Source organism: Macrobrachium rosenbergii, chromosome 41, assembly GCF_040412425.1.
Source record: "Macrobrachium rosenbergii isolate ZJJX-2024 chromosome 41, ASM4041242v1, whole genome shotgun sequence".
NCBI lineage: Eukaryota > Metazoa > Arthropoda > Malacostraca > Decapoda > Palaemonidae > Macrobrachium > Macrobrachium rosenbergii.
Window position 1 is genome coordinate 1,894,562 of NC_089781.1, and position 72,089 is coordinate 1,966,650.

At 43.7% G+C, this 72,089-nt stretch overlaps 3 protein-coding genes across 8 annotated transcripts in view; all 3 read left to right on the forward strand.

The window, feature by feature from the left end:
• LOC136826573 (patched domain-containing protein 3-like) overlaps positions 1-1,849 on the forward strand; it is a 58,326-nt gene extending 56,477 nt beyond the window's left edge. For all 3 annotated transcript variants that reach the window (XM_067083771.1, XM_067083770.1, XM_067083772.1), the window contains one exon: positions 1,310-1,849. In XM_067083771.1, the coding sequence (XP_066939872.1) occupies positions 1,310-1,558 (249 nt within the window). In that variant the 3' untranslated portion in view covers positions 1,559-1,849. The remainder of the gene's footprint in view (positions 1-1,309) is intronic.
• Positions 1,850-3,840: 1,991 nt separating this feature from the next.
• On the forward strand, positions 3,841-34,945 carry LOC136826575 (major facilitator superfamily domain-containing protein 12-like). Of its 2 annotated transcripts, XM_067083773.1 has the most exons (11): positions 3,841-3,991; positions 14,243-14,343; positions 14,641-14,994; positions 16,945-17,101; positions 17,903-18,110; positions 19,791-20,010; positions 22,255-22,605; positions 25,625-25,762; positions 26,103-26,377; positions 30,860-30,966; positions 32,425-34,945. In XM_067083773.1, the coding sequence occupies exons 3-11, from the start codon at positions 14,887-14,889 to the stop codon at positions 32,517-32,519; spliced, it is 1,659 nt and encodes a 552-aa protein (XP_066939874.1). In that variant the 5' UTR covers positions 3,841-3,991; positions 14,243-14,343; positions 14,641-14,886; the 3' UTR covers positions 32,520-34,945. The 2 variants fall into 2 exon arrangements, with proteins under 2 accessions (XP_066939874.1, XP_066939875.1); XM_067083774.1 differs by lacking the exons at positions 14,243-14,343; positions 14,641-14,994 and having other exon boundaries at positions 3,846-3,991.
• Positions 34,946-56,437: 21,492 nt separating this feature from the next.
• Positions 56,438-72,089, forward strand: part of LOC136826576 (NFX1-type zinc finger-containing protein 1-like) — a 321,939-nt gene continuing 306,287 nt past the window's right edge. The window contains exon 1 of one of the 3 annotated variants that reach the window (XM_067083776.1): positions 56,438-56,701. The gene's annotated coding sequence lies outside the window, so the exon portion shown is untranslated. Of the gene's footprint in view, positions 56,702-56,745; positions 56,831-56,857; positions 57,149-72,089 lie in introns of those variants that run through there. The other 2 variants (XM_067083778.1, XM_067083777.1) reach the window with 2 other exon arrangements.

Below are 72,089 nucleotides of genomic sequence, written 5' to 3' on the forward strand. Positions count from 1 at the left end.
CTACTTACAAAGGCTAGCGAGAGTGGTAGACATTTTTTCTTTTTGTAACACTTTACCCGATTTAAGTTGTGAATTGAGCTTCATTCATCTGAGCTGTACTAGCATGTAGAAGTTATTGGAGTTGAAAAATCTCTCTCTCTCTCTCTCTCTCTCTCTCTCTCTCTCTCTCTCTCTCTCTATATATATATATATATATATATATATATATATATATATATATATATATATATATATATATATATATATATATGTGTGTGTGTGTATGTGTGTGTGTGTGTGTGTATAATATATATGTGTATATAGATTCAACTACTTGCTTATTCGTTGAGTCATTAATTTACCTCATTGAATCATCTAATATCACCAAGGCAAGCGTTGATACCGTAAAGGCATTTGCTGTTCATAAAAAAACTCTAGCAGCCAAGTAGACAGTACCTCAGACACTAGTGCTCTCGCCTGATAGTTCAGCTGCTGTAAGATATCGTTAATATTCAGAGAGCAACAACTGTCAGATATATGGCAGTGACGTCACGGTGTGCTTTTTATAAATAGCTGTGCCTCACAGACGACCTTGAGTAGCAAGTTGACTGAGATGATAAAATGACATTACTGCTTGTCTAGAACTACTGCTATTCATTTGTTTTACCCTCTTTCTCTCTCCTTCTTTTACAGATTTATATATATTTCGTTCTGCAATTTAATGGTCCTTTAGACGTGTTCACTCTCGAAGTTTGTTCATTTCGAATAATAACAATAGTAATAATAGAATATAAAGCAAGGCCAACGTCCGTTAAGGAGAAAATGCAATGTCACTGTGTATTAAGACTGAAAAAGTTATTATGTAGCAGTAACATCAGTGTGTCCTTGATATACACTCCGTCTTTCTTACTGGCATAAAAATAAAAGAATTTTGTTTTAAAAGTATGTTTATGGGCTATGTTTACTTTTAAAATTGATTCTCTCTCTCTCTCTCTCTCTCTCTCTCTCTCTCTCTCTCTCTCTCTCTCTCTCTCTTGTAGTTTTCTTAATTAATATGTAAGGGAGTTCAGCCAAGCATCAAGAAAATCTTACACAGATATTCGTGTTTCAGCAGAAATTTCCCCGTCATTGCATTGTGAAGATAAGTCGCATTTCAAGACAATACAAAATTAATAATCGAATAATTCAACCATATTGTCCTGCCTTTAAATACGATATCAGTGAACATACATCCCTATCTGACAATTAGCAATGACGTAATGCCATCTGGTAGTGATAATTATAACAGATTCAATTCACTTATATTACTTATGAGTTTTACCATTGCCAGATCTTCTTTGGGGTGTTCATCTTCGGCGTCTACCACGGCCTAGTATTTCTCCCCGTTCTTCTGAGCCTGGTAGGTCCTCCTCCTTATTCTACAAGTCATGCTGTCTCAGCCGATTCGGGAGCTCCTCATGCCGAGCAGGAGCCACTTGGGAGCCTTTCTTTCTCCCAGAGTACACGAGCAAGGGAACGCGTTGAGGTAGAAGAGCATGTTTATATGGCGGTCTCTCAGGATGGGGAGACGGCCAAATAGCTCCCTCAAATCTGAGAAAACGATCACGTATTGGATCTCTAACGGACGATGGGATGATAATGGTTTTCTGCGGCGGTGTCACCTTCGTTTTATGTGGGTGAGATTTTACTGCTCAGCATGACACTCTGAGAGCGACTGCTCTCCCGGAGTCCTGGTCCCGGAGGCCATCAGAAATATATTAGACTAGAGAGGTATGGGAACAACAACAACTGATACAATTGTGTAGATTGACTGAATGACTCTTTTCCAAAAACAGGCATGTAATTACTTCCAAGCTAGTATCTTCTAACACAGCCATATTTCATTAACCTTACCATTTCCTGTCACAACTGTGCCTTACCTTTTCTAGCATGGATCCTCGCCCAGGAACCATACCACATGCCATGCGTTCTCCGTATATGTATTCAGTAGGTTAGTTCATGTTCCAAGTAGCTATTAGTTTAAAAACTTGCCATTCATTGGTAGAACTTGGTTTGAGGACCAACAGAGAAAAAGCCTGAATGACTCCTGAATATTTTCTCATTGACTTTATTTCTTGGAGGCGTGCAAGAGTAAGTCTACACCGAGATCATTCACGACCAATGTACAAAGCGCGTCAGAGTATGTAAAAAGTTATAGGCACTTGGGTTAATTACCTCTACCCAGTGAGTCACACAGCGCGTCCAGTTACATCAAAGATACTTAAACTGAATATCCTTTTAGCATTCACATATGTCTTTGAACTGAAGCTTTAATTACAAACGCCACTTCTTAAAGGACATATTTCTTGTCTGAGAATCATATTTCACACCTGTGGCTTATTGCGCAAATGCATTTTTGGCTGCACATGAAACATAATGCTTAGTGGAACATTGACACTAGAGCGCGACTTAATTATAAATAGACTTTTTTTGTAGACTGTCATGATACTTTTGTATTTTGCGTCTAGGTCACTTCATGGAAATGAATATAAGCAATGTGATATAATTTTTACGTCACTTCAGTTATTATTATAATCATTATTATTAGTCAACATGAACAAACATTCATAAAAAAGCAAAAAAAAAAAAAAAAAAAAAATACATGTAGAAGTTAGGGACAGAAATTATATGAGAAATGCTTGCCCCTGTATATGTTATATATATATATATATATATATATATATATATATATATATATATATATATATATATATATATATATATATATATATATATAATATATATAATGTGTGTGAGTATTATATATATATATATATATATATATATATATATTATATATATATATATATATATATATATATATATATATATATATATATATATATATGTGTGTATACATAATTTGTTCGAGCTTAAGCTATGGTGAATGTATTTGCATAAACTAGTAATAAAACCAGTATAGAGTACTCACAGAAAACTGTTTTCTTAATTCTTTTCGAACGAAAAATATACAAAAATGATTGCTCTATAAAGAGGGTCAAACAAACCATTCTGGGTTCACTCTATAGCCCCATAGAAGACAAACCTGTTCTTCAACTGGTGCGAAGGGCGACTGGACATGTCAGTTTGTCACTAAAAATAAAACAAGATACTCCCACGTACCTTGCAAATATATCTGCACCACTTGATTTATACAGATCTGAAATGTTAATATTTAACATGACTTGCTTTACTCAGTTGGCTAGATACAATTCATGTAATCTTACTGCTTGATTCTGCAAGATATCAACTTTGAAAATCATCTCTGCAAGACTACCAAGGGAGCTTTCCTCAGATACAACGCATGCGCAGAATGCGTTAGGTGTCCCCTTCTAAATCTTCCCAGGATGGGGAATATGAAGCTTCTATGAAGTGGATTTTTGAAATCCGATGCTACATTACACTCCTGTGAAACCCCAAGCACTACTGTACCGCTTCCAGCTGAACTGAAAGGAAAATAGGGTAATGACTAAATGTAAAAGTTAAGAGCAGTTGCTATACCAAGACTGACACAGTTGGGTCGTTGACTTACGATGGTGTTGTATTCCATTCATTGCCACTGAGACATTTTCGTTAAATCTTAAATGCTACGCTGAACTGCAGATGCAGTTTATTAGTAAACTGACAATATCATCGAGCACGTTGAATGCTGCAAGAAAGAGCCTATGAAATCAGCAATGTAAAACGGCGACAGACATCATGCACCGAACTTCATTGCCCTAGTCCCTCCCTGGGACTCGTCCTCCACAAGACCACCACTCACGTTCCTGAAAAAAAAAACACACACACATACACATACACACACACAGACATAGCACCCGCGAACCACGTGATCACTGTCTGATAGTCAGTCGTCAGCTGGAGATGGTAGGCCATCGACGGGGCAGAGACCGATACCACTTATCTGAAGGAAGTTGTTGTCGGGGAGTGGGCATGGAATAACCCTGTCTGAGAGTGATGACGTTTCGCGCAGGTGAGTAGACTTGAATCAGAGTGGCGGTGTGCGACCGCATATAATGCAGATTTCGGGATTGATATGTGCAAAACATGCGCACAGACTCCTATATATATGTGTGTGTGTGTATTTATATATGTATATACTGTATATATATGTATATACAGTATATATATGCATATATTTATATACAATATATAAATATATAATATATATATATATATATATATATATATATATATATATATATATATATATATATATATATATATATATATATATATATATATATATATATGGGACTATTCATCTTGTGGTTATGATTATCACCTTTACAGCAAGAGAACCTGAGCAATTTTCCCACATCATGCTTAATGAAATAGGCCCGTTTCGTGGAAAATCCATTGTACCTCTTCTGACCTAGCCAGTGAGTTACAGTCGGCTATAGTAGGCTACACACACACACACACACACACACACATATATATATATGTATATATGTGTATATATATATATACAGTATATATATAATATATATATATATATATATATATATATATATATATATATATATATATATATATATATATATATATAATATATTACATAATGTCACACATATTTACAGACATCGTAAACAACATATGTTATAGACATATTTTATTGTATATATATTTATATATAAATGTATATATATATATATATATATATATATATATATATATATATATATATATATATATTATATATATATATATGATTATACACGACATGAATAGACTTATTGTGAAATGCATGTGAATACTTAATTGGTACGGGCGAATGCTCCTCCTGTGGTAATTGCAGTGGAAAGGCTTGAAATTTTCCTTCAAAATATAATTTCATAGCGAAAGGAAATAAGATATTCCTTTCGTTCGACAACTGACATGGGCAAGTGAGTCATCAGGATGTCAGGAAATTAATACTCTTGCTTCAGTTTGCCAAGAGTTTTGAGCGAAATGAAACCTTTCCGGAAATTCGAAACGGGGAATTATGTTATCGCTCTCTCTCTCTCTCTCTCTCTCTCTCTCTCTCTCTCTCTCTCTCTCTCTCTCTCTCAGTCTATGTATACATTTTTATCTTGAAATGCAAACTCGTCCGTATGCTAAACGTGTTAAAAAGCAAAATTAGAAAATCTATCTTTCCTTCGTACATTATTATTATTATTATTATTATTATTATTATTATTATTATTATTATTATAACTGTACAGAAAAGAAAATTTATCAGTAAAGAATAAGCTGAAAGAAAAATCGAAAAGGAAAACAAATGTGGGAAAATAACAACAAGAAAAACTAAGTAACTGTAAAATGAATAAGAAAAATAACAAAATAAACTTCGAATTGAGGCTCAGCCAACCTTCTCAGCATAGAAGTATTTGCACCAAGTCTGAACTTTTGAAGTTTCAGCGACTCAACTACGAAGTTAGGAAGATCATTCCACAGTTTGGTCACAGCAAAAACTAAAGCCTTGAGACTTATTGTGTGGTACTGAAACTTACTGGAGGAAAGGAAAGACTGCTGGAATTAGCTTCGCATCTAGTACTACGTGGTTAAGTATACCTTAGTTTAACCAGACCACTGAGCTGATTAACAGCTCTCTCTCCTAGGGCTGGTCCGAAGGATTAGACTCATTTTACGTGGCTGAGAACCAATTGGTTACCTAGCAACGGGAACTACAGCTTATTGTGGAATCCGAACCACATTATAGCGAGAAATGAATTTCTATCACCAGAAATAAATTCCTCTAATTATTCATTGGCCGGCCGGAGAATCGAACGCGGGTCCAGCAAAGTGCTAGCCAAGAACGATATCGACCTGTCTAACGAGGAACTAGTACTACATGGTGGATGGTATGGTCCGGGAAGATATGAATGCCGAGGATAGTCATAATTTTGCAACATTTTAGACAGGAACAATGTATATAAGTATTTTTCCCTCACTATTCTCTCCTTTGTTTATTTGTGTATTTCCCCCCATACGCGCTACACAGTACAATAAAAGACAAAATAACTCTCTCTCTCTCTCTCTCTCTCTCTCTCTCTCTCTCTCTCTCTCTGTATGTAGATATACATTGTCACCTTCTTACACGGAAATTCACATAAAAGGTTAATTGGAAACAAGATATCACCAAAGAACGCGTCCCTCTTTTCCAAGTATGTATGCATGTATGTATTCGTGCATTACTATGTTTATACTGCAAGAGCAACAGAAGAAAACCAGACATTTCGACGTCAGTTGTTTGTTTATCTTGGTAACTGTACACTCGCGGATCACATGCACTACGCACTGTGTACATTGGACTGTATGCTACCTATGTTTGTAGCTTTCAAGATTCTACTTGCTAGCTCTCTCTCTCTCTCTCTCTCTCTCTCTCTCTCTCTCTCTCTCTCTCTCTCTCTCTCTCTCTCGGCTTTAGGGGTTCTTTTTGTCTCATTATCGCTTGTAGAGACTGCTTGGGTCTGTTGCAAGTTTCATGGGTGCCTTTTATGCTTTCATTTGTCTGTTTACAAGATAGGATTTTAACCTTCCTTTGGTCTCTCTTCTTCTATCGAGCTTAATGCCGGTATGAAATTATTATTTTTATTTTAATTGATTGATTGATTTATGGCTGCTAAAACTGGTGTGACGACATCAAGGTTATTGTATTTTTAGATTAAGCCACCCTTATGTTATTACGGAACCCTGCTCCTAAAGCAGGCCGTAAATGGCACGAATTTCTCAGGGCTGAGTTAGAATCTGAGGCTTTGTCCTTGTCAATAACTTGGCACCCGTTCGCATAGGAATGTGATCATAATTTTAATATTAAGACGAGACATGAACCCGTACGTAGGCGGTTAAAATAACAGTTCATCCCTGTTAGAATATGATGCGGGTATGTTAGAGTAACGAGAAAATTTCCCAGCTCCATTTTTAGTTTTCTGTAAAAGAAAGCTATTGAGATGGCTATTTGTCTGTCCGTCCGCACTTTTTCTGTCCGCCCTCAGATCTTAAAAACTGAGGCTAGATGGTTGCAAATTGGTATGTTGATCATCTGCCCTCCAGTCATCAAACACACCAAATTGCAGCCCTCTAGCCTTAGTAATTTTTATTTTATTTGAGGTTAAAGTTAGCCATAATCGTGCATCTGGCACAGATGTTGGTGCCAACAACACAGGCCAACCCCGGGCCGTGGCTGAAAGTTTCATGGACTGCGGCTGAAAGTTTCATGGACCGTGGCTGAGGTTTCATACAGCATTATCCGCTGTACAGAAAAATCGATTGCGCCAAAGAAACTTCGGCGCATTGCAAAGGAACTCGTTATCGATTAATTTTATTTGATAAAACTTAAGTTTTCACTTCTCTTCTCCAAATGTTATTTTCAAAATTTCCAGACAAAGAGGGCTGGAAAGTAATAATGATGATAATTACTGTTATTAGCTTTAATAAAGTAAATTAGATCCATATGAAGCGCCTGTCGCCAGAAGTCTAGTTATCTTTCGCTCTAGTGATGAGAATTGAAAGAACCAAAGCTTTCTCATGATGATTTTAGAAAAAGAAAAATAGTTTCCTTCTCGTTTAACTCTTCTTTCCAAATCCTTTATACTGTAAAATCTTGGTAACACCAACTGCATAATCTGCCATCATATTTTTCTTTTTTCCCTCTTTTTTTTATTTCCGGATTGGTGTAGCCATGAGGGATACTGGTCTGCATTCGAAAATTAAATCTTTGTATTCAAGTCGTGTATTATTCTGGCATACCGAGCAAGGGGTTCGATTCCTGGGAGGGTAGGTGACCACCCTGAAAAAGACCCGTTGCACTCATGTTGTGCTAAGCGGCGAAATAATTACTAGGCATGGGGCTGTAACTTCATCCTAAAAGGCTTGCTAAGGACTGGAAGGATAAGACCTTATGGCGCCACCCCTCTAAAATAAAAAAAAACATTAAATAAGAAATTATATCTTTCCCGTGGTGAAGCTGTTTGATTCTCGCTTCACCAGCGTTCCGAGATCAAACCTGGATGGGGTAGTAAGAGTTTTGGGCGAATTTCCTAAACATTTATCGTGTTCTATTGACCTGGCCCGTGAATTAGGTATCTGGTAGTCAAAAGACGGAGGTGAGTCGCAGTCTTGTTAGAGAAAAGCTTGGGGCTATCAGAGTTACCTCAGAATACTTGTTGAAAACCAGAATGTCAAGACCTAAGAGCCTTCCTCTTGAATAAAAACGGCTCATGGGTAAAAATACACACACGCACACATATGTTTGTGTGTGTATTATAAAATCCACGTCAGAAGGTGAGTGAAAACCGTGACTTTAAACAAGTACTTTGTAGCTTATTTATTCTGCATTTTCAAGTTCACACTGAGTGTGAACTTGAAAGTGTAGAATAAACAACTAAAGTATTTGTTCAAAGTGCTGGTTTTCACTCACCTTCTGACGTGGATTTTATAATATATATGTATGTATATATACTGTATGTATATATAGTGAATGTAAAAAACTGAGTATAAGATTAAGGTAAAGAAGAATTCTTAACCTTCCTTTGTTTTCCATGAATCAAACAAATCATCTCTTTTTAAGACGCGAATCTATCGTCACGAAAGAATTTTCTCGCATTTCCGAGACTGTTTTGGACAATTAGGTCCATCTCCTTCACTTCACCATAGAAAGGAAAAACACAATTTCTGTTCAAGCGAAAACAAACAAATTTATCAAGCAACGAAATTCCTCTTCAGTTCTGTTTACTTGTTTTCAGTCAGTTCTGAAGTTATCGGGCGATTTATGGGTGCACAGTTGTCCTCACTTCGAGACAGTAGACGGGCTCTAAAACCCTAATCGCTCACATACTTACACAGACACGTAGGGGGACCACTATTTAGCAAAGCAATTGTAACGAAATGAGGAGTAATGAGTAGCTGAATAATTTGAATGACTTTAAAAGATAAAGATGGACTTATTTTCCAAATGATTATGCGGCTAAAAAGGACAAGGATTAAAAAATACAAAAGGAGAAATAACAGCAGAGAAACGGCACCGAAGACGAGGAGGGGCGATGAATTACATTTGCGACCCAGATGTTCGAGATGTCATAATATAATTTCGCTGAGTATTTGCCGAGACTCGGGTGTTTGTGGGCGCGCCTTAATTTATTCGGGCCTTGGGCATATTTGTGTAAAAGCCTCAAAAGAAGTAGGTGGCAACGCAAATAGTAACAGGGAGAATGATCAAACCGTCAGCGTCCGTGCCTCTTCTTCTGTTGTTCAAGTTTCCTCACTAACTTGAGGTTTCGATTTGTTCTCTTCAGCGAGGTCACTTCAGCTCTGACATCTCTCACCAGTTACGTGATTCAACATAAGGAGTAAAGAAGCATCGAAATTCATGCAGGACCTCCAGTACACACGCAATTTAATAAAACCACAAGCTGGCAGAGTAGATTGTAACTCGAGACATTTCGTTTCCTCTTCTCTGTGGATCATACAGATTCGGCCAGAACACTCATTTCAAAATAACAGAATCTGTGACACTCAAATATACGAAATGTTAATCTACCATGAGAATCTGTGACACTCAAATATACGAAATGTTAATCTACCATGAGCTTAAGGGTTAACACAATAACAGCGAAAAGACAAAGACAGTGAGCATGTTGTAATCGTGATCCCTTCTCCCTCACAAAAAAAAAAAAAAAAAAAAAAAGTGTAGTTTCCAGGACAATGGTGGCTAATGGTGATAAATATGAATGAGTTTATGTACGGTTTAAAAGTTCCCTTAAGTATATTTTCGGATAAACGGCCCCTGATTACGCCGATTGTTGACAGAAAAGGAACTTCATTCCCAGGGAAACTGTTGACTGAAAGTGATTAACGACAGACAGTTCTTCGTGTTCCTGTGAGGGCCTATAGGTTCCTGTGAACGTTCTCATTAAGCGACCATAGCAACGCGAGACCGGTGGGGGCTGGGAAAGGAACGGAAGAGCGACAGAGAAACAGATCGTGGGAATCTCTTGGGAATATTAGGTTACCTTCGTTGGCAGCTGTCCAACGAAATACAGACCTGGGCTGCTGCAAAAATGGTCTTGGTTTCGTTTACTTTAACTTTTTTTGTGCATTTATCGTATTCATTTTTCTGAGCATTTTTCATTGATATTCAGTGACAAACAGAACTGTATTTGGTCAGCTTTCCTTGAATATATTTCAGAGGTATTTGGCCCAATGACCGACAGTGCTCCTGACTAGTGCCTTGCAGAGCGAATTACTCCTTGTACCTGCGCAGGTAAATTAGTATACTTCTCAAAATCATTCTTGCGCTTCTTTTTGGTACGCCATAATTTTTATTTTCAGCTTTCCGTATGAAACACTTTTTTTCTGTATATTTATAATTTGGTGAAATTTATTCTATACTTTTTTTTCAAGTTTGATATGCAGTTATTTGTAAATGAGACGACTTAATCATACACTGCGCTACACATACGTAACTATACACACACACTGCTGATCGTTACCCTTAAGGACCTGTTTTGGTGGGGAAAGGGGTTGGTGCTTACCAAGAAGGTAAGATATATCCCCCCCCCCCAACCGTAGCAACACGGGCTAAACAACCTGGCTCAGGATCCAAGCCTCAGGAGACACTGCAAGCCTATCCCGCCTGAGTAACGATCGACATTTTACACTTTAAGCAATATGACCGCTGACGGTTTCCCCAACAGAAGTAATGGTTCTAAATCAGTTACTGGATAATGCACAGAACACTATTTAAATGCAATAATTTTTTTTAAAAATGGCTATTAACTTCACCTACCAAATAAGGACAAATTCTCCGTCTCAAAGATATGAGTTAAAATAATAATAATAATAATAATAATAATAATAGTATGGCCGTCTGGATGCCGTTTGGTTTGTATTGCACCTATACGGCCATACTGTTCAATGAAGTTTGCATGAAAGAGGGTCTTCCACCGAAATAATAACAGTGAAAAAAATTGCTGTTTCAACGGCATTTATCTTGTGGAGAGGCTTCTCTATTCTTCTTATTATATTCTTCTCGTCTGCAGGTAGATGGCATAACAAATTTCCAAAGGACATGGAAAGATACTTTCATCGACGCACACGGAGCTCTCATGAGGTGACCTACCTGCGTATGTGCGTCAAGGCGTAAGAGTGAAGTAAATAATGAAAGTAGAATATTTTTCCATGTCTTCTGGAAATTTGTTATGCCACCTGCCTGCAGGCGAGAAGAATATAATAAGAAGAATAGAGAAGCCTTTCCACAAGCTAAATGCCGTTGAAACAGCAATTGCTTTTAATGGCACTGCCCTAAAAGAGGGACTCCTTGCAAACTAATAATAATAATAATATATCAATAATATATTTGGTAAGGAAATAATCGTGTAAACATGTTTTACGAAGCATGATTAATTTTTGCTTCAGATGAATTAGAATTGTAATAAACTTGAATTTTTCTGCTGATTGCCTTTTCTTCGACAGAAAGGCCGTGTAATAATCGTTCGGTGTTTATTTCATTATAGTAGAACATGGACTCATTGATGAAGGTTTTCATTTTACTAATAAAATTACGCACAGAATTATATATACAGAGGAAATGTACAGTTTTGCGTTAACGTTTCACTATAGCATAAATGAAGCAAAATTTTTCCTTGAGATCGTGCTATAGTTGAGGTATGGCGGAACATTAATGCAAAGGAATAATAATAATAATAATAATAATAATAATAATAATAATAATAATAATAATAATAATAATCAACGAGGGGTTTCGAACATGATCTGCTTTCGCTGATTTTTCATGATTTCATATCTAAGAAGTTTCCCGGCAAAATTCTTGACTCACACCTCCTACTATTTGCACTTTCTCTCTCTCTCTCTCTCTCTCTCTCTCTCTCTCTCTCTCTCTCTCTCTCTCTCTCTCTCTCCTCCACCACCATTTCGTAGTTCTTCATTGGAGGGGTGGGTAGAGCTCTCGGCTAGCACGCTGTTGGCCCAGCGTTCGACTCTCCGACAGGCCAATGAAGAATTAGAGGAATTTATTTCTGGTGATAGAAATTCATTTCTCGTCATAATGTGGTTCGGATTCCACAATAAGCTGTAGGTCCCGTTGCTAGGTGACCAGTTGGTTCTTAGCCACGTAAAAAAATAAATCTAATCCTTCGGGCCAGCCCTAGGAGAGCTGTTAATCAGCTCAGTGGTCTGCTTAAACTAAGATATACTTAACCACCATCTCGTTGGGCTTATTGTCTGCATGATGATCAATTTCTATCTTTTCAGCCTTTCACTTTATGACAGATTAATTTTCTGGAAAGGACATTCGTCTGTCTTATTTGCAGATTTCCAGGTGATGAACCAGCCTTTATAAGGTACTAAAATTACGCTAAAGTTAAGAAGTCATATTTTCTTATAATCAAAGAAATCCTAACATAATATCCAGTGGCGTAACTAGCGTTAGTGGCGCCCGGGCCGGACTCGGAAAGTGCCGTCCCATTCCCGTGCTAAAAAGTGCTAAAGTGGTGAAAATTAAACGCACATTTGAAGCCTTAACACCTCAGTCATTTATTTATTTCATAAACCTGAAACAAAAACAACACAGCAGACGAAATATGCTAGAAAATCTAGAATTATGCCACACCAGACCTGCTCAAAAGATGCCAGAGTGCCGCCCCCTCCAGGGACAATTCTGCCTGTTTCGGACCGTCCCCCCGCCCTTGGTTACGCCACTGCATATATCTACCCAAATATTCCCATTGCATTATGTAAATCATCTCCCAGTTCTTACATAACTCTTAAAAACTTGTCATAGTCAAATCGTGTAGGTAGAATCTTCATTATCAGAAATTCCCCCAGCGCTGTCATGGAAGATTCTTGATTATTTTCTATCTAATCACCTCTCAGTAACTGAGAACTGATATATATAAAAAAAGGTGATCGAATCGATCTTAGTAACAGCGACCGAGAAGTTGAAGATAGGCAACTCACCCTAGTTCGTCTCTCAGAATGTAAGTTACATCTATTGGTTCCATTTATAAATGAAGCGACTCGGTACCAAAGATGCAAGTTTATGGTAGCCTTGTAGCCTTACACACCCATACATAATATATATACACATATATATATATATATATATATATATATATATATATATATATATATATATATATATTTATATATATATATATATATATATATATTTATATATATATATATATATATATATATATATATATATATATATATATATATATATATATACATACATACATACATACATACATAGAAAGAGAGAGAGAGAGAGAACGCAGAGCACCGAAGATATATCATTGCGCTTTCTATAGAAAAAAAGCTATTGCTAAAGTCTGCAAATGATGGAGCTTGATTATACAGTTTCCAGGGTATCTGAAATGGATGCTTTTCCCCTTCGCACATAGTAAAGAAATATGAATGAGGCTCTATCAGAAGTTATAGCTCGTTTCTTCACAGGTCGCAGGGAATACTATCAAAAATCAGAACCAATAATCAGAGTCTTGACTTGATGATTCATGCAAACAGGCATATCGCCTGTGACCGTAGCCTACTCAACACACAACATCACTGCTCCCAGCTGAGATAGTAGTGCTTTGCTAAAAGTTCCCGGTAAGCAGATAGAGTTCATAGATTTGTATATAGAAATCATGATAATACTCTGATTAGTCTTCCACATTTGGTACATTTATCCTCCTTCCTTTATACACCACCATCACAATTACGTCAATTAGATTGCTAAAATCCAATACTGTTGGTTAATTATCTATCGAGCGGAGGAGAATAGGAAAGTGGGCAAAGTTTTCAGATATACTCCAGAAATCCATTATAGACGCTTACTTATGGAATTTTCCCTTCTTATCGAAGTTGAATATGAAAGTCACACATCTTCTGTGTTCTGGGAGAATAATCAGAAGCATCAGCTTGCCGCACAACGACAAAAATTGGTCATCCACGCTGCCTCATGCATTTTCATTAATAAATGTATTCTGAAGGAAATGGTTCATTCTGCGATAGATGCAATTGGTGAAAATCTAATGGCACTGTATAATTCACAGAATGCAGAAGGTTATCTGTTTTTTTATCTGACCACTCATCTCTCGCCCTTATCTGAAGAGAGTATGTCTGTATTCGACTCTCATTCAAGTGCTATGACCCCTTTTCATAGTGATCTTTAATGTCCTTTGGACAGGTTATATCCACGGGTCCTTTTCTGTTCTAGGGAACATCTAGTTCTGACACCCTGGAGATGCCAGTAACTAGGTCCGTCTATCGAATAAGACCACAGTTGATGCCGATTCCCATGCGCTGTCCTCTTCTTCCGTAAGTGAAATGAGAATTCTTAGTTTAATCCAGTCGCTTAATTGTCCAGTCATTGCAGTTTTAGTTGCTGTTATATTCATCTTGAAAATGATTCTTATTCATTCTCAGGCAAAAATGCTGATACTGTCGTGTGTTTTGTTTTGTTGTATTGAGTGATTTCTTACTAAAACAATTTTATTTCAGACTGAAATATCTTGATTACTGGTCAAGTCGATAAAAGTGCATTGCATGACATCAGCAATAATAATAATTAAAAAGCTGGTTTTTCGTTTGCAATGATAGTCTGCACTTTTCTAGTTCTTCAGTACTTCAGGGGAGGAGATTGCATGGCGTAACCAGCTCAACAGTTGGAAGAAAGGACGCACGTCAATCAGAAGTCTTACGCTCTTAGACCCGACTGTCTGCCTTGCCAAGTCAAGACTTACTGTATAAAACAGAAAGGCAGTCGCTCGAAATTCAGTTCTAAGTCAATCCCTCCGAAGTCAAGAGGCAAACAGAATCTTTCTCAACGAGGGAGCAGCAATTTCCCGTTGCACAAGGACGATGAAGTCCCTTCCATGGATCGTCAAGCTGAGTTATGGCGTCGGCCATGTGTTCAACGACCTCTGCGCCTCCATGTGGTTCTCCTATCTCCTCATCTTCTATGAGAAGGTAAGCTGGTGGTCAGTAGACATCTGAGTGCCTCTCTTTCCCCAAAAGCGATGCCAAAACCAACAAAATTTTGTTCAAAAACTTAAATTAATTTGATTATATGCTAGAGATTCCTCTAAGGTACAATAATGTTTTGATGCTTTCGGTTAACAACGGATTATTAATAGGCAGACAGGCTGATGAATTTTGAAAAATTAGTTAGTGGCAATTGTGTTCCCGACACTGGTAATGGCCATCTTAGATTCGATCAACATTTAAAATTGGCTGAATGTTTTCAGCACTAACCCAGGAAGTGCTATAGTAGTCTTATGATTCCTTCTGTACGCTATTCAAATGTTATCCACATGACATCAATAAATGGAGCCACTACAGACTTGGGGTATAAGAATGTTTTTCATTAAAAATTGCCGGAAACCAGAACGCATCCTAACCTAACCTTATTTTAACCTAACCTTACCCACGGTAAATATATTTCATATTTTCGGGCCGAATCTGCTGTCAACCATTCACAGACACATGCACATACACGCACACACACACACACACACACATATATATATATATATTCACATGGAATAATTATAAATATAAGGGTTTTGAGTGCAGAATAATTCAAATAGAATGTAGTGCTGCTTTCGATTTAGTAAATCATAAGGCATTTATTTATAAACTTCAGAATCTTGGAGTGGGCGGATATGTTTTAGGCAGCAGCGAGTTGCTGTTAATTTAATTCATTTTTATTTTTTAATAAGTAAGATCTCCTCTTTCTGTATTTCCCTTTACCTCCTCTTACTTCTTCCTAATGAACACCATATTCTTTGGAAGCTTAATTTTCAAGTCAATGGCCCCTCTGGGCTTGTTCCATATGAATAGGTTTCATCTTCTGAATAATATATATATATATATATATATATATATATATATATATATATATATATATATATATATATATTATATATATTAGAGAGAGAGAGAGAGAGAATAAAGTATCGCATTTTGGAGTCCCTATGAACGGAAATGTGTAAACATATTGTCCTTGGATACCAGTTAAAAAAAAAAAAAAAGAGAAAGCAAACTGGAATTTATAGCCAGCGACAAGTGAACAACCGGTAGCTGCTTCCCACCAAACGATTCCCAAGGAATTCGGTTACTGTCTCCCGGCCCGGGTGCCGGGAGTCGCGTGACTCTGCTGCTGATAAGGCTACAAGTGGCTGCCGCTCCATAGACCTTGATGTAACATTGGCCTTCGCCCTGCTTACGATATGTCAGTCTCAGTAGTTGCAGAGACGATACGGTGCTACTTTTAAACGCCGTGCATCATTGACTTAATTCTTTTTATGTAACTTATAATTCTGGTAACTATGTTTTTTAGTTTTCTGTAAAAGAAACTATTGTGCCGGCTTTGTCTGTCTGTCCGCCTTTAGATCTTAAGAACTACTGAGGCTAGAGGGCTGTAAACTGGTATGTTGATCATGCACCCTCCAGTCATCAAACATACCAAATTGCAGTCCTCTATCCTCAATAGTTTTTATTTTATTTAAGGTTAAAGTTAGCTATAATCGTACTTCTGGCAGCGCTGTAGGTACCAACAATATAAGCCACCACCGGACCGTGGCTGAGTTTCACTGGCCGCAGCTAAGAGTTTTATGGCCGTGGCTGGCGCCACCACGGGACAGAAAACTCAATTTCCCCGAAGAAACTTCGGCGCATTTTTTACTTGTTTTTTTATTTATCTATATTTATACGATACCCTTTACTCTCTGTTTTCAGTTTTTCATTTAGAGTCATTCTCTGTCATGGAACACAGCTTTGCAAGATGAAAATGTTACAGACTTGTTCCCTGTGAATGCGCATTATAAATAACAACTGCCTCATTAATAGTATTTCTGTCTGTTTTAGCCTCCAGTGAAAACTGGAACACGAACATCTCTCAGATATCGTTCTCAACAGGTCCTTCTGTTCGACCCCATGATGGCTGGTCTGGTGCTCCTTGTCGGTCAAGTTGCAGACGGCCTGAGTACCCCTTTTGTGGGGATATTTTCCGACAAAGAGAACAGAATCCCTGTGTGCGCCAGATACGGTCGCCGGAAAGTCTGGCACTTGGCTGGTATAGTTACTTGCTCATTTTGCTTCGTTTCTTATTTATTGCTTCTTTTTCGTCACTTTTCCATTTCGACATATTATTGGTTGGCTTGTGTGACTCATAATCAGAAATTAACTACGAAAATGCACGCTAGGAAATAATGCAGTTTATAAGGAATCCTTTGCTTTTCTTTTTTCTTTAATCAAAGGGAGTGATAAGTGTAGAAATGTATTCAACTAAAAAGATATATATATTTTTTACTCAAGCGATTACTGAAGATGTCAGATTTCACCTGTAATGTTCAATTTAGTATTATGGCCCAACACTGACTGTCACGTACTATTCTTCCCGGGGTGGTGCGAGGGACATGTCCAAGCCATCTGCTTCTCCCCTCATCATCATCCTCATCTCATCTACATATGGAACATCCGTTATTTCCTTGTATGGTATCATTTCTTACTTTATCTTGCAATTTGCCTCTTAATATTCTTCTTGAAGCTTTATTCTGAAATCGACAAATTTTGTATATAACAATTTCCGTCTGTTTAGCAATGCAGACGCCCCAGTTATTATTATTATTATTATTATTATTATTATTATTATTATTATTATTATTATTATTATTATTATTATTATTATTATTTAATCTTAATAATTTACGGTCGACAGAAAATGAAGCACAACGATGTATAACACAAAAGAACTTTAAAGATTTATAAATCTGGCTTCCACAATGTACGTTTCATCTTATCCAAACTACCGTACTGATATAAATGATTGATTTCTGAGTTCATAGAAACTGAGACCATTATTTCATCATTGCAGGCACCATTCTGGTTGCTCTGAGTTTCCCATTCATCTTCAACTCCTGCATGGGATGCAGAGGCACGAACCAGTGGACCCAATTCGCATACTACGTGTTCTTCGTGTGCGTCTTCCAGTTTGGGTGGGCGTGTGTCCAGATCTCTCATCTGGCCCTCATACCTGAACTCACGACGAAGAAGCACCAGAGGACTGAGCTGAATTCCATTAGGTAAACGTCCAGAAGATCGAATAATGTTTGACTTCGCCTCACATATGTTGTTTCCTACTTTTTACTCTGCTGGTCTTTGGACATCGTTGCCACCCATTACCGCCCTGTACATAGGTTATATTAATCTTACTCTCTTGGTTTCGCTCCTCGTTATACTCTGTTGCCACCTGCTTTTAATTCTTTCTGGTAACGCTGGAATGAGCCCTGGCCCTGCAGTCAAATTCAGTCCTATACCATCCAATGATTTTGGGAACGTTCTTGAAGAAATATGCATAGCCATTAGGCCGCAGGATTTGTGGAACCGTGGAGTAGGGTGGCCAATAAACACAAAAATATAGGGACAGAGTCCGTATCGTCATTTTAAACACACCAACTGGCAACTGAGGCCTTTCCTTCTTTCTCTCTGTTTTTCTACAGCAAATGAGATCTACTAAGTCTAAAGTGCTGGCATATGAGTCATTATTGTCATATATATAGTTTATGTCAAACTTTAAGAAAGATCTTCTCCTGTTGAACATTCTTTCGGAACATTTCGTAAAATTCCAGAGCGTTTCGTTCAACACCACGGAAGTTCATTATGCAAGATTTCCTATGCAAGGTCTGTTTCAACATGAATGAATGAGAAGCTTACAGACATTAATTTTCAATACAGGATTCCACAGAACTGGGAGTCGGAAGTGAAAAACAGTTGCAAGATAGATACAGAGACAGAACAATAAAGGACAGTATCTTTATATATAAATAGTTAAATAAAGGCTAAATTTGCATTTGCCAATGGACACTCTTGAACTTATAAGCAGCAATACTTATGAATGTTGCTGCTCATTAGTTTAAGAGTGTCCATAGTTTAACAACTATTTCTGTGCAAAAATATTGTCCTTTATAATACTGTGTCTGTATCTATCTTACATCTCTGAAAGCATTGCTTAAGGTTCTTTGCAGTGTCCCTTCGGCTCTTGCAACCCCTTTCATTCCCCTTACTGTACCTCCGTTCATGTTCTCTTCCTTCCATCTTATTTTCCACCCTCTCTTAACAATTGTTTCATAGTTCAACTGCGAGGTTTTCCACCTGTTATACCTTTAAGAACTCCTTTACTCTCAATTTCCATTTTAGCGCTTAATGACCATAAAGGTCTGAGCGCTTGGCGTGTGGCCTAAAATTTTAAATTGCAAAACCAATTCCAATTTTCCACTTAGGAGTCCCAGTTCATTGGAAGCCTGCTTAGAAAGTTAATGGTCTTCTCGTTCGTGTTTGGCAGTGATAATATTGGTTTGGGCATATCCCTTATAAAATGTAAACAATATGTTTTCAGCAACAAACGTTCAGCTTATTTCTCATTTTTCTTCAGATTCCCTCCCAATCCCCCTTTCACTCTCATTGATATGGAGCTAAATGTCTCACTAGTTAAACCTTTTTGAAAATCGGGCTTTGTTGTTACACTGGTTCCTAAACGTTTAAACGTAGAAAAAAATGAGCTGAAACCATGATAGCCCTACATACGTTAGTTAAGAGTGAGAAAATAGACTCATTTTTCAGCAGTCTTTAAAAGGCCGCTTATCGTTAGTGAGCAAGAATGCTAAGTTGGCAATAACGCTGGTACCAGATAAACAACGACTGATTCCGTTAGAAGAAATTTCGCTTTCATTAAAGCCCTTTCATCAGCTTTCCTTTCGTTTCAGGTACGCCTTTACTGTGCTGTCGAACCTGAGCGTCTTCGCAGTGACCTTCCTTGTGCTGAAAGCGGGCTCAGACAGCAACAGCGACGACCCAAATCAGAGGGTCATCAGGCACGCCAACTGCACCGCACAGGGCGACGGGGCTGAACTGGTCGCTGTTGAACCCGTCGAAAAACCCTGTTACTTGGACACTATTGGGCCCGAAGATGTGGGAAAGTTTCATGTGAGTCCGAGTTGCCCGTCAGGGCTCTGTCTTCAGCGAGGGACCAGTGTGCTTTGCAAGTTGTTTTAGTGTGGCTGTTTTGTCTGTGTCTGTCTCGTCTGGGTGTGTATGTCTTTCCGGAAGTACGAAGTCACTGTGAATAAATATTCAGTCTGTTCCAGGAAGTTGAAGATATATTACTTGTTCTTTAACAGAGTTGTGTTTATCTTTAGTTATATATATATATATATATATATATATATATATATATATATATATATATATATATATATATATATATATATATATATATATATATATATTATTAGCGAAGGTGGACCATGGAAACGTACTCATCTCAACATAATTCTTTATTTCCAACGTTTCGTAATAAAAAGCTTTATTACATCATCAGGGAACCTGTTAAATAATGGATAAAATTACTTTAAAAATTGCTCTAAAAATCAATAAAATTCATAAAATACTTCACAGTTAGAATACAAGATAAAAAAAACGAAAAACGAAAAAAACAAAAAAGACATAAAAGCAAAATCAAAGACCGCTAACCAACCCTATACCAAGAAGGCAGGAGACAGAATGCATAAAAAAAGTTAACTCAGGTACAGCATAAGAAACCATTCGAAAATTTGTAAAGCATATATTGATAGAAAGGATTTCTGTATCTTAGGCCAAACAACTAATGCATGCGAACTGCCTATCCTGGAATCATTATTTATTAAACAACTAGTTCCCCAGTTAAATACCCAGACCTCCTCCACTCAGCTCTACCTGAGTTAACTTTTTTTATGCATTCTGTCTTCTGCCTTCTTGGTATAAGGTTGGTTAGCGGTCTTTGATTTTGCTTTTATGTCTTTTTTTTTGTTTTTTCGTTTTTTTATCTTGTATTTTAACTGTGAAGTATTTTATGGATTTTATTGATTTTAAGAGCAATTTTTAAAAGTAATTTTATTCATTATTTAACACATTCACTGATGATGTAATAAAGCTTTTTATTACGAAACGTTGGAAATAAAGAATTATGTTGAGATGAGTACGTTTCCATGGTCCACCTTCGCACTAATGTATACCACTGGCCGTCGCCTACTTTGTTCTTATATATATATATATAATATATATATATATATATATATATATATATATATATATATATATATATATTTATATATATATATATATATATATATATATATATATATATATATATATATTTTATATATATATATATATATATATATATATATATATATATATATATATATTATATATATATATTTTATATATATATATATATATATATATATATATATATATATATATATATATATATATATTTATATATATATATATATATATACACACACATATATATGTGTATATATGTGCATGTATACATATGTGTGTGTTCGTGTGCGTATGTGTTTGTGTGCTTGTGTGTGCGTGTGTATGTATATATTTATGAATATATTTACCATTGGAGACATTCACCTTACCACAACCTGCTCATGGGCCGTCATGAGTGTACAGTATACTACTTTATGACAGACATGTTTTAATATTCTTTCATTACTGTTTTTAAATTGTGGGTAGCAGTCCCAGTTTTGTTAACACTTAATGCATTCCGTTACTATCTGCTATGCAGGCTATGTTTTTTTTTTTTTTTTTTTAGCTGTGGTATACATATTATTATCGTCCATTTTATTTTGTTTTTTATGCTAAGGAAACCAGTGACAGAAAAAGAAAAGCACAAAATTTCATCTCAGGACTGGAGTGAGCGCACTCTTAAATCTCCACAGTAATATATATTAGTGCTTCTACTGTGAACTACGTCATTTTCAGATTGTATCATATATTTCGCCACCGGCGTAATTTGATAGACATTAAAATAGAACGAAAAAAAAACTAATGACACTTTAACACACACTCACACACACAGAAAGAGAGAGAGAGAGAGAGAGAGAGAGAGAGAGAGAGAGAGAGAGAGAAAGAGAGAAACCTGTATCAACATTATACTTCCATGTTAGCAATGTCTTTGAAAACAGTAACTTCTCTTAGTGCAATCTGACATTAAGCAATTGTGTAATTAAGCAGTTCAATCTAAATACCAGTAGAGGAATTTAGTGGTCCCTAACAGAGGATCCACATTTGACAAGAAGTGCGGAAGTTTTGAACATAAAGGCGAGGCTGATCGGCGGAACTTCCGAACGAATGACGAATTTGTGAAATGTTAAATATTCTCCTTTGCAGAATGTAGCTCTGATCTGCATGGCGGTCGGTCTCATTTTCTCAACCATCTTCCATTTCGGAGTGAGGGAAAAATCCTTCTGCAGGGTCCAGATCCCAATGGTCGAGAGGGGAAGACAGAGGAGGGGAGGAAGGGAAATAAACGAAGAAGGAGCCCAGTGCAACGGTGATAAAGAAGAAGAAAATGGAGAAGAAGAAGAAGGGAGAATCGACGGAGGAGGTGACGATGCCATCGTCGTGGTGGAGAATGTTTCCTGCCGTCGAATGAGAATCCTCGATTGGTTCAAGGAGGCTCCCTTCTATCAGATCGCTGTTCTCTATCTAGCTACGAGGCTCTATGTAAACCTGTACCAGGTAATATGATTTTGCGTGCATGGCCGCGCGCTTCCTTTGCGTGCATACACACACTCAATGATTGGTGTAAAATCTTTGATAACCTCACAAGGAGGTATAATAATAATAATAATAATAATAATAATAATAATAATAATAATAATAATAATAATAACCCTTATTTCAGTTAAGGGTCAAATATACAGACAGACAAGGTAGATACAGCACAGTACACAAAATTTAGATGCACCAGCTGAAAAGTTTTAATAATGAACGCTGGCATCCAATCGTTGCTAATAACGATAATAATAATTATCTCTCTCTCTCTCTCTCTCTCTCTCTCTCTCTCTCTCTCTCTCTCTCTCTCACACACACACACACACACACACACGCAAACACATATATAAATATATATATATATATATATATATATATATATATATATATATATATATATATATATATATATATATATATATATATATATATATATATATATATATACAAGGCGCTCATTCATACGATGAAGCAGATAAAGGCAGCAATACGATGCGATACGCATTTTGTTTTAATCCTACATTTCGTGACAACATCGCCACATCTTCCGGTATTTTCTACAAAATAAAATATAATATGTTAACATAAAATAAGAGCTGATTATAAAATCAAGTAGTTGAAAAAGCTAAAACAATTTTAATGGTAAAATTACAACTCACAGACTTAAATTACATGCACACTTGACTAAAACTGAGAATATAAGTACAAAAAAAAAAAATTATAAAACGAAACGAACATTTAAATATCTCGGCAAATTATATATAAATAAAAGAACGCCAACACATACAATAAAAAGCAAAACTATACACTCATAAAACTACAGCTGAAGACAGCTCCACACAACCAACCTTTCAGCATCAAAGATAAAAACACACTAAAGTAAACAACGTCAAGCGGCACAAAGACTGACAGAAAATTTAGGCTAAAAACAACGGGACAGCAGAGGAATGGTTGTTTAGAGTCGGAACTCGTAATTTGATATTTAACGTTTCCAAAATCAGCAGTTCGTTGAGTTCCTTTGTTTGGCCAATAATTTTAAAATCTTCGTATTTGATGGTACTTTTACATTTGATAATGTGGTTCCTTATATAAGAAGTTTCCGGGTTAGACAACTTACAACCAGTTCTATAACTACCGCCCCGATGAGAATCGGCCCTGACCCTGAGAAGACGCCGGGTAGATCCAATATATTTTCCCAGATTACATCTGGGACAAGTGTATTCATAAACGACGCCCGACGTCATCAGAAGGCAGAGCCGATCCTTAATCTTGAAGAGCGAGCCAATGGTGTTAGGATTCTTAGGTATAGGCTTTAGATTTATGGCTCCATAATGTTTATGTACGATCTTAGTAAAATCTCTCCGAAAATTGTCATTTAGTAGATACGGGAAACTGGCATAAAGAGGTAGCTTAGGGACGTTAAAATGTAAAGGATGTTCAGAAAACTTTTGTTAAGAAGTTTATTTAAAATTTTATAGAAGATCTTAGAAGGAAAGCAGTTATCTGAGAAGTACTGGAGGAGAAAAGTAGTTTCGTTGTGGGGCGTTAGTTATAGAACTGGTTGTAAGTTGTCTAACCCGGAAACTTCTTATATAAGGAACCACATTATCAAATGTAAAAGTACCATCAAATACGAAGATTTTAAAATTATTGGCCAAACAAAGGAACTCAACGAACTGCTGATTTTGGAAACGTTAAATATCAAATTACGAGTTCCGACTCTAAACAACCATTCCTCTGCTGTCCCGTTGTTTTTAGCCTAAATTTTCTGTCAGTCTTTGTGCCGCTTGACGTTGTTTACTTTTAGTGTGTTTTTATCTTTGATGCTGAAAGGTTGGTTGTGTGGAGCTGTCTTCAGCTGTAGTTTTATGAGTGTATAGTTTTGCTTTTTATTGTATGTGTTGGCGTTCTTTTTTTTATTTATATATAATTTGCCGAGATATTTAAATGTTCGTTTCGTTTTTTATAATTTTTTTTTTTGTACTTATATTCTCAGTTTTAGTCAAGTGTGCATGTAATTTAAGTCTGTGAGTTGTAATTTTACCATTAAAATTGTTTTAGCTTTTTCAACTACTTGATTTTATAATCAGCTCTTATTTTATGTTAACATATTATATTTTATTTTGTAGAAAATCCTGAAGATGTGGCGATGTTGTCACGAAACGTAGGATTAAAACAAAATGCGTATCGCATCGTATTCCTGCCCTTTATCTGCTTATCGTATATATATATATATATATATATATATATATATATATATATATATATATATATATATATATATATATATATATATATATATATATATGTATACATATACAGTATATATATATATATATATATATATATATATATATATATATAATATGTATATATATACATATGTGTGTGTGTGTGTGTAGATTAACTGATAGTTGTGAAGAGTACTGCAATTAACACTACCATGACTGATGCACAGGCACGGTTTTGTGTGATGAACATCACGTGTTACCCTCGAGTGGCCGATTAGGGTCACTGATCGCTTTGCATTATCAGTTGTAATTTATGCTTCCTTATCAATAAACAAATGAAGCCAATTAAATTTAAGTTTTTTTACAGATACCATTAAATTACAGACCTTGAGTGCTTCTGTTCAGAATAGTTGGTCTTTTTTCCAAAATCAACAGAGTAATTATTATATACTTTTATGTCGTCCAACGACGAAAATTTATGTATGTACAAATCATCCAGAATCAAGGGTTTACGACATTTCACATAGCATCAAAACCTATTATATTCTTAAAGCTTCAAACGAAAAAAATTATAGGTTTGTGCATAATTTCCTCAAAACATCATTTTATAGCTCATTAATTGTCTCCTAAATTAAAGAATTTATTATATAATCTAAATCAAATTCAAGAATTTATACATTCATCCATATTTTTTCATCCATAATCAAGAATTCCATCTTGAATGAAGGATTCATTTAGTATTTATTTTTCAGGTCTATATTCCACTTTACGTTCAGGAGACGCTGAAACTGAGCGAGACTTTCATCGCCACAGTTCCGTTCGCAATGTTCCTTGCCGGGTTTCTCAGCTCCGTTAGCATGAAACACATTAATAAACAGATTGGAAGAAAGGTAGGTGCATTTCACTCTCTGTTTATGACCGTTTGATGTTTGTTGTTATTTTTCATTCTCAGTAGCCAAACTTAGCTACTGTTTTTTTTTTTTTATCAGAAACCTGATAGTGTGAAATAATTACCTTTCAAGGCTATGAAGAATCTTATCTTGTGAGCTCATGATAGAAGAAAACATTTTAAAGCTTCAAGTCTTCATGTCAACTCTCTGGTACTCAGCAGGCATTGGGCCAACTTAGCCTAACAACAAAAATAACTGTTATTATAATTATATTTTGCAAATTCAGCGCTCTTTCAACCACCATTCTCCACTGACCTCATCATCACCTACTTTTTTACAGCGTTCTTTTGCAGCCGGCTGCATCGTAGGCTTAGGTGGGTGTCTATGGGTGTGGCTAGGAGAAGGAAGCAGCTACGGGCAATGGGGCATATTCGCCGTGGCAGCTCTTTTGGGCATCGCTGGGTCTACTTTGCTCATCACATCGCTGTCTTTCACAGCAGATCTCATCGGGGATAACGTGGAGGGAGCTGCGTTCGTCTACGGCTTCATGAGTCTCACGGACAAAATCTCCAATGGCGTCATCATCATGTTGATTCAAGACTTCAATCCTGATGAGTAAGTGCGTTATGGACCGTTAGATTCCTTTCAATGGGATCGCTCCTTGCAGGGGCGTTCCTAGACGTTTTGGGGCCCGGGGCCCACAGTCCCATTTGGGGCCCCTATTATGGGTTGGGAGGCGAGCGAAGCGAGCTAAAGCAGCTGGTGGGTTCAGGAAAATTTTTAGAATATGAGCAATTGTAGGATCATTTTAAAGGCACTTGTAAATGCAAATTTCAGAAATTTTATTTCTTAAAACTAGGTGTACACTGAATAATTGAAGATCCACTTAATCCAGTTAAACATAATGATAAATGGTAAAAATAAGGATAACAGTAATGCACTCTGATGGCGATATGATGTGGAGGAAGTTAAATGAATCAATATTGCTGGAAGGGACTCCATTATGTGAAGGGAGGTAGATCAGAGTGAAGGGAGTTAGAACAGAGTGAATGGAGGTAGAACAGTTTGGGGCGGGAGAACAGAGTGAAAAGAAGTTACAACAGTGAAGGGAAGGTAGAACAGAGTGAGGGGAAGGTAGAAGAGAATGAAGGGAAGGTAGAACATAGTGAAAGGGAGGTAGGACAGAGTGATGGTAGGAAGAACAGAGTGAAGGGAGGTAGAAGAGAGTGAAGGGAGGTAGAACAGAGTGATGGGAGGAAGAACAGAGTGGATGAGTAGAACAGAGTGAAGGGAGGTAGAACAGAGTAAATGGAGGTAGAACAGAGTGAAAGGAGGTAGAATAGAGTGAAGGGAAGGTAGAACATAGTGAAAGGGTTCAAAGGGAGGTAGAACAGAGTGATGGAGGGAAGTAGAACAGACTGATGGAAGAAAGAACAGAGTGGAGGAGAAGAACAGAGTGAAGGGAGGTAGAACAGAGTAAATGGAGGTAGAAGTTAGAACAGAGTGAAATGAGGTAGAATAGAGTGAAAGGAAGGTAGAACAGAGTGATGGGAGGTAGAACAGAGTGAAGCTGTGAAGGGAAGGTAGAATAGAGTGAAGGGAGGTAGAACAGAGTGCAGCTGTGAAGGGAGGTAGGAAAGAGTAAAGGAAAGGTAGAATAGAGTGAAGGGGAGGTAGAACAGAGTGAAGGGGAAGGTAGAATAGAGTGAAGGAGGTAGAACAGAGTGAAGGGAAGGTAGAATAGAGTGAAGGGAGGTAGAACAGAGTGAAGCTGTGAAGGGAGGTAGGAAAGAGTAAAGGAAAGATAGAATAGAGTGAAGGGAGGTAGAACAGAGTGAAGGGGAAGGTAGAATAGAGTGAAGGGAGGTAGAACAGAGTGAAGGGGAAGGTAGAATAGAGTGAAGGAGGTAGAACAGAGTGAAGGGGAAGGTAGAATAGAGTGAAGGGAGGTAGAACAGAGTGAAGCTGTGAAGGGAGGTAGGAAAGAGTAAAGGGAAGGTAGAATAGAGTGAAGGGAGGTAGAACAGAGTGAAGGGGAAGGTAGAATAGAGTGAAGGGAGGTAGGAAAGAGTAAAGGGAAGGTAGAATAGAGTGAAGGGAGATAGAACAGAGTGAAGGGGAAGGTAGAATAGAGTGAAGGAGGTAGAACAGAGTGAAGGGGAAGGTAGAATAGAGTGAAGGAGGTAGAACAGAGTGAAGGGGAAGGTAGAATAGAGTGAAGGAGGTAGAATAGAGTGAAGGAGGTAGAACAGAGTGAAGGGGAAGGTAGAATACAGAGAAGGGAGGTAGAACAGAGTGAAGGGGAAGGTAGAATAGAGTGAAGGAGGTAGAATAGAGTGAAGGAGGTAGAACAGAGTGAAGGGAAGGTAGAATAGAGTGAAGGAGGTAGAATAGAGTGAAGGGGAAGGTAGAATAGAGTGAAGGAGGTAGAACAGAGTGAAGGGGAAGGTAGAATAGAGTGAAGGGAGGTAGAACAGAGTGAAGGGGAAGGTAGAATAGAGTGAAGGGAGGTAGAACAGAGTGAAGGGGAAGGTAGAATAGAGTGAAGGAGGTAGAATAGAGTGAAGGAGGTAGAACAGAGTGAAGGGGAAGGTAGAATAGAGCGAAGGGAGGTAGAACAGAGTGAAGGGGAGGTAGAACAGAGTGAAGGGGAAGGTAGAATAGAGTGAAGGAGGTAGAACAGAGTGAAGGGGAAGGTAGAATAGAGTGAAGGAGGTAGAACAGAGTGAAGGGGAAGGTAGAATAGAGTGAAGGAGGTAGAATAGAGTGAAGGAGGTAGAACAGAGTGAAGGGGAAGGTAGAATACAGAGAAGGGAGGTAGAACAGAGTGAAGGGGAAGGTAGAATAGAGTGAAGGAGGTAGAATAGAGTGAAGGAGGTAGAACAGAGTGAAGGGGAAGGTAGAATAGAGTGAAGGAGGTAGAATAGAGTGAAGGGGAAGGTAGAATAGAGTGAAGGAGGTAGAACAGAGTGAAGGAGAAGGTAGAATAGAGTGAAGGGAGGTAGAACAGAGTGAAGGGGAAGGTAGAATAGAGTGAAGGAGGTAGAACAGAGTGAAGGGGAAGGTAGAATAGAGTGAAGGAGGTAGAACAGAGTGAAGGGAAAGGTAGAATAGAGTGAAGGAGGTAGAACAGAGTGAAGGGAAGGTAGAATAGAGTGAAGGAGGTAGAATAGAGTGAAGGAGGTAGAACAGAGTGAAGGGGAAGGTAGAATAGAGTGAAGGAGGTAGAACAGAGTGAAGCTGTGAAGGGAGGTAGAAAAGAGTAAAGGGAAGGTAGAATAGAGTGAAGGGAGGTAGAACAGAGTGAAGGGGAAGGTAGAATAGAGTGAAGGAGGTAGAACAGAGTGAAGGGGAAGGTAGAATAGAATGAAGGGAGGTAGAACAGAGTGAAGGGGAAGGTAGAATAGAGTGAAGGAGGTAGAATAGAGTGAAGGAGGTAGAACAGAGTGAAGGGGAAGGTAGAATAGAGTGAAGGAGGTAGAACAGAGTGAAGGGGAAGGCAGAACAGAGTAAAGTGAAGTTAGGGAGTTAATTTAATATTGCCCGTTACCCAGGCCTGGTCCAAGCACCCTTCAATGGGGCCACTGGCCCCCCTGGGTTAAGCAGAAGGCCAGATTCATTGAATCATTTGAATGTGTATTATCTGGGCAAATGGGGCCATTATGGGGACCCTCAGAGGATAATTAGGACCCCTGTAAGCAGTAATCAATTGCCTTAGATCGGCCCTGCCCTTACCCCAATCAACGTTACCCACCCGCCTCCGATCCATATGAGAAGGCCTATAATGGGCTCTACGATTGGGAGGGGACGCCTGGAGAGCCCTATTTCTTTTACATAACATTTTTGTTACATTTTTGTTCACAAAATTGGAAATTGGGCCCCTTTAGTGGGCCCCAAACTTTCGGGTCCAAATATAAATGGAGCCCTTGACCATTTTGGGGCCACTGGATTTAGCTTGTCTTGTCATAGCAGCAATGGTTAAATTGTGCATTTTGGGGATCCCCTCACTTTGGGGCCCGGTGGGTGATTTCAAACAGCGCCCCCACCCCCCACTCCCCTCTGGAACGCCACTGGCTGCTTGTGGGCCACTTTTCAGCCACCTTAGGCTTGCTTCGCCCTCTAGTTATGACGCTCACCTCACCAACGGGAGAGCCTAGTCCACGGTCTAGATACCGTGGCCTAGTCACACTGATCGAATTACAAGAGCAGAATAAAGCCTGTTTCGTTGAAACCCACTGTATCTCTTTGACATAAGTTATGATTTACGTACCTGACGGTTAGCTGACCAGGTAGATCGTAAGCAGAGCAAAGAGAGTCACGAGGCTCGCATTTACCATGAATACTTTATGGCAACCAGAAGGCTGACACCTTCTGAGGCGACATTTGTATGATAAAAAGCATATACAGTATATATATGTGTGTGTGTTTGTGTGTATACATGTGCATATATATATGTATATATGTATACATATATATATATATATATATATATATATATATATATATATATATATATATATATATATATATATATATATATATATATATAAAGCGTGCATGTATGTCTGAATACCGAAACTTCCATCTTCAGAAAACTCAAATAGGGAAACAACACATTGTAAAATCTCAGGTTATCTCAGCGGCCACCTATGGACTTTCGCTATAGCTGTAATACAAACAACTACGTTTCGTAATTTCCATGTTTGAGTTTCACGGTGTCTGTCTGGCAATCTATTTGCAATCATTTCAATGGTCAAATCTCATTATGTCCTCCGAACCACACAATACCCAGTGTCAGTAAGCCTTTCGATGTGCTGCATATATCAAGACCAGTATTAGGGAGAGGTGAAAATAAGTTATCATCAGACAGACCCTATTTGAGTTTTCTAAAGATGAAAGTTCCCGGATTCAGACACACACATTGTTAAACAAATTAATATGTTAAATATATATATATATATATATATATATATATATATATATATATATATATATATATATATATATATAACAACAGCAACAACAAATAAACCGAAATTAATATAAAAACTATGAGTGCAGAGTCTTTGATTAACGATGAAATCCTTTTCAAAACAGAGGCTGGTACTACCGCTACGTGATAGCCTTCGCTTGCGGCTCAGCCTGCATTCTGGGGGTGCTCGTCACTCTGACGCTGACCAGATTCAAAATCGGCAACAGAAGAGGTAAGCCATTTCACGTAACGTTATCTGACGTCATTATCCGCAGATCAGCAGAATACACTCATATACAGTACCTGAGGTACTTAGGAGATAGCCTATAATAAGCTATTTCTGGAAATAATGTTCTTGAGATATTTCTCGCTGAAGGTAGTTTGTAACAACATTAAATACACAGCAGGTAAGTGCGAAACAAGTTTCTGAAAGTAATGTTGGCAGCCAAGAGTAGCAATAGCATCTACAGCAAAAACAACAACAAGGCATCTCTTCTTCTCAGCTTAATCCCAAGTCGGAGTCACATTTTTTATGAGCCCTTTCCAGTTGCTTGTAACTTGTGTCCTCCTTTCATCTATTCCTTTTTGGACGATACAGGTGAAAATGTTGCCATCCAAGAAAAGGGTGGAATTTATACCCAGTTACCCACGACAGAGTTACATGATATAGATACAAAATGAAACAAGCTTTAACAGTGGATTTTTCAGTTTGACAATTTACCGCGAATAATGAACAAAATAGACAACTCTCCAGTATCTACAATCAAAAATGAGCTGGTTTCGGTGTGTATAAGAATTCGTATCAGTAGTTTACAATTTGTTCTTATTGTCTGAGCAATAATGCTATCAGTGTAATGGTAACAGAAACTTTTGTATCATACTGGCATTGTTACCGTAAGAGCCGTGTTGAACCTTCATGTGTTTTAAGATGAAAATGAATGATGAAGTATGATGATATCTTTTGACCTCATTTTTTAAATTTACGCCTAACTACACTACCTTTCACAAATGTTTGAAACTTCTCTATTTCTTTTATTCCGTTTATGAAGACAATACTGATTTTTAACCGTTTCTTATGAGTAGACATTCAACAAAAGAAATACTGTTCTAAGTAATCACAATGTAGTATTCTTTTCGCTTACAAAAATGCTGATTTATAATGTTATAGGTAAATATATCATAATCACAAGATTTCAACCTGCAACATATGAAGAATATATAAAATTAGACGGTTAGATGAATTTACAGGCAGCCAGATACATAGTTCCCGATTTTCTTTTTTCTGCTTTATTTTTGTGTCCTGTTACTGTTTTCCCAGTTCCAGTTTGCTTTCAATATACTGTTATTTTATGAAATTCCTCTGAAATAGCCCAAATGCTCTATATTAAAACTGAGAAAAATATGTTTATTCTTATTACATTTCCTTTTGTACATCGCCTTTGTTCAGAAGCACAATAATTTTTAAGGCATAAGAACTTATTTATAGACAACGCCATCCAGCAATGCAGCTCAGACCTTAAACTGATAGAGCTGCAGATAAGGTCTAAGTGTGAGTTTACTTTATCAGGCAGCTTATTTACCTATCATTAGCCTGTTACCATTTACAGACTGAGGGGATGAAAAAAAAAAACAAGAGAAATTCAGTTATAGCAGTGATCATTTGTGAAAATGTTTTAATTTATATTCGCAGTTCACACGCAAGAGGAAACGTCGCCAGAACTGAGGGATGATTCTGCTCCTTTGGCTACAGACAGATTGCCTGCTTCCTCCTCTCCTTCTTCGTAACAGAAGGAAGACACCAAGACTAAAGTCCTCGTCATCACGCCTCTACAAGGTCGGCCATTCATACCCGAAATCGCAACAGGCCAACAGAATGAATCATTTGAACCTCGTGCATAAAAGATCAGAGCAAAAGCATATCCATATTATGGATGCCTTACAAAGTCATCTGAAAATTGCTCATCGTGAATAAAACATCTATAGCATATACATATATATATATATATATATATATATATATATATATATATATGTGTGTGTGTGTGTGTGTGTGTGTGTGTGTGTGTGTGTGTACGTGCGTGTTTGTGTGTGCGTAGATGTTACCACAGGGAAACTGCAACAGTGGGTTAAAATACCAAGTGTTTCATTTTCCTTTGCGTGTAGCTGCATGCATGCGTATGTGTAGTTGGACGTCTCTTTCACGCTGTAGTAACGTTAAAGTGATGGTATTTATTAAATAATCCATTCTCATCATAAGACAAAATAATTTACACGTAATTTACAAAATCCTGTCTCATACAGGCTACAAATAGGTTTTTGACGGCTGACTGGGATTCAAATGTCAATAAGATAAAAATGCACGTGTTCAGTTCAGTTGCAAATGTCGTTAAATATGACAGCGAAGTTGCAGTTTGCAGTTTATTATATTGGAAATACTACAACTTCACCATCAAGAAGACTTACTGTGCATGTGCAAAATGGTAGTATTAGAAATCACACGAGAGAGACACACGATGCGCCTCTAACCAGGGAAATGCTCGAGCCCAACACCGAAATTATTGACAATGTTTCTGATGCTAAAAGGCTAAAATACCTTGAGGCAATATTATACATAAATATTCATAAACCTCCCCTAAACGTGCAAGGAATCAACGCAATAATTCTACCTTCCGATCGTGAAAGGAGAAGAAATACAGCACACTAAAAATGTGTCGTCGAAGTTGGACTTACGAAAATAATTTAGTTATCTTTATTTTTGTCATGTTTTATCTTGTTCTGTCCTCATATTGATAACTGTATTTACATTTTACTTATATTTTTTACGTGTGTAAAAAAGTATATTAATTTTACATATACTATATTTGAATGTCTCTTTGACGGTTCTTTGTTGACCATCAATTTTCAGCTATTTATTTCTTGTCTGGTTGTTTCCAAATATGTAAAAACCTAAATAGCGTAGCAATTCTTGGTAATTGTTAACAGGCCAGTTGTAAACAAGTTTGATAACAAATCTGTATGTTTTAACTGTTAATTTCAAAAAGCTAACTGCCGAATGTTTGATTTTAACCATTAAATCATTATATTTTTGACAAGTATTCCCTCGAAAGAATGTTATATATACAGTATGTGTGAATTTCTTTGTAGACACTCATTTGTAACCGAAGATGTCTCTAGAAGAGACGAAACGTCCTAGCCAATAAAACGTCCATCAAAATGAACTTTGGTGCTTTACTCCATCAGTTGCCTGAGGAACAGAGGAAGATAATAAGGAAAATTGAGAACATTAGTAAGAAACTAATAAACTGTAACTTCGCTGTCATATTTAACGACATTTGCATAAAGGAAAATTACTGCCAACATTCACCGATATATATATATATATATATATATATATATATATATATATATATATATATATATATATATATATATATATATATATATATATATATGTAGTATGTATGTATGTAAGTGACCAGCTTACAAAGATGAAAACTAGAGATAAAAGCTTCATTTACTGCCAGCTCTGATAACAGAACGAAAAAGTCAAAATAAAAAATGAGATAAAAGGTTCCTCATTTTTTCAGGCAATCTGTAGTCATTAGACTGCTGATTTTCACCATTTCCCACGATGACTGTGGTCATCAGTGGTTTCATGATCTCTGATTAACTTACTTCTCAAATTATGGCATGATGTGGAGAGATCGTTCGTTTGTTGCTTGGTTTATTTTGAGACTACTGGGACACTCATGCCATCTCTAAATGAGAAAGAACCGAAACAACTGATAAATTTGATTTTAGACCCTATAGGACACTGAAAAGTAAAAGGTCAGCCTAACTGGAAAACGACCAAACTCAACTTTGCACTTTAACTAAAACTGTTCTGTTAAGATGGGAGTCTAATATTAAATTTTAATATAAGGAATTTACCCTCAGATGACCGAAGGAATATAGTGATAGTTTGCGTTTAACCATGTAAATGGAAAGTCTGATGTAAAACGTGAATGATGACGCTGCACCGTGGATTAAATTAGCTGATATGAATTTCATCATCGTTGCCAGATGGCGTTAGCATCTTCATGCGGCTGTTCTCTACTTCTCCTGTGAGTGTATGAGAGAGATAGTAATCATGAAGTCTCGTCAACATATATTTGTTGTGTTCCTTTTCCTTCCCATTTGAAATCCTTTCGCTAATAAAGCAGATTTGCATTCAGTGTCTGTTATTTGCCTGTTGCACTCCGAGCTTCAAAAAATACCATCTTAATGTGAATTTGTTCTGTTGCTTCGTGATGCCTTATTGATTTAATTTATTGGGTCTATCACACTTACTGTCAATAGGTGCTCATTCTCAGTATTTACTTCCCGATGAGAACTTAAGATATTTTCATTGTTTTTTCTGAAATTTATGCAATGAATTTTCTCTTATTTTCTTCATTCAGTATCCTGTCTTGGAAGAATGGAAAATTCAGCGGGATCATTACACAATAGTATACTATGTCATAATACATAAAAATGAAAAAAAGCTAGCATTCAAAGCAAACAGCCAGCACAACGGATTAACCAAGAGAATGTACTCATCAGGCAGGCACAAATAATCTAAATTATGGTCACAAAGACAAGAGAGTCTAGGGATCTTGTGAATTTTCAAGATACATGTCCCCCTTTCCGGATACAGAATCCGGGCTCGATAACAGATGCAGTAGATGATTTGAATAAAGATGTTGACCATCGAATTCAAGCCGGGTGGAATAATCGGGAGGCAGTACCAGGGATCAGGCGTGCTCTTCGACATGAGACTCCCTTAGGCTGAAAGGTAACGTACATAAGGTGGCGGTAAGATTCGCTGTGTTATATGGGGTAGAAGCAGAAACACCGAGGAAATCAGAGAACAATAAGTTAGACGAGCAGGAAATGAAGATGAACAGATGGATGAGTAAAGGGACGAAAAGAGACAGGATATGAAATAAACACACCAGTGGATCAGGAAAATTCACTGAAGTGTCAAAGAAAGCCAAAGAATCAAGACTGAGATTGCTTGGTCACCTGAGGAGGAGATGAGATGATGATGAAAGGCATGTTGGATGATGTTGTAAGAGAGCTCATGGAAATGGCGGTGCTAGGGATACGAAGAAGGCGGCCTAAGAGATGACGGAGGGACTTCAGAGACAGCTTTCAAGAAGACACAGAAAACGAAATGACCCGAGAGACATTAAAAACGACCCCTACCGGCGCGATTAGAGAGAGAAGAGGAAGAAGAAGAAGAAAACTGTGGCGAAAAAGTGATGGTATGGACAACGTGGATTGTATGGCGTAATGTTGATCTTTGATGTTGATACTTGGTAAAAAGAAAAAAAAAACTCCAAAAGTCTTACGTGACAACGACACCACATTCCCTTCGCGGTTTCTAAATTACGGGGAGATATCCCTCAACCCAGTTCAGTACTAACAAGAATGACACACTAATATTATGAATGAACAGTGTACCACAGTTAGGTACTGCCACTTATTGAGCAGTCCCTATAGACATGAATTCAGACCATAAGTTGCTGTGAGATGCGATGAGAAGCGCTCGCCTCCCTCTTTCTCTCTTTCAGAATCTTACGAGTACTCACAGGTTGATTTTCAGACCTTAGAGGACTCGGTATGTCACCTTGTTTCTCTAAGTTACTTGCAAATCTTCAGAGTATGAACACTATACAATCTTAATGAGATCAAATTATATTCATAATTCACTGAAATGGGATCACAGGGAAAATGAAAGAAAACAGAGGGACATTGAAAAGTACTTGTTGGGTAACTATATTAGAAATAAGTGAAAATGAATTATCCAAAAGGAATTAAAAGTCAGTGGTACTCAAAAGAATCAAAATTACAACAAAGTGTCGCGAAAAGGTTCAGTGCACGGGGTTTTTGCACTTCAAACTCCCACCGATTCTACGGGGTTTCAAAGAATGTCACGAAATATGCAATAACACGACTGTTATTGCATATTTAGTTGAAATGTACGTACCGCCGCAGTATGGAACCTCATGTTTCGTCTTGTTGTTTGTTCGAGTGGTTTGTTGTGAGTTTGGAGTCCTTAAGCCTAAGTGTGAAGAAATAAATTATCCCAATTAGCAACCGCCTGGACAGGGAAGTGAGACTCTTGCGCCATTATCTTGCCCTTGTCGCTCCAGGGATCTCGTTTTGTATACACGTATGTGTTTGGACTCCTAAAGGTTTGCGTGAGGTTAGTAACTGTGAGTGTTCCTGCATGGTTGTAATGAGAATGATTGGGTAAGAGTAACTGTTTGGGCGTGTAAGGGAGACAAATCTCACCTCTCCTTTCGTAAAGTCCTTGCTCAACGGGTTCTCTATGATGAACATCCCGTTTTCTGTGGTGCCTTCACAGGCGACCTAAGGTCGCACGTACACAATCTTATTATCATTATTGTGGATTGTGTATTTATTACCTGTTCATTTGCCCTTGTACCATGTATATGTGTCAGAGTATTTTTATGTCCAACCAGCTATTGTTGATCATCATGTTTTCTGTATGTACCTGTCCTGTTTTATGTAGAGAAATAGTTTAACCTCAGGTCACTTGTAAATTTTTGTACTTGCGGTATGCGTATACGCAGACGTTCGCACGCCGCTTTATAAGCGAGTTGCTTCATCAATAAACCAGCAGTACTTGTCTTCCTGCTCATTATTTTGCACCTCTCTCACAGTGGTGACCCCCGGAATGGTTCCCGGAGCCATTAACAGACCCAAACGGCGACTTAGTCTTGTCCCGATGAACCAACCCACGCCCCTAACGGACTAACTACGGCGCTCTAACAAAGTGTTCGGGCGTAACCGACCCTCGTCGGCAAATCACCGGCGTCATTAGCGGACCCACATGGCACGCTCCCAAGCGTGTATTGATGCGAGTGTTCCCTCACACTCCAAGTGAGAGCACGGAATGAGCATGGACACAGACATCCCCACCCACATACATATTAACGCAAACTTCTCGGAGGCAGACGCCTCCCTCGCAAAACCCCCTCCCGCGCGCTCCTCCACACCGGAGCCCGCTCCCCGTGCGATGCCCCTCATGATGGACCAACCTAGGGCGGTCCTTAACATAAAGCTGCCACCATTCAACCATCAGAACCCAGCGTCCTGGCTCTACAGGGTTGAGGGGTAATTCAGGGTGGCAGGCCTGACTGATGAGGTGTTGAAGGCGGACATTGCCATCAACGCCCTACCAGAGGAGATATACAAGAAGGTCGCCCCGTGGGTGATGACAACGACGAGCCCTGCCACCTTCCAGGAGTTAAAGGCCACTCTCGTCGAGACCTTCTCCCTGCCGGTCTCCAAGAGAGCCGCCCGTGCCCTTGACCTCCCCATCAACCCCCGGCAGGACACGAACCTCTTGGAGACGTGGCATGCCCTCCAGGACCTCCTCCTCCTCCCCAAGACTGACAGCAGTGGCAGGCGCAAAGAGATTAGCCTGTTGAGGGAGATCCTCCTGCAGCAGCTACTCCCAGAGGTCCGTGGGCAGATCATGGAACCATACACTCTCCTGGTCGAGGACCCAATCAAAGTGGCGCAGCAGCTAACGGACTCCATGAGAGCAGCGAAGCGAGCGTCCATGCCCGCACACCCATCAACTGCCTCCAGCTGGAGGACCCCACCACAGAGGGTATCAACACTGTCGACAGGAGGAGGCCACCCCACCAGCAGAAGAAGGAAAGGCCGGGGCTTTGCTATTACCAACAGAGGTTCCGTAAAGCTGCCTGAAATTGCAAAGCCCCCCTGCCGTTTCTCCCCTCCAAAAAATGGGGGAAGCAGCGGCCACCCTCACAGGCTGCCATGGCAGCAGCATCCGAAACACCCAGGGGCCCCGCACCAGTAGGCTTCTACGTCTGCAACACTGCCTCTGGCAGCATGATGCTGATCAACACTGAGGCCATGCGGTCAGTGTTCCCGCCTTCCAGAGAGGACGGCAGATGTCCGCCGGACCCGGTTGCCTCCCTGACGGCCGCCAACGTGTCCCCCATCCTCTCCTATGGCACCAGGCTCCTGTCGTTCTCCATCCTTGGCTGGAAGTACAAAAGGAACTTCATCGTCGCGGACGTTAGGACCCCGCTCCTGGGTGCGGACTTCTTCGCCCACTTTGGACTGGCAGTCGAATTCGGCCGCAAGCGCCTGCTGGACACCGAGTCCTGCCAGTCCCTGCCCTTGTCGCTGGGCCCCAGGGAGCCCACAATCTGTTTCATCGGCCCCCACCAGTACGGCTCCCTCCTGAAGGAATTCCCGGAGGCGTTCAAACTTGAGCTCCGTCAGGTGCCCGGGGCCCCAGCCAAACACAGGATATATCATCACATCAAGACAAGGGGGCACCCAACGCACGCAAAGTTCAGGAGGCTTCCCCCACGGTGCCTTCATGAGGCCAAGAAGGCCTTTGCTGAGATGGAACGGATGGGCATATGCAAGAAGGCTCCCAGCCCATGGGCCTCCCACGCTTCACATGGTACAGAAAGCAGACGGCACCTGGAGATCCTGTGGCAACTACAGGCAGTTCAACCTCGCTACAGAACCCGACCTTTACCCTCTACCAAACATCCAGGACCTAACGGCCTCTTTCCACGGTGCCAAAATATTCTGAAAGTTAGATCTCTTGAAATCATATTTTCAGGTACCAGTAGCTCCAGAGGACATCCCCAAAACCGCCATCGTCACGCCTTTATGGTCCTACGTCTTCTCCTTCACCACCTTCGGCCTGAGGAACGCAGGGGCGACCTTTCAGAGACTGATGGACAGCATCCTGGGGGACCTGAACTTCTGCATCTGCTATGTCGATGATATCCTAATTTTTTCCCAGATGCCACAGGAAACACCTACGGCACATCCGGAAGATCCTGCAGCGCCTGCAGGAGAGTGGCCGCGTCATCAGGTTCGACAAGTGCACCTTCGGCATCAACAAGGTGGAATTCCTAGGCCACGAGATATCCCCAGTTTCATCGAAAGTTGAGGCCGTCGTCAGGTTCCTCACCCCTACCTCCGTCAGTGCCGTACAAGAATTCCTCGGAATGGTCAACTACTACAGGAGATTCATCCCGGGGATTGCGCACACCATGGTCCCCCTGACGGAGATCCTCAAGGGCCGTCCGAAGACCTTGGAGTGGGGCCCTGACCAGCAAAGGGCCTTCTCCTTGACGAAGGCCGCCCTTACCAAGGCAACAGCTTTGGCCCACCAGGACCCCAGCGCTCCCCTGCAGCTGACAACAGATGCCAGCAACGTCGCCTGCAAGGCCGTCCTGGAGCAAGTCGTCAACGGAGCCCCTCGGCCCATCGCCTTCTTCAGCAGAAAACTCAGCCTCACCGAGTCCCGCTACAGCACCTTTGACAGGGAACTCTTCGTGGTGTACCAGGCAGTATGCCACTTCAAATTCCTGCCCGGAGGGTACGCCCTTCACAGTTTGGACGGACCACCAGTCGTTGGTCCATGCCTTCACAAAGCTGGGGGATGTGTGGTCCTCCAGGCAGCAGCAGCACCTCGGGCCACCGTGGAGTTCACCTGCACCATCAAGTACCTCCTCTTGAGGATCGAAATCGACACAGTGCCGCTTGGGATCGACTACGAGGACCTCACCCATGAACAAGCTGCCGACCCAGAGACTCCAGCTTACAGCACTGCCATCATGTCGCTGAAGTGGAAGGACATGCCCCTCGGCCCTGGAGGGCCAACACTGCTGAGCGACGTAAGCACTGACCACCCCCGCCCACTGGTGCCTGCCTCCCGTCGTCAGCTGGTCTTCGACATCATCCACGGACTGTCCCACCCCTCCAGCAGAACAACGGCCAGGCTGATGGCGGAGAAGTTCGTCTGGCACAGCATACGGAAGGACACGATGGCCTGGGCATGGCAGTACATATAGTGCCAGGCCAGCAAAGTAGGGCAGCACACCGAATCGGGGGTGGGCGAATTTCCCCAGCCGGAGAGACGTTTTGGGCACATCCACATCGACGTAGTGGGTCCTCTTCCCCCATGAGGAGGAGCAAGATACCTTCTAACAGTCGTCGACCGCTCCACCAGGTGGTCTCGAAGCTACACCCGTGGAAGAAACCACCTCCACTGCGTGCGCAGAGGCTCTCCTCTCCAACTGGATCAGCCGGTTCGGTGTCCTGGACCATAAAACTACAGACAGGGGCCCCGCCTTCCTGTCCAAGCTGTGGACCGCCCTGGCATGCCTGCTGGGGACCACTCACCACAGCACCACCACCAACAACCCCGCAGCCAATGGAATGGTGGAAAGGTTCCACAGGCCCCTGAAGGCGTCCCTCATGGCTCGTTGCACCTCCGAGAACTGGAAGTACCACTTGCCCTGGGTCCTCCTCGGGCTGAGGACCGCCCCCAGAGCGAACAGCGACCCGTCCGCAGCAAAAAAGTCTTCGGGGAGACCCTTGTAGTCCCGGGGGAACTCATCACAGAGGACTGGGACGACTTAACAACGCAGAGGCTCTGCGACAGGGTTGGGAAGTTCGCCCCCTGCCGGTGGACATATACCGACAGGACGTCCCCCTTCATGCCTCCCGGTCTGTCCTCTGCCACCCACATCTTCGTCAGGGACGATGCCGTATGTCCACCCTTAACCAGGCCCTACAGGGGCCTTTCCTCGTACTTGAGAGAAACAAGAAGGCATTCCGGGTGGCCGTCCATGGGAAGGAAGACTGGGTATTGATAGACTGCCTCAAGCCCGCATTCCTGAAGGAAGATGTCGGGGGCACTTTCCAAAGCCCCCTGCAGGAGGTGGCGCCCCCACAGCCTGCCCCGTCCGCAAGAAAACTTCGTGGGTGCCCCTGGAAGGCCCCTGGTCCGGGCAGGAGGGCAACCAAACACACCCATCCACATGGCACCGAAGAAGATGAATACCACCCCCAACTGGCATCGAGAAGGCGGGGCTCCCTCCAGCGCCCCAGCAGATACCTGCTCTGATCAGACGTTACCTACGTGTGGGGGGGGAGTATTGTAAAGTCCCCGCTCAACGGGTTCTCTATGATGAACATCCCGTTTTCTGCAGTGCCTTCACAGGCAACCTAAGGTCGCACATACACAATCTTATTATTATTGTCGACTGTGTATTTATTACCTGTTCATTTGCCCTTGTACCACGTATATGTGTCAGAGTATTTTTATGTCCAACCAGCTATTGTTAATCATCATGTTTTCTGTATGTACCTGTTCTGTTTTGTGTAGAGAAATAGTTTGACCTCAGGTCACCTGTAAATTTTTGTACTCGCGGTCTCTGCATACATGCAGACGTCTGCACGCCACTTTATAAGCGGGTTGCTTCATCAATAAACCAGCATTACTTGTCTTCCTGCTCATTATTTCGCACCTCTCTCACACATTCTTGTGTTTCTCCCTTCAGATGTACATTAATCATGTCGTATATATTACCTGTCTTTATTTCAGATTCTTTATGTACCTCATGCATGATTTATGGCCTTTCTGCCAATATGTATATCTACCTTTTATATGCCATGTAACGAATATTGTACGTAGTTTTATGCTTGTCAGAAAATACAAATTTTGTTTGGATGCAGCGGGGGGGTCTCGGGTCGCCCACTACCTTTCCATCCACTTTTTGTTTTATAAACACCTGTCGAGAATAATAAAGAATCAGTCTCTCTTTTGACATTTCTCTTGAACCTCACACTGGTGGCCCAGGGTCAAGGACAGGTAGCGGGGTTTTGGCTCAATCATTAATGGACTAACTACAGCCGCACCCTACCATCAGAAAGCCTTTAGCGAACTAACTAAGGCATAAAGGTTAGGCCTCTGATAGCACCCTCCCTGGCAGAAACCGTGCCATTAACCGATTAAATAGGGCATACCCAAAAGGGCACTTTTTGGCACTTCATTTGACCTCTCTAACAAAACAGCACCATTAATGGACTCATTACGGCGGATTTTCCAGTGTTTTGGTGCGTGAGAAGTCAAGATATCAGAAGAAGAACCTCAATGCGAACCCGCGAGCATCATCTGTACGCCTCTCTCACCAACAGAGCCAGACACAATCAAACTTACCCCGTTCTCGAGGCAAAACACGGGATCATGATTCCAGCGGGCAAACACTCCCACATTCAGTTAACTGCCAACCTCGCGGATTCAGACGTTTACCTCCTGCCCATATCACCTGCGCCCTCCCCCATGCCGAGGCTCACGCTCTCCTCCACACTGCTGCCCGTGCCCCGCATGCTGCCCTGCCTGGCGCCCTGCCCAGCAGGACAAACAAAAGCCGCCCTCGCCATAAAGCTGCCGCCTTTCACTCAGGGGAACCCTTCATCATGGCTGTACAGGGTCGAGGGTCAGTTCAGGCTAGCGGAACTCACAGACGAGGTGCTACAAGCTGACGCAGTAATTAATGCCCTGCCAGAGGAGGTCTACAGGAAACTCGTCCCGTGGGTGTCCACCGCACGCCCCCTCACCTACCGCCACCTGAAAACATCCCTGATCGAGACTTGCTCCCTGCCTGTCGCCGAGAGGGCCGCCCACGCCCTGGACCTCATCATCAACCCACGGCAGGAACAGAGTGTCATGGAGTCATGGGGCATGATCCAGGACTTCCCCACCCTTCCCGACACCGACAGCAACGGCAAGCAGTCCTAGATAAGTCTGTCACGGGAGATTCTCCTCCGCCAGCTCCTCCTGGAGGTCCAGACTCAGATCCTCAAACCCTACACCATGCCCCTCGAGGTCTTGATCCACATGGCGCAGCGGCTGACCGACTACAGCAAAGGCAGCGAAGCAGGCATCCACGCCCACACACCCCATCAGTTCCATTCAACAGGAGGAGGGCGCAGAGGAGGAGATAAGCGGCGTCACCAGGAGGCGGCCACCGTATCATCACAAATGGAACCCACCGGGCCCTTGCTACTACCACAAGAGGTACGGCAAGGATGCCCGGAACTGCCAACCACCGTGTTCATTCGCCTGTCCAAAAAACAGGGGAGGCAGCGGCCAGCAGAACAAGCCGCCATGGTAACAGAGAAACCCAGGAGCCAGAACCATTTGGCTTCTACGTCCGCGACACCATCTCTGGCAGGATGATGTTGTCGACACAGGGGCCATTAGATCAATATTTCCGCTGTCCAGGGAGGACCGCAAGCGCTCGCTGGACCCGGCTGCCTTCCTGACGGCTGCCAACGGGTCCCCCGTCCTCTCCTATGGCACCAGGCTCCTGTCAATCTCCATCTTTGGCCGGAGGTATTTTGGAACTTCGTCATTGAGGATGTAAGGACCCCGCTCCTGGGCGCGGATTTCCTCGCCTACTTCGGGCTGCCAGTCGACGTTGGTCGCAAGTGTCTCCTCGACACTGACTCCTGCCAGTCCCTCCCATTGGCAACAGGACCCAGTGCCCCTACTATCTGCTCCGTCATCCCCCACCAGTACGCCCAGCTGCTGAAGAAGTTCCCCAGCGTATTCAGGCCCGAGCTCCGTCAGGTACCCGGGGCCCCAGCAAAGCATGGCATCTACCACCACATAAAGACGAAGGGCACCCCCTACACATGCAAGGTTCTGGAGGCTTCCCCCTCGGTGCCCTCAGGAGGCCAAGAACGCCTTCGCCGAAATGGAGCGGATGGGAATGTGCAAAAAGGCCTCCAGCCCTTGGGCCTCTCCTCTCTACATGGTGCAGAAACTGGATGGCTCCTGGAGACCCTGCGGCGACTACAGACGGCTCAACCTCGCAACTGAACCTGACCATTACCCCCTGCCGAACATGCAGGACCTCACGGCCTCCTTCCACGGGGCCAAAATATTTTCTAAGTTGGATCTTTTAAAATCTTACTTTCAGGTACCAGTTGCTCCAGAGGATATCCCGAAAACTGCCATCATCACTCCCTTCGGGTCCTACGTCTTTGCCTTCTCCACCTTCGGCCTGAGGAACGCGGGGGCGACCTTCAAGCGGCTCATGGACAGCATCCTGGGGGACCTGAAGTTCTGCGTCTGCTACATGGATGATATCCTTATATTTTCCAGGTCCCATAAAGAGCACCAGAGGCACATCCGGCCAGTCCTGCAGCACCTGCAGGAGAATGGCCTCGTCGTCAGATTCGACACTTCCTAGGCCACGAGATATCCCCGGTTGGTGTCTGCCCGCTCACATCAAAGGTCGCAGCTGTCACGAGGTTCCCAGTCCCCACCTCCGTCAAGGCCGTCCAGGAGTTCCTCGGGATGGTAAATTACTACAGGAGGTTCATCCCCAGGATCGCACACACCATGGCCCCCCTGACGGAGATCCTGAAAGGCCAACCAAAATCCTTAGTGTGGGGACCCAGCCAGCAGCAGGCCTTCTCCCTGACGAAGGCCGCCCTCGCCGAGGCAACCGCCTTGGCCCACCAGGACCCCAGCTCTCCCCTCCAACTGATGACGGACGCCAGTAGCATCGCATGCAAAGCCGTCCTGGAGCAGATTGTCGACGGCGCCCCCCAGCCCATCGCCTTCTTCAGCAAGAAGTTCAACCCCGCGGAGGCCCGCTACAGCACCTTCAACAGGGAACTCTGCGCAGTATACCAGGCGGTCCGGCACTTCAAATTCCTCCTGGAGGGTACGCCCTTCACAATCTACATGGACCACCAGCCGCTGGTCCACGCCTTTACCAAGCAGGGGGACGCATGGTCTTCCAGGCAGCAGCGACACCTTGCGGCCATCGCAGAATTCACCTGCTCAGTCAAATACCTTGCCAGCAGGAAGAACCCTGTAGCAGACGCCCTCTCCAGAGTCGAGCTCAACGCGGTGCAGCTTGGGATCAACTACAAGGACCTCGCCCGGGAGCAGCGCCACCGACCCAGAGACTCCAGCCTACCGCACGGCCATCACGTCCCTGAAGTGGAGGGACGTGGCCCTCACCCCCGGGAGTCCAAAACTCCTCTGCGACGTCAGCACTGGCCAGCCTCGCCCCCTGGTGCCCACCTCCCATCGCCGCCAGGTATTAGACATCATCCACGGGCTGTCCCACCCCTCCGGCAGGACGACGGCCAAGCTGCTGACAGAGAAGTTCATCTGGCACAGGATGCAAAAGGACGCGAGGACTGGGTGAGACAGTGTCTTCGGTGCCAAACCAGCAAAATAGGTTGCCGCACCAAGGCCGGAGTAGGTGAGTTTCCACAGGCGGGGTGGCGGTTCGGCCACATACACATCGACGTCGTCGGCCCTCTTCCCCCATCAGGTGGGGCCAGACATCTCCTGATGATGGCTGACCACTCAACCAGGTGGCCTGAAGCTATGCCCATGCAGGAAGCCACCGCCAGTGCGTGCGGCGAGGCCCTCCTCTCCAGCTGGATCAGCCGGTTCGCCGTCCCGGACCACATAACCACCGACAGGGGCCCTGCCTTCCTGTCCGAGTTGTGGTCCGCCCTGGCACGCCTGCTGGGGACATCTCACCACACCACCACCACCTACAACCCCGCAGCCAATGGCTTGGTCGAGCATTTCCACATGTCCCTGAAGGTGTCCCTCATGGCCCACTGCACCGCTGAGGATTGGAAATACCAGCTGCCATGGGTCCTCCTCGGGCTGAGAACCGCCCCCAGAGCCAACGGCGACCCATCCGCAGCTGAGAAAATCTATGGAGAGCCTCTCGTAGTCCCGGGCAAACTAGTCACAGAGGGCCGCCACAACCCATCAGTCCAGAGGCTTCGCAATATAGTCGGCAAGTTCACCCCCTGTAAGTGGACATACACCGACAGTTCAGTCGCCTTCACGCCTCCCGGCTTATCCTCCACCACTCACGTCTTCGTCAGGGATGACGCTGTCCGCCCACCACTGACCAGGCCCTACAGGGGGCCCTTCCGCATGCTGGAAAGGAATAACAAGGCTTTCCAGCTCGCCCTTCATGGAAAGGATGACTGGGTGTCGGTCGACCGCATTAAGCCCGCCCTCCTGGAGGAAGACACAGACGTCACCGCACCCTCCGCCTGAGCAGCCATCTCCGCAACCGGGCTGCCGCAGAAAGAGAACACAGGGCCGCCCCCAGAAACATCCACCCACATCCACAGCCAGCTGCTCCCATGCACAGTGCAGCCCCACGCTCACTTCACGTAGCCACGGCACTCTTCAACGCCCCAGCAGATACATCAATTAATCAGACGTTACCCACGTCTTTGGGGGGGAGTATTTGTAACGTCCCCGCTAAGCAGGTTTTCTGTGGTGGCGACCCGTTTTCTTTGCCTCTCCTAGGATTGCCGCTCCTAGGATAACGGGTCACGTAGATTCAGCCATACCCAATCATTTAAACTAATTTATGTAAATATTTACCTGTTACCAACTTGTATGTTATACTCGTATGTTTCTTTTGCTCAGGTATCAGAATATTCAATTTCATTATTGCCCATTTGTGCAACTTGGAGTGTATTTTTTATTGTATTTATTGTCAAATGTTATTGACCTCAGGTCACCCTGGTTCTCATTGTACTAGTCGGCATGACGTCAGTCCGCCGCTTTTAAAACGCCTGTGTCCTCAAAAAAGTAGCAGTAACCTTATCCTGCTTGTTTCTTTCGCACCTCTTAACCACTAACATGGGAAGCTCCGCAGCAGCAGGCATTCATTCAAACAAAAAGGGCCCTCTCCAGTGCCACCACCTTAACTCACCACAACCCCGCCGCTGCCCTCAGGTTGACAACGGATTCCAGCAACATGGCCTGCGGTGCAGTACTCGAGCAGCTGGTGAACGGTACGCCCCAGCCCTTGGCTTTCTTTAGCCGCAGTTTTTTGCCAGCTGAGACCCGCTACAGCGTCTTCGACAGAGAGCTGCTGGCTATCTACCAGGCTGTGAGGCACTTCAAGTACCTGCTGGAGGGAACCAAATTCATAATCCTAACAGACCACAAACCCTTGGTTCACACATTTGCAAAGCAGGGGGGGATGCTTGGTCTGCAAGGCAACAGTGGCACCTGACCGCCACCTCCGAATCCGGTTGCACCATCAACTACGTTCCTGGCAAGAAAAACCCAGTGGCCGATGATCTGTCAAGAGTAGAAATCAATTCCCTTCACCTCAGCATCGACTACGAAGACCTCACGAGAGAACAAGCAGCAGACCCAGAGACGGACATGACTCTCCTCTGCGACACTAGCACAGGCCACCCACGCCCCCTGGTGCCCACCTCAAGGAGAAAGCAAATGTTCGACATAGTCCACGGTCTCTCCCATCCATCGGGGCACACAATGGCGTGCCTCATGACTGACAAGTTCGTTTGGCATGGCATCAACAAGGACGTCCGCCAGTGGGCAAGGAGCTGCACCCCGTGCCAGATAAGCAAAACATCCCGGCACACAGAGTCCGGGATCAGCGATTTTCCACAGCCTCTTCGGCGGTTCGGCCACATCCACATCGATGTCGCTGGGCCCCTTCAGCATTCGGGGGGAGCCAGATACCTTCTGATAGTCACAGACTGCGCCACTCGCTGGCCCGAAGCAACCCCCATGGATGAAGCATCAACAACATCATGCGCAGAGGCCCTCTTCTCCAGTTGGATAAGCCGCTTCAGAGTGCCAGACAGCATCACTATGGACAGGACTCCTGCCTTCCTGTCAGAGCTCTGGGTCTCCTTGGCATGCCTGATGGGTACAACTCTACACAGCACAACGGCATACAACCCCGCAGCGAACGGCATGGTCAAGAGGGCGCACCACTCTCTTAAAGCAGTTCTCATGGCACGCTGCACCGACAAGAAGTGGAAGGAACAGCTGCCCTGGGTCCTGCTGGGTCTCCACACCACACCGAGAGCAAATGGTAACGCCTCCCCTGCTGAGAAAGTCTACGGGGAAACACTGACCATCCCCAGAGAATTCTTCCCGCCGTCGGCTGACGTCTGACACCCCCTTCCCTAGGTTGAGAGAACTCGCACAAAAGTTCACACCCTGCCACAAGACCTTCACTGACAGAACTATCACCTACAGCCCACCAGCCTTACACTCCTGCGCCTATGTCTTCGTCAGGGTGGATGCCCACCGCCCACCCTTAACCAGGCCCTACAGGGTGCCCCGCCGAGTCATCAAACGAGCCAGCAAAGCATTCCTCCTCAACATCCACAGGCAGGAGGACTGGATCACCATTGACAGGCTAAAACCCGCATTCCTGTTGGACAGGAAAGTACGCGAAGAAGACAGGTGCCCCAGAGTCCCCCCTCAGTACCTGACTGCAGATGCACCCGCTTCCCCAGCAAGGCATGGCCTGGGGCAGCCCAGGAAACTCGTCCAGCCAACCCCAGGTGTCAGCTCCACCCAACGCCCACAGTTCTCCAGAAGCAGGGGCCCACTTCGACAGCCCCAGTGCCTCTGTGATTAATGTTATTTCATCCAATAATTGCTCCTCTAATTATTGTCTTTGGGGGGGGAGTGTTTGTAAGGGCGACAAATCGCACCTCTCCTTTCTTGTGTTTCTCCCTTCAGATGTACATTAATCACGTCATGTATATTACCCGTCTTTATTTCAGATTCTTTATGTACCTCATCTTATGCATCATTGTACAGCCTTTCTGCCGACATGTATATCTACCTTTTATATGCCATGTAATGAATATTGTACATATTTTTATGCCTGTCAGAAAACAAATTTTGTATGGACGCAGCGGGGGCCTTCAGGTCACCCGCTACCTTTCCGTCAGCTTTTTGTTTTATAAACACCTGTCAAAAATAATAAAGAATCAGTCTCTCTCTTTTGACATTTCTCTTGAACCTCACAGGCATTTGTGTACTGCGGTGGCATTGTGTTAATTGTAATTAAATTCCAGTGATTTCTTTGAGACTGAAGGCATTCGTGTTGCCCACGTGTTTCGTGTTGAAGGCACGTAGATTGTAGGTTCGTTAGTGTTTTTTGGGGTGGTTTTTGTGTGTTTGTTATGTGAGGGTGATGATTGAGATGGTTTTATTTTTGTAAATAAATTGAGAAAACCTGGTACATGATTCATTTATCCTTGCATTGGGAGGCTAAGTCAGTTTCTTAGATCGTGGGTTGATCGTGCAGTCTATTGGCACAACGAAAATACAGAGACATCTGTCGAGGAAATTCCCAACACAAAGGTCAAAGGATAAGGGCAATCGCCCTTTCTAAATCCAGGGACACGCGCAAACCACTGCGCAACACCAAATTTCGAGTCATCTCACAAGCTGAGCTAAGAAGCTGTTCATTCCGTTCTGCATTCTGGTTTTATTTGGGAAAATGAGAAGAGTTATACAATTAATGCGAATACTGAACTGATTTACAAACTTGTAAAGTCCCTGCTTAATGGGTTTTCTCTAGTGAACCTCCCATTTTCTATGGTGCCTTTTCCCGTGACCTTAGGTTGGGGTACCTAGGCATGTTTTATTTATGTAAATGTGCATTTATTACTTGCTCATTTGTGCCCTTTTGTATTGTACATGTGTCAGAGCATTATTGTGTCTAATCTGTTAATTTTATTTGTCATGTTATCTGTATTTACCTGTCCTGTTTCACATTGAGAACAACTGACCTCGGGTCACCTGTATGTCCTTGTATGTCTTTGTACTGATGTCTGCACGCCACTTTATAAGTGGCCTGCTCCCTTAATAAACTAGCAGTCAATGTCTACCTGCTCTCTCTTTTGCACCCTCTCACAGTGGTGACCCTGGAGTGGTTGCCGGAGCCATTAACGAACCCAAATGGCGACTTAGTCTTGACCCGATGAACTACCCCATGCCCCTAACAGACTAACTATGGTGCTTTAACAAAGCGTTCGGGTGTACCGACCCTCGTCGGCAGAGCACCGGCATCATTAGCAGACCCACACGGCAAGCTCCCAAGCTTGTATTGTTGACGCGCATGTAATTCACACTCCGAGTGAGAGTGCAGAAGCAAGGATGTACGCAGACATTCCCTCCCACATACAAATAACCGTGAACTTTGCGGAGTCGGATATCTCCCTCACGCGCTGCCCTTCCTGACGGACCAACCAAGGTCCGCCCCCACCGTTCACACACAATAACCTGTCATCATGGCTCTACAGGGTCAAGGGGCAGTTCAGGTTGGCAGGACTAAACAATAAAGTGCTGCAGGCAGACATCGTAATCAATGCCCTCCCGGAGGAGGTTTACAGGAAAATCGCCCCGTGGGTGTCTGCCGCAAGCCCTGCCGCCTACCAAAAGCTGAAGGCCTCTCTTGTCAAGACCTGCTCCCTGCCAATCTCCGAGAGAGCCGCCCGCGCCCTCGACCTCGCCAACAACCCCCGGCACGACCATCCTCCTGGAGACGTGCAACGTCATCTAGAACCTTCTCATCCTACCCGGGATGGACAGCAGCGGCAGGCACACGGAGGTAAGCCTGCTGAGGGAGATCTTCCTCTGTCAGCTCCTCCTGGAGGTTCGGAGTTCGGACCCAGATTCTGGAGCCTTACACCCTGCCCCTCGAGGACCTGATTAAAACGGCACAGCAGCTGACTGACTCCACGAGGTCAGCTGAAGCGGGCATCCACACCCGCACACCCCACCAAGTCCCTCCAGCCGGAGGAAACCGCAGAAGAGGAGATAAACGGCGTCATCAGGAGGCGGCCAACCCATCACCAGAAGAAGCAATTGCCGGGGCCTTCCTACTACCACCGGCGGTACGGCAAGGACGTCTGGAACTGTGAGCCCCCCTGCCCTTTTGCCCATCCAAAAAACGGGGGCGGCGGCAGCCAACAGCACAGGCCACCATGGCAGCAGAAGCATCCAGGAGCCCAGCACCAGTAGGTTTTTACGTCCGCGACACCATCTCCAGCGGGATGATGTTGATCGACACTGGGGCCGTACGCTCAGTGTTTCCGCCATCCAGAGAGAACCGCAAATGCCCGTCGGACCCGGCTGCCTTCCTAACGGCCGCCATAGGAGAGGATGGGTCCCCCATCCTCTCATATGGCACCAAGTTCCTGTCAGTCTACATCCTAGGCCGGAGGTACAAGTTGAGTTTCATCGTTGCGGACGTGAGGACCCCACTCCTGGGTGCAGACTTCCTGGCCCACTTCGGTCTGGCAGTCGACGTCGGCCGCAAGCGCCTGCTGGACACCAACTCCTGCCAGTCCCTTCCCCTAGCGACCGGCCCCAGTGCGCCCACAGTCTGTTCCGTCACCCTTCACCAGTATGCCTCACTTCTGAAGGAGTTCCCTGAGGTATTCAAGCCCGAACTTCAGGTGCCGTCAGGTGCCCGGAGCCCCTACCACCAAACAAAGGAGTTTACCACCATATCAAAACAAAGGAGCCTCGCCAACACATATGCAAAACCGTGGGCTTCTCCAATGGTGACTACAGGTGGCTGCCGACTATGACCTCGCCACAGAACCAGATCACTACCCTCTCCCAAACATGCAAGACCTCACAGCCTCTTTCCACGGGGCCAAAATATTTTCTAAATTGGATCTTTTAAATCCTACTTCCAGGTACCAGTAGCTCCAGAAGACATCCCAAAACCGCCATTATCAAGACCTTCGGGTCCTACGTCTTCACCTTCTCCACCTTCGGCCTGAGGAACGCGGGGGCGACCTTCCAGAGACTGATCGACAGCATCATGGGGGACCTGAACTTTGCGTCTGTTACGTAGATGACATTTTAATTTTTTCCAGATCCCACAAAGAACACCTGCGGCACATCCGGAAGGTCCTGCAGCGCCTGCAGGGAACGGCCTCGTCGTCAGGTTTGACAAATGCACCTTCGGCGTCCAAAGAGTTGACTTCCTGGGCCATGAGATTCCTGGGAGGCGTCCGTCCACTCGCATTGAAGGTCGCAGCCATTGCCTGGTTCCCCACCCCTACCTCCGTCAGGGCCGTACAGGAATTCCTTGGGATGATCAACTACTACAGGAGGTTCATCCCTGGGGTCACACACACCATGACTCCCCTGACGGAGATCCTGAAGGGCCATCCGAAGACCTTAGTGTGGGGCCCCGACCAGCAGCAGGCCTTCTCCCTGACGAAGGCCGCCCTCACTAAGGCAACCGCCTTGGCCCACCAGGACCCCAACGCCCCCCTCCAGCTGACGACGGACGTCAGCAACGTCGCCTGTGGGGCCGTCCTGGAGCAGGTCATCGCTGGAGCCCCCCAGCCCATTGCCTTCTTCAGCAGGAAGTTCAGCCCCGCCGAGTCCCACTACAGCACCTTCGACAGAGAACTCTGCACAGTGTACCGGGCAGTACGCCACTTCAAGTTCCTCCTGGAGGGCATGCCCTTCACAGTTTGGATGGACCACCAGCCGCTGGTCCACTTCTTCACAAAGCAGGAGGATGCATGGTCCTCCAGGCAGCATTGGCACCTCGTGGCCATCGAGGAGTTCACCTGCATCATCAAGTACCTCCCGACAGGAAGAACCCTGTAGCAGATGCCCTCTCGAGGATCGAGTTCAACGCAGCGCAGCTTGGGACCGACTACGAGGACCTTGCTTGGGAGCAGGCCACCGACCCAGAGGTTCCAGCCTACTGCACCGCCATCACGTCGCTCAAGTGGAAGGATGTGCCCCTCGCCCCTGGGGGGCTATCACTGCTGAGCAACGTAAGCACCGGCCACCCCCACCCGCTGGTACCCGCCTCCCACTGCCGTCTGGTTTTTGACATCATCCACGGCTGTCCCACCCCCCGGCAGGACGATGGCCAAACTGCTGGCAAAGAAGTTCATCTGGCACAGCATACAGAAGGATGCGACGACTGGGCGAGGCAGCGCATCCGGTGCCAGACCAGCAAAGTAGGGCGCCACACCGAGTCGGGGGTGGGCGACTTCCCCAGATACACCCAGTTGACATGGTAGGCCCCCTTTCTCCTGACAGTCGTCGACCGCTCCACCAGGTGGCCCGAAGTGACGCCCATGGAAGAAGCCACTGCCAGTGCGTGTGCCGAGACCCTCCTCTCCAGCTGGATCAGCCGGTTCAGTGTCCTGGACCATATAACAACAGACAGGGGCCCAGCCTTCCTGTCCGAGCTGTGGACCGCCCTGGCACGCCTGCTGAGGACCACTCACCACAGCACCACCACCTACAACCCCGCGGCCAACGGATTGGTGGAAAGGTTCCACAGGTTCCTGAAGGCATCCCTCATGACCCACTGCACTGCCGAGATTTGGAAGTACCAGCTGCCCTGGGTCCTCCTCGGGCTGAGGACCGCTCCCAGAGCCAACGGCGACCCGCCCGCAGCAGAAAAAGTCTACAGGGAGTCTCTCGTGGTCCCAGGCAAACTTATCATTGGGTATCGCCACACCCTGACAGTCCAGAGTCTCCGTGACATGGTCGGAAAGTTCGCCCCCTGCCAGCGGATATATACTGACAGGACGACACCTTTCACGCCTCCCGGTCTGTCCTCCACCACCCACGTCTTCGTCAGGAACGACACCGTCCGGGCACCCTTAACCAGGCCCTACAGGAGGCCCTTCCTTGTGCTGGAGAGAAACAAAAAAGCATTCCGGCTGGCCATCCACGGGAAGAACGACTGGGTGTCAATAGACCACCTCAAGCCCGCACTGTTGGAAGAGGACATCGGCGATACCCCTCAGCGCCCTCCACAGTAGACGTCGCCCCCGCAGCCCACAAGAAAGTCGCATGGCCACCCCCGTAAGGCCCTGGACCCAGGCAGCGCTGCAGCCAACCACTCCCGCACGTACCGCACCCCCCAGCTGACATCGCGGAGCCGTGGCACTCTCCAGTGCCCCAGCAGATACTTGCTTTAATCAGACCTTACCTACATCTTGGGGGGGGGGAGTATTGTAAAGTCCCCGCTCAACGGGTTTTCTCTAATGAACCTCCCGTTTTCTACGGTGCCTTTTCCCGTGACCTTAGGTCGGGGTACCTAGCCATGTTTTATTTATGTAAATGTGCATTTATTACTTGCTCATTTGTGCCCTTTTGTATTGTACATGTGTCAGAGCATTATTGTGTCTAATTTGTTCATTTTATTTGTCACGTTATCTGTATTTACCTGTCCTGTTTCACATTGAGAACAATTGACCTCGGGTCACCTGTACGTCCTTGTATGTCTTTGTACTGACGTCCGCACGCCGCTTTAGAAGTGGCCTGCTTCCTTAATAAACTAGCAGCCAATGTCTACCTGCTCTCTCTTTTGCACCCTCTCACAAACTTAACACTAACACAAACACAAAACTCAGATATTTATCAAGTGCTCATTAAAAATGTATTCAAAACATAACAGTCAAGAATGTAGTGAATTAATTGGCGGTGTGTCTTCTTCTTCTTCTTTTAACGTGCTTTTTTCCCATTTTTGTATGGGGTAAGCACGATGCCTTCTAACAATATAATTTTGGGTGATGTCACTCCCATACAGTTCACGTACTTATGCATACACACATACACGCAGGAAGGCGTAAACATCGACCCTTCCTTTTCCATCCTCCCGACCTCTCATAATAGCGGCTTCACTAGCGAGAGATACAAACAATCTAATAACATCTTCAACTATAACCTTATGCGACATTTGCAATACAGTCATCAAGAACACAAAACAAGTAATTCTCATTTTCTTAAATATTAGGATGAATGAATTACCATCACCAAAACCGTACTCTAGACCTAGTTATTGAGACGCCTACTGACGTTCATGCCCAGACACTTCGTTTGCGTTTAATATTTTAATGAAATGTAGACTCCGCCACGTACACTCGTACCAAGACCTGACTCGTACATGCTAGAATCGTGGCAAAAAGCCAGCAAAATAATGTAAGAGTCATTCTCGAATAGATGTGTTTCTGTTGCCCTTATTATTATGGCATGCAATATAGACGTATACATTTCTACAAAAACGTGAACATGCAGATATAGCTAGATTTTACGTGAATAACACAAACAAATAACAGGGTTCTCGTCTGTCTGTCACCTGAAGAGGGCAATTCACAATAATAAAAATAAATTCAGTAACGATTTATGACAACAGACGATAATAGTCATAATTCTATAATGGGAAAGGAATAGATCATATGGAAATATGTAAATGCACAAAAGAATCAACAAAAGAGTATTATGCGGGGATTCCCACGAAGAACAAAAATGACGAAAGAAAGGGAGAGACGGAATTTGGGGGGGGGGGTTTCCTTGTTATGGTGGTAGTTTGGATTTGGTAGAGGTACGATAAGCTAATCATTGTACCGATAAGAAGACATAAACTGTGCTAAGTGTATGGTCTGTGTTATTCACGAACTTGGCTATTTAAATCTTAACTAGAAAAATGAAAAACATGAGACTGTCTAGAGATTTAAGGCAGCTCTATTTTAAAACCGTCATGTCTCGGAAAGACAAGCTATTCAAGAAATCTATGAACGGAAACTGAAGAATGTATAATGACCGTCCGTCGACCGACAGAATGACCTCTAAAAGTAAACGAGGACGATGAGTATTGGAGAAAAAATGCCTTATCCCGAAGTCGTAAATGACTTCTATCCCGTACTCTGTACCCTACTCCGAAAGTTGAAAGTGGCTTGAATTCAATTTCGTGGTTTTTCTATTCGTAGCAACATATTAGACAAGTATGAAGGAACTTGCTCACTGATTTTGTGGACTGCAAACAAGTTAAATACGTAGGTCGGTGAGTGCCATTGATTGCTAACCCGTTTGTTGTCTGTACAGCTCAGGCTAAGGCGCTACGTGTATACTTGTCATTCTAATTTGTATTAATGTTACAATATTTCTTTCATTCACTTGAGGTGTACTACATGCTAAAATGGATGAACAAATCTCTTGACAGTCATTTTAGTTGTCATATCATTGCAGAATTTTTTGTTGCTAAGGTATATGCTGAAAGGAACTCGCTCGGTACGTGTATGCTGAGCTGATTCATCATCACATTTCTCCCCCACATACCATCCATCCTCCGACCGTCGTCACTTTTCGTGCGGAGCCTTCCTTCTATAGACGTTCATCAAATTAACTGGAAGTCCATTGATGAAAGTAGGACCTGGACGGCAAAGGACCTTGTGTTCCTTTGGGTATTTTACTTCGATCTGTTGAAACCCATAGAGTAAGTGCCACTATTTACAATTTGCTTAAGTTAGCTCTAATCTTATCGTCATTGTGTACTGAGTGTGGGTAGATCGTAGTGTAGGTTATTACGGTCTTATTCTCTTGTACCAATAGCAGTCATTGTTGTGTAAGTAATTATTTCATAACTTTACAGGCATAGTTTAGTCTTGGACTTCTTTTTTTTATGAATATATGTGTGCTTTTAAAGTAAATACTGTACGTGGAAAAGGGAGCAGGTACAAAGAACGAACGGAAGGGAAGACGGTGGGAGGAGCGATGAGAGAGTGTAAACAACGAAAACATGCTGTCGTTCTGTCAAGTCGAACGTGGTTGCTACTGCACCGGCACTGCAGAGTGCAAGTTGCAGGGAAAATACATAAGCTGGAGATGATTTCCTAAGAAAGTCAGGTTTTTGAATTTCGAACGTAACAGAATTGTATTTAAGGTAGGTCCTGTTCTTTCTTACCATTTAGTTTGCCAGTTTTAACCAGATGAAAATAGGCTACCCGCATCCCGGTCCCGGGTCATAACAGACCTCACGATTGACTTGTCATAGCAAACAGATTGGTCTAATACATTTCCTTTTTGCCATTCGTTTTGTAAAGATTTTAATTTTTTCCTTTGTAGGCTATAGGCTAGCCAATTATATATATTCTGACCCCATTGGCTTAGGCTATTCCTTCTAGAATATTGGGCAGACACTATCTGTTATGTGAGATTTGTATAGGCATAAATAGAAATTAATTTATCAAAAGTCATTTTGTGTTTATAAGTTTTACCCTGCTATTGCGGGTGCAAACTAGTCATCTTTTTCCTACTGCCTTGGGGCCTAGTGTGAGGTCTGTATTTTCATAAACACTTAGGCTAGTTACTGTAAGTCATCTAGGTGTGGGAAACATCTGCAGTTGGCTAACACTGTATAATCTTGAATTGATGAAATGTTTTGTTCATATGAGGATACAAACCTAGGTAACATAGTTTACGTAGTTAACCTTCATCGATAGGGTTAGACTGAGGCCTGTGTGAAAAACTTAAGTGATAGGCTGGCTGGTCTGGTCATTTATGCTTTCTAAGAGAGAGCTCGGTAATTCTAAGCCGGCTGTCCGCGGTGAGTTATACTATGGCAGTTGACATTTGTCTATGTTATTTTACTTGCTTTACAAGAATTTAAAGTAATATTTTGTCGGCTGGCTGTAACTAAGCTGTCATTGACCTTTGTAGACTACGCAGCTTGAATTGCCTAACTCATGGTAGGTCTAAGCCAGCATTCCGCGGCAAGCCCCCCACCCCTCCATAGCTCATAGGGCAAAATTGCAACCAGTAAACACCCTAAAAATACCAATATCAGGATACCCTAGAGGTGTTTACTGGTTACAGTTTTGCCGTCATAAAATTAGCTATGGAGGTAGGGGGCGGGCTTGCAACGGAATGCCCGGCTATTAGAAAACCCCCGATTAAATAATTCAAGTTGTGTAGTCTTCAAAGGTCAATTACAGTTTAGTTACAATGCCACAACAAAATATTACTTTGAATTCTTGTAAAGCAAGTAAAATAACATAGAAAAACGCCAATTGCCACAGTCTAGCTCACCGCAGACAGCCGGCCTAGAATTACCGAGAGCTCTGCATGGGGTATTACCTTGGAGGAAATTTACTTTGTTCCGACACAATATACAAACCCTCGGTCCTTTACATTAGGGATTACTTTCAGGCGTAGGCTGGAAACGGCCGTTGAACTTCAAACAAGGTGGTTAGGCAGTTAACTACTGTCCAGGAGGCGGGAGTACCGCCTGCCCAGATGTAAACATTCCAATTTGCTTTCAGCTGTCGTAGCGCTCGGACATTGTTCTTTGTCGCTCTCTGCCTGACAGCTATTCTTCTACTTTTTGGTGGGAAATTCTTTCTTTTTTTCATTAGCAATGGAGAAATCATCTAAACCCTCCTATCCCCAGCGTGTGTCCCGGGTTAGGGGGTAAGAAATGCAATTCCTTTAGATCTCGATTTGACGTGGACCCACACACCCTCTGTACATCTTGCAGGGGACGTGTGTGTTCACGCGACGATCCCTGTAGTGAGTGTTGTTCGTGGTCCTCTGAGCAATGGGGCAAGTTCGAAGGAGGAGAGCGTTACCGTCGTAAGCCTACCAAGGAGTCGATCCAGGAAATCGCCCCGACGACTCCATTGGTGGCGAATGTGTCGGGCTCATTTCTCCCTCCCGGCGAACTTCCCCTGCTTGCTCCCTCTCCCTCGGTGAGGACTCCCCCTCCCCTTCCTCTTACGTTTCATCGTTTGTGGAGGGGGCACGGGGAGAGTTGGACGCAGGACATCCTCTCTGAAGTCTGTTCCCATTCCGGAGGGGAGTTTTTTTCCTCCGGAGCGAGTAGAGGCTTCGTGTACTGACCCGACTTTTGCTGCAGGTCCTGGACTGGATAGCCAGACACCGATACCAAGTTCATCCTGGCTGCACCTGGGCCTACCTGGCTCGTCACTGGAGGGATTGGCTCCCCTGCCACCCGCTTCAGTCACGACCCACTCGGCAACGACAGTCAATACTACATCCATCACCATTTTGAGGTTTGCCTAGATGCCGGTGTCAGTTGCATCGCATCTGGACACCCTAGTGTCAGTGTCACCTGTGGTACAACATACTGTTCCGCTGCCTCCTGGCTTCTTGGCTCCTTTCACGCGTGCTGGCCCCGCCTACATGGTGACATCATCATACCCTTATGTGACTGTCGCTGCCCCTGTTGCTGACCCTGGCCTGTCTACGACTGCTGTTCCCCATCTGACTTTCCAGCCCGGCCCTTCGTCTGTTCCCGTCCCCATCCCGTTGACCCTGGCGCGGCCCGACTTGAATCTCCACGCGGGAGGGTCGGCGCTTGCATTCATGGCCCCGCCTACTTTTGTTCCTGGCTGGCCACGCGGCTCTCTCTACCCAGGCAAATGCTGGCTCGAGCTCCGCAGTCTCTGCCCAGGATGTGCCTTCTGCTGCAGCCCCTCCTGCTGTTCCTGAGTCTGCGGCCTCGCTTTCCTGGCTTGGTGACTTGACGGCGTTCCTGAAACAGATGGTGAAGAAGAAGAGGTCTAGGCAGGTGTTGTTATCTTCATCTTCGTCATCATCGTCGTCTTCGTCTGCTGCTTCTTCCGCTTCTCCTTCCGAGGCTTCGCAGCCGAAGAAGAAAAAGTCTGCCTCTCCCCCTCCTAAGAAATCTCGCACCGAGACTTCTAAGGGTCTGCCTCCTTCCACAGGGAAGGCAGTGGGATCTCTCGTTGGCTCTTCCCGATCCTCGGATCAGGGAACCGCTGCCCTGGCCTCCGGGCCAGGGGCACCGGGAGCCAAGGGCGTGCAGACCAAGGTTGGCACTCCCCCCGCTGCGCCTAAGAAACTTCCTGCATCTAAGGCCAGCGAGTCCGCGTCGGACACTCGTTCGCGAGTTGCTCCGAGTACCCTGTTCCCCAAGGAGACCCGGGTACCCCAGTCTGATACAGGAGAAACTTCTCGCCGTACAGACCAGGGTGTGGGGCGAGAGAAAGAGCCGGGCATGCTGGTGCTCCGTCTCTTCCTGCTGGCACTCCTTCAGGTGCCAAGTCAGGTTCCGGGATAGTGCTTCAGCCCCGAGGGCCGAACGCATGGAGAGGTAGGGAAGAAATCCCCTACTCAGTCTTCCGAGAGGCTCCTGCCTTCAAGAAGACTGGGGCGCGTCAGAGGACAGCGCAAGCTCGCGCCAGCCAGCCCGCGCGTTCGACTCCTCCCAGTCCCTGGCCACGTCCACGCGTGGCCAGCCTGGCTCGGGGGGAGGCGAGTGCGCGCATGGCGGCCTCTCGGGGAGGCAAGCTCCGCTCTCCTCAGGAGATCGCTTCACCTGGGCTGAAGCAGTCTCCTCGACCTGAGGGGCCTCGTCATCATCGCGGGTTGGTGACCGCTCGGCCCACTGCCTCTGCTGGTTCTGCCAGTAAAGCCAGTGGGAGCGCCCGATCTTCCTCGCCTGTCCCCTCCGCCCCTTTGGTTTCTTCCAGGGACCACGAGTCGGAGAGGAGGATCTCTGGGGAGTGTTCTCCACCGAGTTCTACTGTGTGGGGGTACGCACCTGGCTCGGTTCTTGGCTCGACCAGGTCCTACGCCTGCGTAGTTCAGGAAGATCCATGGGGGTCTGCCGAGGGTTCTCCCTCCTGCAGGGAGTAGTCGGAGGAGGACTGCACTCTGGAAGGACTCGAGGTCCTCTGCCCCAGGATGCGGACACCCCCGAAATACAGAGGACTTTTGCGGAGGTTATTGCGCTGATTCGTCAGCACAATGACCTTGGGGAAGGGACCACGGCCTGCTCTGTGGATCGTCCGTCGCCCCTCGAATCCTTTTGGGGACCCAAGAAGGAACCTAAGGCTTCGGTGGGGCTGCCGTGGTCCACGCTTGCCGAGGGGGTACTTGACCAGGTGAACAGTCTTGTGTCTGGGCAAGACAGTTCGCTTCGTTCGAGCCGCTTGGACAAGCTTCTTCCTCCTCCTCTGCCTTGTCAGAAGCATTTCTACGCTCCAGTGGAAGGGCGTTGCTGACCAAACAGGTTGACCCGGACCTGGCTTGTTTGGATCCGGGTCTGTCGTTGCAGCAATTGACTGCAGAGAGCATATCCCTCTCTCAGCAAGAAGCTGCAACCCTGGAAGCCACCGCCATGGCGGCCTTCCAAGCAGTCTCCTGGCTCGATCTGTGGTCATTCACAGTATCGAAGGTAGCTGCTTCCTCAGGCGCTATTGTACCTGGGGAGGACTCCGCCTTTGGGAGACTGTGCCAGTCTGTGGGTAGGCTATTTCCTACCTCGCCCACCAGACTGCAAACCTGTGGGCGAACCTTGTGCTAAAGCGAAGGGATGCCGTTCTCTCTAGCTTTGCCAGGTCTGTAGGTCCCGAGTCGCTATCGCCCTTCATAATGGACCATTGCTGGGTTCCTCCTCTCTCTTCCCGAGAGAGTTCGTGGACGCCACGGTGGACAAGTGCCATGCCGATGACAGCAACCGGCTTGTTCACCAGGCAGTGGCCAAGACCTCCGGGCCAGGCTGGCACTTCCTCGGCCCCTAAAAAGTCCCATTCTTCGAAGGGGTCCCGAGGAAACACCCAGCCTTCTTCTGCCTCGAGAAGGGGGTCCCTCCCGCCCTTTTCAGCCCACTTTCCAAGCCGGTAAAGGGGCCAAGGGTAAGAAGAAGGGGAAACGCTATGGGCGGCGTTCCCCCCCCAAAAGCTGCCGAAGGTGGGGGTTTGCCTGTCGAGCCATTGGGCAACATGGCAGCGACACGGAGCGGAGACCTGGATAGTGGATGTCCTTCGGGAGGGATATCTACTACCCTTCGAGTCTCGGCCTCCCCTCACCTACTCTCCGGTCCATCTCCAAACATATCTTCCAGGTTTGTCGAAGGACACCGCACCACAGCAAGAAGTGCAAGCCATGCTGAGGAAGGGTGCTGTAGAAGTCGTGTCGGACCAGTCTCCAGGCTTTTACAGCCGTGTCTTTCTCATAGAGAAAGCCTCTGGGGATAGAGACCGGTCATAGACCTCTCTCCCTTGAACCGTTTCGTTCGCCAGACTTGGTTCACGATGGAAACAGCGCAGACTGTGCTGGCCTCCATCAGGGAGAACAACTTCATGCTTACGGTGGACTTGAAGGGTGCGTATTTCCAGATACCCATCCATCCGTCCTCTCGCAAGTACCTCTGCTTTGTCCTGGGGGAGTCTGTCTTCCAATTCAGGGCACTTTGCTTCGGGCTCTCAACTGCTCCCCAAGTGTTCACGAGAGTATCTCTCTCGTGTCAGCTTGGGCCCACTCGCACGGGATACGTCTTTTGAGGTATCTCGACGACTGGCTAGTCCTGGCGAGCTCTCGCTCGCAGTTGCTACAGGACAGGGATCGTCTCCTTGAGTTTTGCCGGGATCTAGGGATCATGGTAAATCTGGAGAAGTCAGATCTCACCCCCAAGCAGAGGACAAAGTACCTGGGCATGCTGATAGATACGGTGGCAGCGAAAGTCTTTCCCTCGGACTCTCGTATCAGCAAGTTCAGGCAGGCAGCACAGATGTTCATGTCATGGCAGGAGCAACCAGCTCGGCAATGGCAAGTCATCATCGGTCACCTGTTGTCTTTGGAGAAACTAGTACCTCACGGGCATCTTCACCTGCAGTCTCTCCAGTGGAGACTAAAGGAGTATTGGTCCCAGTCCCAAGACCCCCAGTCCTTCCTCATTCCTCTTTCTGAGGAGGTGAGAAAGGACCTTCACTGGTGGTTAGACGACAGGAACCTCTTGATAGGAGTATCCTTGCATACTCCCCCTCCGGACATGCTTCTGTTCTCGGATGCATCGACCGAGGGATGGGGCACACACCTGGAGGAGTTGCTGACTTCGGGAGTGTGGCACCGAGACGACGAGCACCTTCACATCAACATCCTGGAACTCAAGGCGGCCTTCCTGGCCCTCCAGGAGTTCCAGGATCGAGTGATGGGACACTCCGTGGTACTGATGAGCGACAATACCACGGTAGTGGCATATGTCAACAAGCAGGGGGGACTGTTGTCCCACCAGCTTCATCAGTTGACGATTCAGGTGCACGAGTGGGCTGTGGCTTACTTGGTAGAGCTGTCAGCCAGGTACATTCCAGGCAAGAGGAATGTCGTGGCAGACAAGCTCAGCCGCCAGAGCCAGGTGGTGGGGACCGAATGGTCCCTCCATCAGGAAGTATCGGAAAGGCTGTTCGACCTGTGGGGGCTCCCAGCCATCGATCTGTTCGCCACCCGGCACAACAGAAAACTCCAGGTCTTTTGTTCTGCCGTGCCGGACCCATGGGCCGCTACAGAGGACGCGTTCCAACACCCGTGGGACAATCTCGACACTTATGCCTTTCCCCCATTCTGTCTGATTCACTGAGTGATCAGCCGAGTGATGATCACCCCGAATCTCAGAATGACTGGTGGCACCCAAATGTCCCCAGGCTGTTTGGTACCTGGACCTACTAGCTCTCCTCTCCAAGGCACCGAGAGGGATCCCCCCCTGGCCCAACCTTCTGTGTCAACCTCACACAGAGCGGTTCCACATGGCAGTGCATTCCCTGTGTCTTCACGGCTGGAGGTTATCCACCATCTCTTGCGAGCGAGAGGCTTTTCGCGCCGCGCACCAACAGAGATGGCAGGATACCTCAGAAGATCCTCCCAGCGGTATACCAGGGAAAGTGGTCCGTCTTCTGTGGTTGGTGGGGGTATCTCTCTGGTCGGAGCTACTGTTCAGCAGGTCGCGGACTTCCTGGTCTTCCTTCGCTGAGAGAAGCTTCTCTCCGTTTCAGCTGTAAAAGGCTACTGACTGCACTCGACCTAGTCTTCACGGCTGAAAGGGTAGAAATCTCCTCCTTTGAGATTTCTCTACTCATGAGAAGCTTCGAAAGGTCTTGCCCACCCATGGATCTCAGGCCTCCTGCGTGGGATGTGACTCTCGTCTTAAGGAGCCTGACTCGTGCACCGTACGAGCCTTTACGAGAGTCGTCAGACGGATCTAACCCTCAAGACCGTCTTCTTGCTTGCCCTGGCATTGGTGAAGAGAGTTGGCGAACTTCACAAACTTTCCTTTGATGTTAAACACTCGAGGGGATGGGGATCAGTTATGCTCGATTTCATCCCAGATTTCGTAGCGAAGACTCAGAACCCTTCGGTCCCTGACGCACAGTTCGAGTCCTTCACGATCCCCTCCCTAGAGGACTTTGTAGGTAATGAACCAGACGAGATGCTACTGTGTCCTATTAGATTGCTGCGGTGCTATCTGAAGAGGACTCAGCACCTCTGGCCTGAGTGTCGACGACTCTTCGTTAGCACTGGCTCTTCAAGCAACTTGCGCCACATCCAAAGAATCTTAAATATCTCCATAAATAAAATTGAACAATGGGCATTATCTGTTGGATTTAAATTTTCTGATGAAAAAACGCAAGCAATAGCATTTTACAGGGATAAACGTTGGCTCAGAAACGAAGATATAGTTCTTACCATGAATAACACTCCCATCCAATTTTATCCAGAAGTCAAACTCTTAGGCCTATATTTTGACAATCATTTGAACTGGAAGGCCCATGTAAGACATACCAAAGCAAAGGCCTTAAAATCTTTAAATGTATTAAAAAAATTAGCTCACACTTCATAGGGTGCTGACAGAGATATTTTATTGAAACTTTATAAGGCTACAGTTCTACCAATATTAGAATATGGCAGTCCAATTTATAGTTCTGCTAGTGAGACTATTCTCAAAATGCTAGATCCAGTACATCACCTTGGGATTCGGTTAGCCACCGAGCATTCAAATCATCACCAGTCCAATCCTTGATTGTAGAAAGTGGAGAAATGCCACTATCTTATAAGTTCAAAATAACAACGATGTGCAGAGGTTTAAAAATTATAAATAGTCCAGCAAAAACCAAAGATTTATTTAAAAAACCAGATTGTTTCTGGAATACAAAAATTACTCCATCCTTCCCTATTAGAGCTAATAGATTATTTATTAACAATGATCTTTATAATATTAGATTTTACAATTTTAACAAAATAATGCCTCCATGGATGATAAGTGCTCCCCAGATATGTAACAAACTAAGTACAATACCAATTAATAAATTTAATAACCCACTTTCTATGAAACTGTATGCTCTGGAACATATCAAGGTACTCAGTAGTAATCATTTATATACTGATGGTTCCAAAGATGATATGGGAGTTGGACTCACTGAAACAATATAAAAGCCAAGCCTCTTTACATAACAAAGCATCAGTGTTCACTGCTGAATTACTAGCAATAAAAACAGCATTAACAACTATATATGAAAACCAATTTAATGAAGTAACCATCTTTAGCGATTCACTAAGTTCAATAAATGCAATAAACTCTTATACTCCAAAAAATCAAATTATAAATGAAATTAGACATACATTACATGAAATGAAAATGAAAAGATATCTGTTACTCTATGGTGGATACCATCTCATAGGATTAGAAGGCAATGAAAAAGCTGACACCTATGAAAAAGAGGCTAGAACACTGCCAATATCAGCAGAATTATTACCATTAGAAGATTATACTAGATACAGTAAAGCGGTGATTAAGAAGAAATGGCAAAATAACTGGAGGGAAAGCAGTCTTAACAGTAAATTAAGAGAAATAAAAAGAAACTGTAGATTGTGGCCATCATCCTATCAGAATTTTCAGGTTTTCAGTAATGTTGACACGGCTAAGAATTGGTCACACTAAACTGACACATGGTTACCTGATGAGTAACCCCCATGCCCCTATACCTATGGGTGAAATATGTAATATACAAATAACAGTAAAGCATATTTTAAAGGTATGTCCAAAATATAGAATCCAAAGAGACATTTTATTTAGAAGATATTCCTTTAAAGATATACTGTCAGAAAATGACAAATTTTCACTTTTTAATATTTTAAAATTCCTTAAATTTAATCATTTATACGATAAAATATAAGATTCATAGAATAATTTATAATATATTCCTAATTAACTTAATTAATTCTTAGATAAACATATGTCGCTAGGTTTAATTAAATTATTAGGGTTTAAATAGCTTGTCTAATCCTTCGGGCCAGCCCTAGGAGAGTTAATATTAACTCAGTGGTCTGGTTAAACTAACGTTAAAAAAAAAAAAATCGACCAAGAAAGAAGTGTCCAAGAACACCATCTCTTTCTGGCTTTGTGAGACGATAAGGAGAGCGTACTCTGCTGCAGGAGAGGACGACACCGATGCACGCTTCGTCCGAGAGCTCATGAGGTCCGCAGCATTGGTCCGTCCCTCATATTCGGAAGAATATGTCGGTATCACAGGTGCTGAAGGCAGGTGTGTGGTCCCAACAGACTACCTTCACCTCCTTCTACCTCTGGGATGTTGCATACAAGTCCTTGGACACTTTTTCCTTGGGTCCTGTGGTGGCTGCTCAACAAGTTGTGTAGCTTATCCAGCTCCTCTAACAGGACAGGTTGCATCTTGCCTATGTTGCACGGTTGTGATTGGGAGATTGAATGTTGAGTGACTGGCCTCTCTTCTTTCTCCCCATCCTGGCTCTCTTCCCACGGCCAGGGAGGAGACGTGCCGTTACAAGCTGGACCCGGCGATCGAGGCAGGTAAGCACATAACGGGAGCTTCCGTCCTATTTCCGTTCAGGTTAATAGAAGCAACCCCACTCCTTCCTCTTGCAAGGGGAGGAAGGAGACCATGACTATGAGACAAACCCAATGCTTGTGTTTGCCTTATTGTCATCCAACATCAAATTCTTCCTAGCCTACTTTGCATGAACTGACGTTTCCTCTTTCATGCAAAGGGACCCAGAAGTCTGACAACTGATCCTGCGTTTCTTACAACCCGATCTCTTGTCAGAGGCAGTTTTTCCCTTCCTCGCTGTCACGACCAGGAAGGGAAGACAAGGTGGTGAACTCCAGTCAGTTCAGAGAGACTTTATCAGATGCCTCCCTCCAATCAGTGAGTCCCCTAATGTAAAGGACCGAGGGTTTGTATATTGTGTTGGAACAAATAACAGTTTTTAAAAGTAAATTGTATTTTTCCTAACTATACAAACCGGAGGTCCTTTACACTTTATGCCCACCTCATGCCACCCCTCAATCTGATACCTGGGCTGAAAGGTAAATTGGAATGTTTACATCCGGGCAGGCGGTACTCCCATCTCCCCTCCCGGACAGTAGTTAACTGCCTAACCACCTTGTTTGAAGTTCAATGGCCGTTTCCAGCCTACGCCCGAAAGTAATCCCTAATGTAAAGGACCTCAGGTTTGTATAGTTAGGAAAAATACAATTTACTTTAAAAATAGTGATTTTTAAGTGCAGAATGTAACTTACCCAGTAGTTATATTGCTATTGTTTCAAACCGAACAGCAGCTAGAATTCAAATTTTGCGCCAGCAAAACAGAAAACAATATGGCGGCTAGGAGATACCTCTTCTGCCCACTGCTGGAGGAGTGAGGAACTACTTTAACACAAAACTTTTGTCATTTCTGCCGGCTTATGCTATACACACATGTTTGCAGCAGCTGCTAGAATTCACGATTATTCTGTTATATTAGAATCTGGTGATGTACTAAGTGTTTTGTCTTCAAGAATTAGTTAGGACAAGTGAGTACATCTTTTCCAGCTTGTGTTATTTTAGCTACCTTCTTTTCTTTGCAGTTTGTCAGACTTGAGCTCAGGTAAGAACAGGGCAATTAGAGTTTGCAGCAAAGGGTGCAAAAGTGAGTTAGCTAAAGAAATTTATGATGCACATACGGTTTGCGCTACTTGTAGGGGTCAACTAGGATGAAAAAATTAGATTCTGATAGGAAGCAGAAAGCTGCAGTTAGAGCTTCCTCTAAGGGAGTAGATAATCAGGATCATGAACTTTGAATTTCTCCCATTAACACCCCTCCTGTTAATCACCTGATTTCCTTTCACCCAAAACCAACTCGCCTATCATCTGCCAGACGTATTTCGAGCAGAAGTTCAGGACCTTTCGGCGATTTCCATTCAAGTGAAACCGGATAAGATTTTGGGTCTTGTGCAACCCACTCAGAACAAGATTCGTCCTCTGGTAGTCTTTTCCTCTACACATTCGCACAGGGAAGCAGAGAAGGTGATGAGGAAATAGAACAGGAGAGTCACAATTCCACCAGCGGCGCATTCTTGCACCTGAAGCTTTGACTTGTTCGTTGGCGCCAACTCGCCTCTCGTCTGTCAGACGTATTTCGAGCAGGAAGTTCAGGACCTTTTGGCGATTTCATCAAGTGAAACTGGATAAGAATTTGGATCTTGTGCAACCCACTCAGAACAAGACTTGTTCTCTGGTAGTCTTTTCCTCTACACATTTGGGCAGGGAAGTAGACGAAGAAGGTGATGAGGAAATAGAACAGGAGAGTTGCAATTCCACCGCTTACAAGAAGCTTTTGAAATTTTGAGAGTTTTCCAGATTCGTTCTATCATGTAGCGCTCTCCCCTGCAGACTCTTCTCTCTCGAGGGATTGGAAGAAGAGTGCTTCGCACTTACGAAGATCGTTTTGTCTTTTTCGGCACGGAAAGCACTAAAACGGATCAATGCTTGGCTCCTTAAGACGACTATCTTCTGTTTTCCTTCTTCCAGATTGACGTCTCGGAGACAACTCTGCTACGAGACGGAAGAAGCCTTCTGTTTGGGAGTTTCTGCTGCCTCCCAGGGAGACTTCTCGGGGCCTATCGACGCTTCGAGACGTTCAGCTTTTAATTCGCAAAGGTTATGTTTTCTACCCTCGAACTGGACACCTGTTGAAGCACATATTTCGTATTTTTGAGGTGGTCAGTCTTCTTTTTCGGACTGGTCCCTTGGAGCGTGGGGCTGCAAGATTTCTGCATGTTCTCCTTTGAATGAGGAGTCGTTTACAGGTGTATCGGAAGTCCTTAACGTTTTAGATTAAGGAGTTATCGACGCTGCTGGAACTGACTGCTATGTTTTCTTTATGCGTCCTTAAAAAGACAGAATTATGGTGTTCTTTCCTTAAGAAGGGAGTGTCAGATTTCAGTGGTTGGCCTTGTTTGCACCTCGTAATAAGAACAACCTGTTCCAGAGGAACTGTTAGTGGAGATTTCTTTGGCTCTTCAGAAGAAATCTACGCAAGATTTTCTGTCTCAATCCTCCAAAAGACCAAGAATGACTTTGGTTGCTTCGCCAGTTGTACGTCCGACTTCGTCTTCTTCTATCTTTAGCGCAAGTGGCCGATCTTTTCTTGTACTTGAAGAAAACGAAGCTATTATCTACAGTCGACCCTCGTTAAGACGGGCTAATAGAGGGGCTAGGGTGTCCGCCTTAGCCTATAGTCCAGGTTAACCGGCGATTATATATACTATATTTCATTATTCCGTATAAAGAGTATGCATAATAAACCAGTGTAGAAATGATTGAATCAAAGTGCATGGTAAAAGATTAAAAATGAAGAATAAAACATGATAAAAATGATAGAATGCAGCCGAATATGTAGATGCCTAGGCCGAGACATAAATGCATAATTGTTAAGAAAAATCGAGTGGAGTCTCCAAAATGAAGAGTAAGATTTTTTTTTTATTTATGTATTCATGATCACAATGTCACAATGATTGTAATTCAACTTGTGAATGTTAACGATAACTAAGACAATAAAATACATTTCATTATATCTCTTGGAGACGATCGTATTTTATTGTTTCCAACTAATGTTGTCATCAGTTTGCAGTCGTAAATCTGAGGACGCTCTGGAATAGGATTCGCAAGTGATGACGCAGCACCACAACAGACTGGTGTGGGATTTCTCATACCACTATATTAACGTTAAAATTATTGTTGAATTCATGTTTTCATGAAATAATTATATAAGGCAAATTATTAAGTAATTTTTTGCCATCAGCAGTCAAATAATCCAGATCATGGCAGCATTCAAAATTAGTGCCGCCACGACATAATTCTATAAATAGAACAGAAGTAGAGGGCTGTCATTGGCTAGCAGATCTCCATGGCAACCAGCCAGCCAATCCGGTTGTAGCTGTAGTCTGTCTGAGAAAGAACTTTTTCTCAGAGAAGCTGACGACTTAAGTGCTTATGTTATGAATACAAAGCCTAGTTTTTAATAGTGTATGTATTTTACTGGTTACATGAAGGATAGAATGAATTCCTTCTTCTTCTTCTTTTAACGTGCCTTTTTTCCCCATTTTGTATGGGGTAAGCACCATGTCTTCTTTTGAAGGACTTTGTTTTGGCTTTGATCAGAGAATCTTCAGCACCAAAACATATGTTTTCGTTTTTGGCTTCAGAAGATATTTACCAAAGCTGCATTGACATAGCTTTAAAACAAAATTCTTCTCTTTAATCTCCCGAAGATAGAACTACGCTGCTTAGAGGGAACTGACAGTTCTCTCTCTCTAGCCTATCTTGCATGTCATTTGCCGTGTAAACACAGATAAAATTACGCTGCATAGAGGGAACTGACAATTCTCTCTATCTCATGTCATTTGCCACGTAAACACAAGTATTGTTCAGTAACTCAGATTTTGTCTTCGTAAAGTTAACATTTGTCAAGGTCTTTTCTTTCCTAAAAAACATACAAACATTGTACTGTACTGTAGTTACTAGTCGGGCAGCAGATAGGTAATCCTATTAACGCTTAGTGATTGACTACGATACTTCAAATGAAGATACCCACCATACACGAGTTAAATCGGTCAAAAGTTAAAAACATTTCAATTCAGTACGGTATAAATACAGAACAGTATGTATAAATAAAATAAAATGAAAAGTTTTCATTTACCTTTGGTAAATAAAAAGGAAAATGGTACATGACGAGCAGAGGAACAGTGTCTTAAATCGTGGTCGAACATTACGTGTTTTAAATCGGCTGACCCCCCTTGGTGAGTGCCTTATCCGATAGCTGGCTCAATGAGGGTCTACTACCACTACCATTAAGGGGATCGGCCTGTTTCCCACTTTTTTAATGACAGGTTGTTGATATATAGGGGGTTTGTTTAAGGACATTATGTGGAACTTCTGGGGAAAAAATTTTGGGTCAGTGACCTTAGGTTTTGTGACGCCAGAGTGATTTTCGGCCAAAATTGGCCATTTTCAAAATGCATCTTCTCCTTTGCTTTTAGTTTTTAAGGGATGGGATTTGAACCACGTATAAAACACATATGAACCTTCAATAAAATGCCAGGGATTTTTGATTTTTCAATTCTTCTTCGAGATATGAATTTTTTCTTTTTATGAAATTTTCCCGGAAAAATTACAGAAAAAAATTATTACAAAAATCAACAACTCATAATATTAAAAATCCTGGCATTTTATTAATCTTCCGTGTTTCCCCATGTTATATATAAAATTTCATTTAGATTGGTCCAATACTAAGGGAGGAGATGCATTTTAAAGGCGAAAAACTTGTTTTTGAGAAACGGCCTTCAAAGTTTTAGTTACATAAAAAAGTAAAAGGGACTTCAAAGACTGTGTTACAATTAATTCTATGGTTTTAATTTTTATTTTTGGGTATTAATTAATGCAAAATGATTATAAATAAGAATATTAATTGATTATTTATGTGCCTAAGACACATTCTTATAAATTTTAGGTTCCTGGTCCCCCCCCTGTCTGATCTTGCTGCAAGGTATTACTCTAGGGTATCATAGTTGCCTACACTTTTTTATTAGTGTCTCGAATCCATCCCTTGCCAAATGGATCCTGGGAATGACTTTACATTCACAATTAGGGGTTCGTGATTCAAGTAGTTCATCAAGTCTTACTTCACTTATTATGATAATTTTATTTTCAGGATCATCTATAATATCAGCCTCCGAGCTACTGCTTTCTTCTTCTAAAATATCTTTGCCC

Coding starts and splice junctions, on each gene's coding strand:
- LOC136826575 (XM_067083773.1), top strand. CDS start 14,887: ATGAAGTCCCTTCCATGGATCGTCAAGCTGAGTTATGGCGTCGGCCAT. Junction 22,606..25,624: donor TCTATGTAAACCTGTACCAG/GTAATATGATTT, acceptor TTTATTTTTCAG/GTCTATATTCCACTTTACGT. Junction 30,967..32,424: donor CAAAATCGGCAACAGAAGAG/GTAAGCCATTTC, acceptor TTATATTCGCAG/TTCACACGCAAGAGGAAACG.